General features: G+C 36.8%; 2 protein-coding genes across 2 annotated transcripts; both read right to left on the reverse strand.

The window, feature by feature from the left end:
* Positions 1–22452: 22452 nt before the first annotated feature.
* LOC121973479 (CASP-like protein 2B1) lies at positions 22453–23651 on the reverse strand. The gene is made up of 3 exons (XM_042524899.1): positions 23306–23651; positions 23098–23233; positions 22453–22840 (listed from the first exon to the last, which is right to left on the reverse strand). Exons 1-3 carry the CDS (start codon positions 23641–23643, stop codon positions 22577–22579), a joined length of 738 nt encoding a protein of 245 aa, XP_042380833.1. The 5' UTR covers positions 23644–23651; the 3' UTR covers positions 22453–22576.
* A 1179-nt stretch (positions 23652–24830) lies between these two features.
* LOC121970303 (probable LL-diaminopimelate aminotransferase, chloroplastic) lies at positions 24831–41375 on the reverse strand. The gene is made up of 10 exons (XM_042520912.1): positions 41188–41375; positions 41033–41109; positions 32632–32699; positions 31530–31646; positions 30931–30993; positions 28074–28178; positions 27791–27841; positions 26875–27195; positions 25398–25604; positions 24831–25325 (listed from the first exon to the last, which is right to left on the reverse strand). Exons 1-10 carry the CDS (start codon positions 41283–41285, stop codon positions 25032–25034), a joined length of 1401 nt encoding a protein of 466 aa, XP_042376846.1. The 5' UTR covers positions 41286–41375; the 3' UTR covers positions 24831–25031.
* Positions 41376–72089: the final 30714 nt, after the last annotated feature.

Raw genomic sequence — 72089 nt, forward strand, 5'->3', positions numbered from 1 at the left:
TCTTTTAAGAAGTAAAGACGAAGCCCTAGAGGCGTTCAGAACCTATAAAACAGAAGTTGAAAACCAACTTGACAAACGAATTAAAATAATTCGAAGCAATAGAGGTGGAGAATATGGTGCACCGTTTGATGAATTTTGTACAGAATCTGGCATTATCCATCAAACAACGGTGCCTTACTCACCTCAATCAAACGGTGTTGCCGAACGTAAAAATCGGACACTAAAAGAAATGATGAATGCCTTGTTGATAAATTCAGGCTTACCTCAAAATTTGTGGGGGGAAGCAATATTATCGGCAAATTACATTCTCAACAGAATCCCTCATAAGAAAAATGATAAAACTCCATATGAACTATGGAAAGGCCGCGAGCCATCGTACAAATACCTGAAAGTGTGGGGGTGCTTGGCAAAGGTCGAAGTACCTAAACCAAAGCAAGTAAAGATCGGACCTAAAACGTTCGATGCGATATTTGTCGGATATGCCCATAATAGTAGTGCATATCGTTTCCTAGTTCACAAATCATACATTCCTGATATACATGTGGGAACAACCATAGAATCTCGGAATGCGATATTCTTTGAAAACGTATTCCCAAATAAAAAGGGAAACGTTGAAAGTGATAACAACGGAAGTTCAAACAAAAATGACGTTACCGAACTTAGCTGTTATAAAAGGACTATTGACGATCAAAGTGAAGAGCCACGTCGTAGCAAACAGGCTAGAGTTGAGAAATTGTTCGGGCCAGATTTCATGACTTTCATGTCAGAAATGGAACCAAGAACATTAAGTGAAGCTCTCTCTAGACCCGATGCTCCAATGTGGAAAGAAGCTGTCAATAGTGAAATTGAGTCTATCATGAATAATCATACTTGGGAATTAGTAGACCTTCCTTCTGGTAATAAACCATTAGGTTGTAAGTGGATACTAAAACGTAAGTATAAAGCTGATGGATCAATTGACAAGTATAAGACCAGACTTGTAGCCAAGGGGTACAAGCAAGAGGAAGGCCTTAATTACTTCGATACATACTCACCGGTGACAAGGATTACGTCCATACGAGTGCTAATAGCCATTGCAGCACTGTATGACCTTGAAATACATCAAATGGATGTTAAGACTGCGTTCTTAAATGGTGAGTTGGAAGAAGAAATTTATATGGAGCAACCCGAAGGGTTCATGGCTCTTGGAAATGAGAAAAAGGTGTGTCGACTTGTTAAGTCGTTGTACGGACTTAAGCAAGCGCCTAAACAATGGCACGAAAAATTTGACAAAGTAATGTTGTCAAACGAATTCAGAATAAATGAATGTGACAAATGCATTTATGTCAAAAACACACCTGAAGGCTATGTAATTGTCTGTCTATACGTAGACGACATGCTAATAATGGGCAGTAATCATGATGTAATCATGACTACAAAGAAAATGTTGACCAGAAATTTTGATATGAAAGATATGGGTCAAGCAGATGTTATATTGGGAATTAAAATTCTCAGGACATCAGAAGGGATAGTTTTAACACAATCCCATTATGTAGAATCTGTATTGAAAAAATTCAATGCGTACGATCTCTCTACAGTGAAAACACCTATGGATTTAAGTCAACACTTAGCAAAAAATCATGGTGAGACCATATCTGTAACGTCCCGGCTCGGGCGGGCCCCACCCGAACCGAACCAGGAACGCTACCTGAATTGCCCATCGGGTTGATGACTAGCTCCACAGACCACCGGAGGTCCTTTCAGCGTGTTTTGTCCTCACTTGCACGCACCCTGGAAAACTTCCCAGGGGGTCACCCATCCTCAGATTTCTCCAAGCCAAGCACGCTTAACTTTGGAGTTCTTTGAGTTTGGGCTTCCGAAAAGGAAGGTGCACCTTGGTGATATGGATAGTACCATCTAACCTTTAAGCCATACTTAACCAGAATCTTTAGAACCGGGGTATTACAATCACCCCCACTTAAAGACACAACGTCCTCGTTGTGTAACCACGAATCACACCACAGACAAATCCCAGAATCTCCCTTGCTAGGTGGTGCCCTGGGTGCTTCTGCCACAGGCGCACTCACGGTCGCAAGGTTGCTCTGATACCATTTGTAACGCCCCGGCTCGGGCGGGCCCCACCCGAACCGAACCGGGAACGCTACCTGAATTGCCCATCGGGTTGATGACTAGCTCCACAGACCACCGGAGGTCCTTTCAGCGTGTTTTGTCCTCACTCGCACGCACCCTGGAAAACTTCCCAGGGGATCACCCATCCTCAGATTTCTCCAAGCCAAGCACGCTTAACTTTGGAGTTCTTTGAGTTTGGGCTTCCGAAAAGGAAGGTGCACCTTGGTGATATGGATAGTACCATCTAACCTTTAAGCCATACTTAATCAGAATCTTTAGAACCGGGGTATTACAATATCGCAGTTGGAATATTCTCGGATAATAGGCAGTTTGATGTATCTCACAAACTGCACACGTCCGGATATTGCCTGTACGGTCAACAAACTGAGTCGTTTTACGAGTAATCCAAATGACACCCATTGGAAAGCATTGATGCGAGTTCTCAGATATTTGAAATATACTATGAACTATGGATTACATTATGGAAAATATCCCGCTGTGTTGGAAAGATATTGTGATGCTAATTGGATATCAGATACAAAAGACTCCAAATCCACTAGTGGATACATATTCACGATCGGTGGGGGAGCAGTATCTTGGAAATCCACTAAGCAGACTTGTATTGCTCGGTCAACTATGGAATCTGAGTTTATAGCACTAGACAAAGCAGCTGAGGAAGCTGAATGGCTGCGGAATTTCTTGGAAGATATTCCTAGCTGGGTGAAACCTGTGCCTGCCGTACTAATCCACTGTGATAGTCAATCGGCGATTGAAAGGGCACAGAGTAATATGTATAATGGGAAGTCACGACATATACGTCGTAGACATAATACCATTAGGTAGTTGATATCGAATGGAGTGATTGCAATCGACTATGTTAAGTCCAAAGATAATTTGGCAGATCCTCTAACGAAGGGATTGAGTCGAGATCAAGTATACTGCTCATCAAGAGGAATGAGATTAAAAAATCTACAACTAAAAACGACTGTAGCGGGAACCCAACCTTGTTGACTGGAGATCCCAAGATCTTGGTTCAATAGGACAACGAAGTTACAGAAGTTGTGGTCCAGCACATTAGATAGTTTATCTCTATCCCAATCCTAGGATGAATTTGTGCTGTCCTACCTCATGTAGTGAGGTTAAGCTTATGCTTTTAGTGACTTCTATACCTGATAAGGTGGAGTATGGTAGGATACTCTTGATAGAAGTGTCACCTATGTGAGTGTGAAGACATGCCGCTTCAATGAAATACTCATGAATCCAAAATGGTATCCATGGCCGAAACGGAACCAACCATGAGAACCTAAAGTAGGTGAGATAGATCTCTGTGTGGGTGTTATTGTCTCAGTATACACCAACAGCTGAGCAGTTCAAGACATCACGTTCACTGCGCAGCCTAGTATACTCGATAGCATTTCACTACGGAAGGTTCAAAGCCACAAGCTACCTCTCCCGATGCAGTGACTTATCGATTGGACTCTTGTAAAATGTCAGCATGCATACACGCATTGCATTAATTTCCATTCATGTGGGGGATTGTTGGATATTGGGGCCTTAAATGGACCAAAACGATTTAGAGGAAGGAAGCCATCAATTGTTGAAAGTCGTAATTGACTTCAAAATTGAAATCTACGATTCGCGTTGATAGATTTAGACTATTAATTTGCTCAAAACCGATTAAGGGTGAATGAGAAATTAATGTTTAAAGTCAGCACAAAATAACATTTATTATTCATTAATAAAGTGCATGGGAGAATAGTCCCACATCGGAAATTCTCGATGTGTATTCTCTACTTATTAATGAAAATGTGTTAATGGAGTTAACACAAAAAATAAAAGGACAGGTTACCCCTTAGCCCAGGGCGAGCAGGTGCTCGCACCTGTGAGCCCGCCACCCGCCACGTGCGCACGTGCGCAATGGGCGCTTTGTAGGCGCACTTTGCACGTACGCATCGTCGCGAGGAGCATTGAGGAGCTTAAATTTATGCTCCAGGTGACATTGCAGTGCCTACGTGGCACTCGGGTGACGTGTCAGGCTCATACCTGACGTGGCAGCACCTATGCGGCATCCTCGTGGGCAAAGGGAGATGACTGGACAGTTGACTTAGGGAATGGATGGCTACCGTTGATCAATGTTGATCAAATAGGTATGATGGATCGCTTGTGATGTGATCTAGAGCGTTGGATCGCAAAGAGTAACGATCTGATGGCTTGGGATGAGACTTGATCTGAAGCATCGAATCTATGGATCCAGATCCGATGGCCGATGATAATAGGCGGGATCTGAGGGTCACAACTCCTCAGATCTGATGGATGAGATTGAAGTGGGCTTGGTGAAGGGTTACAACCCTTCAGAATGGATGATCTAGATCGATCCAGCCCAAGGAACACATCCACTCACCCAAAGGACAATCAACCTCTTCTTTCAGTATAAATAGAACCCTCCAGATGATGAAAAATTAACTCAATTCACTCAATCCTCTCTTCTCTTCCTCAAGCATTCATCTCATCTTGTGCATTCAAGAGTCCAAGAAGTCTACTAGATTCCGAGATGTTCGTCGTCGTTGTATCTTGGGAACGAATTGCAACAATCCGTTAAGCACCGTAGCGAAGCAATATCGTTTACGGAGATAGTGTCGAACACTTGCCTCGACGATCAGTTTGCATACTCCAGAAGCTACCCGGGGATCAACAATTTCTATTATTCTTTTTTATAAGTGTGTAATTGTTTAAGTCCAATAGTTTGAGAAAGGTGTGAGTTTTAATTACAAGACAATTCACCTCCCTCTTGCCGACCTCAAGGGACCTACAATTGGTATCAAAGTTCAACCGTTTCAGAAGGACTAACTGTCGACCAAAGCACAAAAGATGATGGCCGGAATAAGCATCCATCCACCGAAGTTCGAGGGAGACTTCACCTACTGGAAAAAGAAAATTGTGGTATATTTCAAAATGAATTTTGATATCTTTTTAATTTTAAAAAATGGTTTCGCAGTACCTATCGACAGCAACGGTGAACTAAAGAAAGAGGAAAATTAGACAAAGAAGGAATAAGCTAAATTCGTGGCTAATGGAAAAGTAGAATTTCATCTACTAAGTGTGCTGTCAAAACAAGAGGTCAACAAGATCAGAGTTTACAAGTCTGCAAAAGATCTTTGGAAAAAATTCTTGGAGCTTCATAAAGGATCCTCCCAAACTAAGCTCGTAAGAAGAGATCTACTTCAAAACAAGCTGACAAATCTTTGATTGAAGGAAGGTCAAATGGTCCCTCAACTACACACCAAGCTAAAGGGGCTAATCACAAAACTTACGAATCTCAGAGAAAAGATAACCAACGAGATTCAATAAGGTATACGCTTTTCCAAGAACACCAAAATGGTCAACTCTAATAGATGCATATTACGTCTCTAGAGATTTAGAGGTAAGTAATTATTTTCTGCATTTGAAACTCATGAATCTAGATTTGCAGATCTAAAGAAAGAGCCGAAACAGAACATTATCTTGAAGGAAAAAATGAACGAACTAGATTCCGAAACATCCCTCAATGATGACGAAATGGCGTTTATGGTAAGAAAATAAAAAAATAGATCTAATAAATTTAATCAAGTGCAGACCAAGAAAAGAAAAAGGAAAGTGAGATGCCATTACTACAATAAAAAAAGGTATGTCAAAGATGATTACCCAAAACTGAAGAACAAAGACAAGGACAAAAGACGGACTCAGAAAAAACATAAAAACTTAAAGGCGACATGGGACAAAATGTCGTCATCAGAGTCGGAGATTGAAGCCCATGTCGGGCTTGCGCTGATGGCAAGTCACCAAGAAGATGACAAAGCAAGCTCATCCGATATGAGCATCGAGAGCATCGATGACGAGGAAAGCAGCACAACAAGGGGAGCATCAAATAATGAGATCAATAAGGTAAGTCAAATACAGTCTCTACCTCTTGATCAGTTATACAAGTTTATTAAAATATTATCTAAAAATTTCTGTCAATTAGAAATGATAATAAAAGATTATTAAAGGAAAACAAAGAACTAAAAGGAACTTTAGCAAAATGTTGTCGACTAGTAGATTTTGACAAAATGAAAATAAAAAATAAAAAAAAGAAAAGAAAAAAATAAAAAATTTAAAGAATACTGCATGTTTGAATTTCGCTAATTTAAATTTTAGAAAAAATCAAGGAACAAATTAGCATTTTAGATATTATAATGGTTAAATAAAAAAATTATCACAAAAATGTATTTCTAAAATGTATCTAGTTAATCAAGTAGGAAAGAACTTATATTGGGTTCCAAAAGTATGCTTAGATTAAAATCTTTATGCATATTTTTTTTTATTTAATATTTTTTTTGCTTAAAATTATCTAATATTTTCAGATAAATTGTTTCATATATATTTTTTAAATTAATTAGATCTTAATTTTTTCGAGAAAGAAGATTCCATTACTTATATGTAGAAAAACTTTAAAAAAATTTGACTATTTTATTTTTTTTATGATTTTTTTAATAAACAATGTATTTTTAAATTTAAAATTATTTTACAGAGTTATTTTTGAAAATATTATTTTTATTTGATAAAATATCATGTTTTCTATAAAAAAAAATATTTTTAAAAGTTTTTAACCATTATTAAATTTTATCTGAATTTTTTATCATAATGCTAATTTTTAATATTAAAAATTCTTGAATATTTAATTTTTAACAATTTATTTTTTTATAAAAATACTTGCTATTTTATATTTTTCAGAAAATGTTTTATGATTTTTTTAGCTTAGAAATTATTTTTAAGTATTTTTTTAAGATATACCTATTTATGAAGAAAATAATTTTTTACTACTTGTATTACTTATATTTTTTTTGAAAATTTTATCACTATTTTGGATAAATTTATTTCTTCCAAAACTAGTTTATAAATCATAAAAATCTAAAATTTTGAAATTTAAACTTCATAATTTTTTGAATGTTTGTCACTATTTTTTTTATCCCTTAGAATTTATTTTTAATGAATACCCTTATTTTTAATATGATCAAAGGGGAAGAATTATAGATTAAGTCTAAGGAGAGATAATTTTTTTTGCATTACATGTTTATTAATTTCAAATTATTTAAAATAACAATTATTTACTTGTTACTTTACTGTTTCTTATTTTATTTTACGCTAACGTAACTTGGGTTGCTTACATCAAAAAGGGGAAGATTGTAAGTACCCCGTGGTAGTTTTGATGTGATCAACTAAATCAAGTTAGGTTCTGTTGTGTTTTGATCCTTGTCTCTAAGTGTGCATGAACTTAGGAGCACAAAAAGTCGAGTGAAAGATGCAACTAGCGAGAATGATAACATGGAAAGAATTAACGGGCTCGGTGTGTCCGAGGGACAAGGTGCTGCGGAAGAGTACGTTGGTTGAAAATAAGGAAGCACACGACGTTTCTGAGGAACGAGAAGCCAGAGCGGAAGATTTCTCGAGAAGAAGGCCAGAAGATAGGTTCAGGTAAGCCCAATTCCGGAGGGCCAAAATCACTCTAGTGACCGGAGAAGGCGCCAGACCAATCAGCCAAAGCTGACTGATCCAGGCGCCCGGACCACCAGGTTGCCCGAATGGGCGCCTCGACGCTACAGATCGACTCCTGGGTCCACATAAGCAACAGTTCGAGCGCCTGGAGCGGTTCCGGGCGCTCAGAGATGGATAAAATCTTATCACTTGGTCGTTGCATAGCCGTTGCGTTAAGATAGAGTTTTACTATACTGGTGGCGCCCGGAGAGGGTCTGAGCGCTCAGATCATGCCATGTCGGCAAACGGTCAGTTTCGATCAGTGGGCTCTAAATAGAGTCATGGTCTTTTTCATTTTGAACAGCACACTTTGTACTTCAAAATACATTCTATTTTTTCATTTCTGAGCTTCATTTTTGTATATGAAGCTTCTCCACCTTCGACGTTTTGTTCGAGAAGGAGACCTTCATAGTGAACTGACTTTCCTTGTTATAGCAATTTTCTGATTACAAATCAAGTAAATTATTTGTTCTGTACTCTTCTTATTTTTGTTATTCTTTTTTATTAAGTGTGCAACTGTTTGAGCCCAATAGTTTGAGAAAGGTGTGAGTTTTGATTGTAGGGCAATTCATCCCCCTCTTACCGGCCTCAAAAGACCTACATGTAGGAGCCGCTCGAGTTTTAATTTACTCGGACTCTTAGTTAGCGGCTCAACAACTTTTGGGTAATTTTGAGATTAATAATGAGTAGCTCAAGTTATATGCAGAAGCATTTGAAAAGTTGAAAGCAGAGTTTCAAGAATTTATTTTACAGAAGATTCCCCGAGTGAAAAATTAAAAAGCCGATGAGTTAGCCAAATTGGTTGGTTTCTTAATCCCATGGACTCTGGACAAGTCTATGGAGCAAATATTGTTGGTAGCTCACGTTGAAAGATAGGTTGAGCTAGCATTACAAAGTGATTGGTGGGTGCCATTAGTCTCATTTCTCTAGCAAGACATTCTACCATTTGATCGGGACAAGCACGTATGATCAAGAAAAGAGTTGGTCGATTCACCTTGATCGGGGATCACTTATACAAGTTGGCTTTCTCTCGACCCTTGTTCAAATGCGTAGGCCAGAGGATGTGCGGTATATTTATAGGAAGTGCATCAGGATTCATGTGGAAGTCACTCGGGCGCTCGGTCACTGGCTCGAAAGATCTTATTGGCGAGATATTTTTGGCCTACCTTGCAGGCTGACTCAGCTCGATTGATATCAACTTGCCTATCATGTCAGAAGCATCAAAATATTCCTTACCATCCTACGAAGCTATTGAAGACCTCGGTTGTTTCCTGCCCGTTCGATCAATAGGGTATGGACATCGTAGGGCTCTTTCCTATATATGGCGCTCGCTCAGAAAAAATTCTTGCTAATGGCTGTGAATTATTTTTCTAAGTGGATGGAGGCTGAGCCACTACCAAAATAACCCAGTGGATGGTCATCAAGTTCCTCTGGAAAAACATTGTCTATCGGTTCGGGATTCCATACAAGCTCGTTTTAGATAATAGAAGACAATTTCAAAGCCATAAGATACAAGAATAGTGCACAAGTTATGGCATCTTACAAGCTTTTACATCAGCGGTCTATCCTCAAAGTAATGGTCAGGCAAAAGTCACCAACGAGAAATCATTAGAGGACAGAAGACTAAGTTTGATCATGTTGGAGGAAGTTGGGTCAAAGAATTACCTAGCATGTTATGGGCTTACCCCACTACTCCACGAGAAGTGACAGGTATAACCCCTTTTAATCTTGTTTATGGTGGTGAAGCAGTTGCCCCAGTAGAGATGAATATAGAGTATGATCAGAGACAACTATATGACGAAGATAATTCCGAACGACATCTCATGGAGCTTGATCTGATAAAAGAAATCAAGGATAAAGCATTAGCTCAATTGATGGCATACTGTCAACGAATGAGATAGAACTATAATCGAATAGTTATTCTAAGATTTTTTTTCAGGTTGGGGAGTTGTTTGGAAGCAGATCAAGCTGGTCAGGGATGTTAACAAACTAGAACCACAATGGGGAGGACCATTCTCCTACTACCTCCAGGATGCAGATGGAAAGAACTTAGAATGGCTTTGGAGCGCAAATCATCTATAACCCTATAGGGCTTGAGAGTATGCTTGTAATACATTGATGTAGCAGGTTGAATATTTGCATTTAATGAAGATGCATGTGATTTTATCTCGAAATCCGTATATTCTAAACTTCTGAGCCGTTCGGCCAGATTATAAGCGAACATGCTCATGCGCCTATGTCCTAGATGTTGGGATATGACTGATGCAATATGTGCTAAAAACACATTTCGTAAACATGCACAGCGAAAGACTTAACAATAAATATACTAATTTATTACATCACAAACACCACACACATGCAAGATACAATCACATAAATAAGATCATAAAATAAAACAAAATATAATAACAATTATTCTAGGTATACTTTATGAATGACTAGTAATGAGAAGGGAATCAATCTTTTACGACGTTATCAAATCTTACGTCTATTCATATCCACATCAAGCTCTTCAAGACAACTCCAAGAGAATAAGCTTCACCTTCGAAAGGTACTAGCCACGAGCGAAAGAGAAGGATCAAAAAGAAGAAGAAGCAAAAGGAAGATCTTCTTCCTTTGGGTGGCTCATGGCAACAAGAGGAAACCCTCTTGTTGTGGTCGGCGGCAAGAGAGAGAGAGAGAGAGAGAGGGAGAGGGAGAGAGAGGTATTGGGTTTAGGTTTCCAAAATCTAATCAAGCCAATAATGAATTATTTATTAATTATCTCTTAATCATATCAATATATAGTTCTCTTTAATGAGTTCGATTACAAAATCTAAATCTAATCCATTATGTCTTAACTAAAAATTAACCTATTAACCCCTTGGTTTGGTTCACAACTAAATCAAGTTGGTTCATGGCTAAACTAAATTGTTTCATGACTAATCCAAACAGGGTCCAACTCTTTCATAAGAGATGTGGTACATCCGCGCTGCGGTTTCGATAAATATTTCTATATTTATCTTATGTATGGTTTAACCAAACATTTATCTCTTGATCTGAGAATCCTATTCTCTAACTTATTTTACGTCTTTTAGAGACTTGTAGTGTGTGTGACTCAATAGACTCCCGGTTTATCTTGACCGTCATAATTAACTACTTAATTATGGAACAATCATGAGTGACACCTAGTAGTACATCATGATCTCCAATTAATCAGAAAATCACAGTTGATCTTAGAACTAATTCTAAACCCTTCAGCAGCTAGAGTGAGTTATGTCTCGTTCCTTTCACTTGTCTTATACCCACTTGGTTTAGGACATGGTCTATGTGTCTACCCCCACTAGGCTGACTATATCACACCTAGCCCAAGTAATACTTCCTCATTCTGCGGATTCAAATTACTAGTACATGTGTACAAGAGTTTCATACTCTTAACATGTGATGTTTTGGCCAAAGACTTTGAGTAATAATCCTAACAAGTGGTCATAGGGTATATGTATAACGACCTGGCCCCTCGACCCCATTGGACGCCCCAAGGCGACCCCTCGGTCGTGCCGTTACTCACTAGATCTTGCCACCCCTGGCCAGTAGATTTTTGCCTTCTTCAGGATTCGAACTCTAAACCTCCAGGATAAGTATTAGAGTTTATGAATCCTGGTAGCCAAGTGAGCGCTGCTCACTTGGCTACCAGGATTCATAAACTCTAATACTTATCCTGGAGGTTTAGAGTTCGAATCCTGAAGAAGGCAAAAATCTACTGGCCAGGGGTGGCAAGATCTAGTGAGTAACGACACGACCGAGGGGTCGCCTTGGGGCATCCAATGGGGCCGAGGGGCCAAGTCGTTACTGTTGGTCGTAGACGTTCGATAGAGGGGGGATGAATATCGATTACGAAAATTTCGATAAGAGTAAGCGCAACGGAAAAGAAAATCAATGCTAACACAGAACCAATTTTACTTGGTTCGGAGCCTATGTCGACTCCTACTCCAAGGCCCGCACACGAGGGTGCTTTCAATGGACAATTCACTAGCAATTCAATAACTATTACAAACTAATACAAGAATTCTAATGAAAAACAGAGTAAACCTATACCGACAGAAGAAGAAATTAAAAGAACAGCGTTGTCGGAACTTCGCAGCGTTGCAAGAGCGTAGGAAAGCAGATTCTGAGTTGTTGTTGAAGCTCTACCTCTGCCCCTTCTTTTATATGAAGCTCGGGGTGCCTCGGATCCCTTCCGGGCGCCCTGGTGAGACGTGGCAGGTCCAACCAGTGAGCTCCACATGGCGACGCCGCGTTTGGATAAATTTTGCCTCCCGGGCGCTCGAATCCCCTCCAGGCGCCCGGACCACCTTTTTCCAGGGAGCACCTTTCTTGCAAAACAAGTTTAGTCCGAGACAAATATATAAATTGTAACCTACAAAACAGAATGTTAGTTCAGTTTATAGTTTAGCAAAAAGAGTATGACTTAGATTCCGTCTTTCCGAGACCGAAATCTAGTCACGATCTCGACTAAGATATCTGAAATGAATCTAAACCGGATAGACGCCTAATGGTCCCTTCCCGAGAACACGTCCTCACAATCACTCCCTTCCAGTGACTTACCTTTACTCACATGTCAGACGTCCGCTCAGCCCTTCGACCCGTCTGGACTTCTCGCCAAGCGCCCGGTCAGCCCGTCGACCCGCCTGGACTTCTCACCAGCTATCCGGTCAGCCCGTCGACCTAGCTAGACTTCTCGCCAAGCGTCTGGTCAGCCCGTCAACCCACTTGGACTTCGTGCCAGCTATCCGGTCAGCCCGTCGACCTAGCTGGACTTCTCTGTACACTCGGTCAGAGTGTTAGATCACGACAAACCTAACTTAACATGATTTGTCATTCATCAAAACCTGAGTTAGACCGTTAGTGCTAACTGCACCAACAATCTCCCCCTTTTTGATGGAATAACAACCTGGTTAAGTTAGTGAAAAATATGCTAGAAAAAAAAAACCAGCATGATTTATAAGGTTTAAGTTAGTTTTTAAAATATGATATTTTGTTTCTCTAACTTAACCACCTATCCCTCCCCCTTTGACATTCATCAAACAAGGATATAATTTAAACATTACAAAATACATAAAAAAATGTAAGGAATGATGTCTAGTAAACTTGGGGGAGTTTAAACTTTTGAAGATTTGTTTAATGCATTATCTTTAGCTTTTAGAAAATAGCTAAGTTTTGAAAAAGTAGCAAGATAACTTAGTGATGAGTATATTTGGAGTAATTTTTAAAGATAATTTTTACAAAATTAATATAATTTTCATAAATGAATTTGAAAACTCAAAGAGATTTTTCTAATCAAAAATCTGAAAACCAGATCAAGGTGTAGATTTTTCAAAATAAGTTTCAACTTTGAAACGTTTTTCAAACCTGAGTTTTCAAATCCAGAATTTAAACTTAAGTTTAAAAAATCTACTTTTCAAAACTTATTAAAACTAAGTTTGCAAAATATTCAATTTTAAAAACTTAGTTTATAAAATCCAATTTAAAAGCTTAGTTTTATGAAAACTGGTTTTCAAAAATAGGTTTATAAAAAAATTGAAACAAAGGTTTACCAACTTAAAGATTTCAAAACTAAGTTTGAAAGATCTATTTTTAAATACTGACTAAGTTTGTAAAAGCTTCAAATTTGAAAACCGAAATTTAATCTCAAAACTGGAAAAAAAAATTTAGAAAATATATTATGTTTAAGGTGGAGAAAATAATTTTGGTGTTAAGTGTTGATTAAATCCTTCCCCTAAACTTGACATCTAAAATAGCTGTCTAATTTTCAAAAATTTAATTTTCAAAACTAAGTTTGTATTTGCTTAACTTAATTTTCAACATTAAGTTTGAAAAATCATAATTTCATAATTAAGTAAAGTCTCAACATCACAAGTGAGGTCAACTTTTAAGCTAGATTCAATTTTCAAAATTAATTTTTAAAAAAAACTTAATTTTATATGAGTTAGTTTTCAAAAATAGGTTTAAGAAAGCATAAAAAAATTTTAATAATTGAAAATAAGTAAAATAATTTCTCCCCTGAACCTGACGTTAAAATTTTCAAACTAAGATTTTTAATGTAATTTTTTTTTTAAATTGAGGTAGGATTTTCTAAAGAGATTTAAATAGAAATTTGATAAAAATAAAAATTTGAACCTCCCCTGAATTTATTACTCCCCTTAATTTAATATCTTCCCCTTAAGTTAATACTAAGGTTTGACTATATTAAATTTTACAGCCTCAATACATTTTTGTACCTTAGTAACACTTATGTTTATCGAGTATATTATTTATATAAGTATTTTTATATACTTGTCTAAAACTTTTAAAAATCTTTTTAAAAATTATTTTTAAAACTTTTAAAAATCATTTTTAAAACTATTTTTAAAAGTTTTTAGAATAATTTTTAAAATAGTTTTTAAAATGATTTTTTCAAAGTTTTTAAAATAATTTTTAAAATGATTTTTAAAATGATTTTTAAAAGTTTTTAAAATAATTTTTAAAAAAGTGTTTAAAATAATTTTTTTAAAAAATAGTTTTTAAAAGTATTTTAAAATAATTCTTAAAATGATTTTTAAAAGTGTAAAATACTTTTTCAAATAGTTTTTTTTAAAACACAATTTTTAAAATAATTTTTAAGTTAAAATAATTTTTAGAAAAATTTTTAAATTAAAATAATTTTTTAGAATAATTTTTAAGTTAAAATAATTTTTTAAATAATTTTTAAGTTAAAATAATTTTTGAGTTAAAATAATTTTTTAGAATAATTTTTAAGTTAAAATAAATTTTAAAATAATTTTTAAGTTAAAATAATTTTTAGAATAATTCTTAAATTAAAATAATTTTTTAGAATAATTTTTAAGTTAAAATAATTTTTAGAATAATTTTTAAGTTAAAAACAACATTTTTAAATTTTGAGATTTAATTTTAAGTTTAATTTAATTTTAATTTTAATCTTAAATTTAAATTTTATTTGAATTCAAAATTTTAATTTTGATTCTTAGTCATCTCACCCGATCTAAATTTTCAATCAGGGAATCCTATATTTTTGTGAGATGAATTTGATTTAATTATAGAGTTTGTTTTAACTTTGTGTTAGATTCAAGTTTAGCTTTGGGTTTAACAAATAGACATTTTTTGGATAAACTTCTGGACTATGGTGAGTTACCTGGACATCATTAGAGTAACCATGCCTTCGAGGTTTTTCAAATACTCCTATCCACTGAACTTAATACAAAACGTTGGTCTAACTAGTTAGGATCCGTAAGGGGTAGTTTCGGCTAGTTTCACTTAGGCAAATGCACCAGGTGGAAGTCATATCTTCCTAAACATGCATAGACTAAGCTTCCCTAACGTACTATCATCCAAAACTTCACTAGTACTGTAAGTCAAGTTAAAATTTTATCCATTTTTATTCTAGTCCTAAGTACCCTGCAGGGTAGGTTGGTTTTGGATATCCTACTGGGTAAGTTGGTTTCGGTTACCCTGCCGGGTAAATTATTTTTGGAGGTGCCAGCTATTCTGGAGCCTCCCCTAAATTGTTGATTTTTCTTTTTAAGATTTCTTGTATAATTAGAGTTGATTTTAATTAAGTTTTAATGTTTAATTTGTAATTTAAATTTAAGTTTTTAATTTTAAATTAATTAAATTTGTCAAATTATCTTTTTTTTTAAAAGAGTGTATTTAATATTTAAATTTTCATTCAATTTCAATTTTATTAGGTTAATTGAATTATCTTTATTTAATAGCTTATTTTTAAAGTTTAAGTTTTTATTAATTTTTAAATTTGAATTAATTAAATTGTTTGAGTTATAATTCGTTAAAGGTTTATCTTTTAGCTTATTATTATTTGTTAATTTTGAATTTTCTAGATTATTTTTATTTAATATGTTATCTTTAACATTTAATTTTAAGTTTGTTAAAGTGTTTAATTTTATCCTTCTATTTTCTAGATTAACTTTGTTTAATATGTTATCTTTAACATTCAATTTTAAGTTTGTTAAAGTGTTTGATTTTATCCTTATATTTTCTAGATTATCTTTGTTTAATATGTTATCTTTAACATTCAATTTTATTAAATGATTAATTGAATTTATTAGATTAGTTTTATCTTTAAAATTTAATTTTTTATTAATTATATTATCTTGGTTTTGGATAGCATTTTCTAGACTGATTTTATCTTGATTATTAAATACTTTATTAAGGTAATTATTGATTTTATCCATTTTCTCATTTTTAACTTCAATTTATTTTAATGTTTGACTTATTTATGTCTAGATGCTCACTTAATTTTAAAATTTCTGAATTAATTAAATTATTTGAATTGATTTGGTCATTATTCTGTTTGATCAAGTCAAGGTTGATGGCAAATTGATCAGAGTCTTGATTGACTTGATCAGAATCTAGATTATTTTGTGATTTTGAATTTAAATCATTTAGATCTAGATTATCATGCATCATACTTGAAATAATTTCATCTGAATCATCATGCTGGTTATTTAAACTACTATTAGCAGGGGTATTTTGGTAAACATTACTAACCTTGAGCGCAACCCCCCTAATTCAGTAGGCTTTTTTATTGGATCTGACCCGAGTTCGAATTCGATTTTTACTTGATCCTCGAGCTCCATCGGCTCCTCGTGAAGTTTGATCAACTGGGTCCAAAGCTCATGTGCATCTTTGTACTTTTCTAGTCTGCATAAAACATTGGTAGGTAAAACATTACAAATAATTTTACTTACATTTGTGTTTAGTTCTGAGTTCTGAGAAAGTTTTCTCAATATCAGCCAATAATCAATGTTTAGACTTCCTAAGAAGCATTCCATTCTTTACTTCCAATAGTTGAAATCTAGATCGTACGGTGGTGGTTCGTTGGGGTTCCATCCTTCCTGAAGAGGCATTGGTCTTGCACACATGGAAACAGATAAAAGGTCCCAAGACTTGGTCTTGGATTAGTAGTGTTGGAGAAAAATAGTATTTCACTGATTTCAAAAAAAATATATTAATAAAATATATTATTTCAAATTTTTGAAAATGTAATATTTTGTCAATACTAAGCAATGGTGAAAAAATGACGATGTATTTTTCAAAACCAGTTTTGGAGGGAAAAAATAAAAGGCGTAAGGTTTTATTTTAAGAACGAACGATATCTAATTTTTCTTTAAAAAATACCCCCTATGCCTGATTGGTGGTTGCACCAAATCAGAGCGGTACCTGCTCTGATACCACTTGTTGGATCGTAAACGTTCGATAGAGGAGGGTGAATATCGATTACGAAAATTTTGATAAGAGTAAGCGCAGCGGAAAAGAAAATCAATGCTAACACAAAACCAATTTTACTTGGTTCGGAACCTATGTCGACTCCTACTCCAAGGCCCGCACACGAGGGTGCTTTCGATGGACAATTCACTAGAAATTCGATAACTATTACAAACTAATACAGGAATGCTAATGAAAAACAAAGTAAAGCTATACCGACAAAAGAAGAAATTAAAAGAACAGCGTTGTCGGAACTTCGCAGCATTGCAGGAGCGTAGGAAAGCAGATTCTGAGTTGTTGTTGAAGCTCTGCCTCTGCCCCTTCTTTTATATGAAGCTCGGGGCGCCCCGGATCCCTTCCGGACGCCCTGGTGAGACATGGCAGGTCCAACCAGTGAGCTCCATGTGACGACGCCGTGTTTGGATAAATTTTGCCTCCCGGACGCCAGGATCCCTTCCGAGCGCCCGGACCACCTTTTTTCAGGGAGCACCTTTCCTGCGAAACAAGGTTAGTCCGAGGCAAATATATAAATTGTAACCTGCAAAACAGAGTGTTAGTTCAGTTTATAGTTTAGCAAAAAGAGTATGACTTAGATTCCGTCTTTCCGAGACCGAAATCTAGTCACGATCTCAACTTAGATATCCTAAATGAATCTAAACCGGATCGACGCCTAATGTTCCCTTCCCGGGAACGCGTCCTCACAGTCACTCCCTTCTAGTGACTTACCTTTACTCACCTACCAGACGTCCGGTCAACCATTCGACCCGTCTGGACTTCTCGCCAAGCGTCTGGTCAGCCCGTCGACCCGCCTGGACTTCTCGCCAGCTATCCGGTCAGCCCGTCGACCTAGCTGGACTTCTCTCCAAGTGTCTGGTCAACCCGTCGACCCGCTTGGACTTCGTGCCAGCTATCCGGTCAGCCCGTCGACCTAGCTGGACTTCTCTGCACACTCGGTCAGAGTGTTAGATCACGACATACCTAACTTAACCTGATTTGTCATTCATCAAAACCTGAATTAGACCGTTAGTGCTAACCACACCAACAGTTACAATAAAAAGGTACCTTTTATTGTAACGACCTGGCCCCTCGACCCCATTGGACGCCCCAAGGCGGCCCCTCGGCCGTGCCGTTACTCACTGATCTTCCCACCCTTGGCCAGTGGATTTTTGCCTTCCCCAGGATTCGAACTCTAAAGATCCCTTATGTCGTCGACCGACAACCCTCGGCCGTGTCGTTACTCACTAGGTCTTCCCACCCCTAGCCAGTGGATTTTTGCCTTCCCCAGGATTCGAACTCTAGACCTCCAAGTTAAGTACTAGAGTTTCATACTCTTAACATGTGATGTTTTGGCCAAAGACTTTGAGTAATAATCCTAACAAGTGGTCATAGGGTATATGTCTCCTAGCAAGGACTGATAAATCCTCTATGGGCTATCCAAACAACTTCAGACACTTCGACTTATACCTGATCATCTCATGTCCACACCTCCAAGAGATACTTGCTTAAGATGTCAAAGTATAAGTCTCCATGATCAAGATGACTTGTATACCTCAAGTCGAAGAAAACTTACAGTCGAGCTATAGTAAGAATTTCATTGACATATCCATATATGTAGAGAACCACATGAAGACTTACAACACATCACTCCAATGAACTAGTTACCATAACTAGTATCCACGTCTAACTCTTGACATCCCAATGTCTCCAGTTAGTGAGAAATAATTGTTTGGTCGAACTAAGAAGTACGTGTTAATCTTATAGAATTGATGATGTCTGAATGCATCAATTTGACAATTAGAAAAATTCTAATATGTTCATAATTGCACATATAGAGATAATCACAAGTTGTGATCCAATTATAAATTCTCTCATTCTATGAATTATATTATAGACATTCAGCAAATGAGTTTAAGACTATTCAAACATATAATATGCACTCAAATTGTGAATCTATATTTATCAAATAAATAATAAAACCATAAGACGATCACCTTAGGACATCACTCAAAATATAACACCAGACTCTTGAGTCGTAGCTGGGTTATAAGTGAGCATGCTCTCGCCCTATATCCCATACTCTCAAGCCATTTGACCCGATTATAAGCGAGCATACTCTCGCACATATGTATAAGATGTTGGTGTAGATTGCATTAATAATCAGGTTTTGATGTATGATAAATAGGTTAAAGTTAGATGTATTGTTTGTTTAACCTTTTGTCAAGTGAACAGGACTTGATTAGTCTAGAGGACTGAAACACCAGGCTAAAGTCCATCTAAGTTGATAGCTGGAAAGAAGTCCAGATTGGTTGAGATTTGGCAGAAGGAAATCTAGTTGGGTTGACAACTGGTTGAAGTCCAGATTAGTTGAGATCTAACAAGAAGTCCTGGCCGGTCAAGGGACCTAACATCAAAGAAGTCTACGATTGGTAAGTAAGGTAAGCACTGGAGGAGAGTGATCCAGTGAGGACGAGTCCCATTTGGGGACTTTAGATGCATGTCCAATTTAGGTCCATTTCGGAAACCTAAATTGAGACCGTGACTAGATCCTGGTCTCGGGAAGACAAGATCTAATCACTACTTCTACCTTATTATTGTGCTAACTTTGTTTTGCAGGATAAACATATTATGGTTGTCTAGACTAACTCTTTTTTGCCGGAAAGACATGGATGAAAAAGAGTTGTCTGGGCTCCCGGAGTTGATCTAGGCACCCGGACCAGCTTCGATGAGGCCGAGGTAGGTGCCTGGCTCTCGAAGCTTCTCCTGGCGCTTGGACCAACAAAGTTCATCCAAAAGCTAAGTTGCAACGTGATGATTGGTCGATCCACATCAACGGTCTAGGTTCCCGGAGGGGGTCAGGACGTTCGGAGGGGGTCTGGACGCCCGGAGGTGGTACGGGTGCCCAAAAGTAGATAAACTTCGAGGAAAAGTTTTTATGAGGGCTCGCCACATCAACACAGTCCAGATACCCGGGAGGGGATCTAGGCGCCTGGATATGGCTATAAAAGGAGGTTTCAACCAGCAGGTTAAGCACATCAATCTCTACAACTTTCATACTCGCACGTTTCTCCGGAAAGGTCTTTGGGATACCTAAAAGCTGCACCAACAACCTATGCTCAAGTTTTCAAAATTGTATTGTTGGTATAATTTAATTCCTGCAATTATACTTAAATTCTGTAATTACTTCATGATTATAGTGATTGCCCAACGAAAGCACTTAGTGAGTGCGGGCCTTAGAGTAGGAGTCGTCGAAGGCTCCAAATCAAGTAAAATCACCCGTGTTAGCGTTCACTTTTCTTCTCTGTTCTTTTCCGCTGTGTTTATCTTTACTCATGATTTTTGAAAAAAGTGAAGAACGCTATTCCCCCCCCCCCCCCCTCTAGCATCTTAACTATCCAACAGTAGACTCTCGAGCCTTTCAGGTGGGTTATAAACGTGCATGCTATCGCACCAATGCCCCAGACTCCCAAGCTGTTCGGTCAGGTTATAAGCGAGCATGCTATCGCACTAATGTCTCAGACTCCCAAGCTGTTCGGCCTGGTTATAAGCGAGCATGCTCTCGTGCTAATGTTTTAGACTCCTGAGCCTTCTGCTGGATTATAAGTGAGCATACTCTCGCACTAATATCCCAGATTTCTGAGTTGTTCAGCCAGGTTATAAGCGAGTATGCTCTCACGCCTATGTCCCAGACTCTGAGTCGTTTGACCAGGTTATCAGTAAGCATACTCTCTCGCCAATGTCTCAGGCTCCCGAGCCATTCGGCCGGGTTATAAGCGAGTATGCTCTCGCGCCTATATCTTAGACTCTCAAGCTGTTCGGTTGGGTTATAAGTGAGCATGCTTTCGCACCAATATTCCAGACTCTCGAGTCGTTCGACCGAGTTATAAGCGAGCATGCTCTCGCGTCTATGTCCCAGATTCCAGAGTCGTTCAGCCGAGTTATAAGCGAGCATACTATTCACCGGGTTATAAGCAAGCATGTTGTTCGGCCTATAAGTGAGCATGCTCTCGTGCCTATTTCAGACTCTTGAGCTGTTCGGTCGGGTTATAAGCGAGCATGCTCTTGCGTCAATGTCCAACCTCCCAAGTCGTTCGGTCGGGTTATAAGCAAGCATACTCTCGCGTCAATGTCCCAGACTCTTGAGTCTTTCGACTGAGTATAAGTGAGCATGCTCTCACGCCTATGATCCAGATTCTCGAATCATTTAGCCGGGTTATAAGAAAGCATGCTTTCATGTCAGTCTCAGATTCCCGAATCGTTCGATCAAATTATAAGTGAAGATGCTCTCATACCATACGAGGTGATAATTCCTTAATTTGGCTCCACGCATTATTTCATATTTATTTATTTATTTATTTATTTCTATCAAATGGTGGCATTTTTCATATTCATCTTTGTTTACCTCAACAAGAAGTAGATGAGACCCTCAATATGATAATTTAAGTAGAAGAATAGGACAAGATGAGAGTAGAAATTGCAAGCAGATTTCTGCTTAGTTCATGTGACTTTATAAATTTTAGATATTTATTTTTAATATATTATATATCCATTTCTCTATTTTTCCCCTCTCCTCTATAATATTTAGGGAATGAAATCCATTCCTTAAATTTAAAAACATACTATTCATAAATACATAATTTATAAAATAATTAGGATAGTTAAGCTAAAAGATTTTTAACTATTCTACTTAAAATTTAAAATAAAATCTTTAAATAGAGTATTTAATATACATGCTTTAATATTTTTTTTTTACTGCCTCATAATGTTTCGTCTCCCCTTTTAACTGAACTTGAGTTTGCATTAGGGTATTTAGTAAACATTTTTTTTATTACTTATTTATCTTGAGCAGCTGACTTGGCATAAGAGAGGAACTAGAAATTTTCGGTCCAGTGCCTTAGTTGTAAAATATTTTATCCTTTTTACTAAAAACTCCTTTTTGGCTTACACAGGGTAATAATTTATTTGTTTTGAGTGTATCTATACTAATTTCTTTATTCATAATATATAATTTAGAATAAAAATATTATTTTATTAAATTTAAATATTTATTTTTCACTATATCATATATCATCTTCTCTATTTTTTTTCTTTCTCCTTTATAAAAGGTAGATCCGCTACCTTAGTAGCCCCCTAGTACCGGTCCCACGAATATGGAGGGAGGTTCATGCAGGTACACAGGTCATAGGTACTTTCTTTCTCCTTTATAATGATTAGAGAATGAAATCCATTCTTTAAATTTAGAAAAGTATCATTTATAAATATTAAATTTAGTGAATATACATAATAGTTGATATACAATTTTTTTTAATTATTCTATCTAAAACTTAAAATAAAATTTTTAAATAGAATACTTATAGATGTTGTAATAACACATCCTAAATTCTAAAATAATAATGCTATATTCACATTTTTCGTATATAATTTGTAAATAATTTTAGATATTCTTATCTTAAATACTAAAAAAAACACACATCAATTCCGTTACCAATGAGAAGTGGTGAATTAATGACACTGAGAGCTGCTGCATGTGCATTGAAGTGGCCATGAACACGCCAACAGCCTCCACATTTATTGCATATTCTTCTTCTTCTTCTTCTTCTTCTTCGTCAACATTAGAAAATTCTTACAATGTTCAAAGTGCAGATGGCCATGGATGCTCTCGCTACCAACTCGCAGTCCTGCTGCTCTTGCTGCCTTTGGCTTCTTCGCCATACAAGCGAAAGAGGTTGAACGCGGAAATGGACGAAACAGTGACGACGCAGAGGCAGACCAGGACAGCACAAACGAGGCCTTCCTCTCCTCTCTTGCAGAACTTCGCATACAGATCGCATATCTTCATCCACTGCAGCTCCGGCTGACCGAACTTCCCCAGCGCCGACCCTTGCACCGCCGCCGACACCGCCGCCAAAGTCAGATACGCCACTGCCTGCATGCAGTAACAGAGAGAGACGACCTCTTGCAGGCGTCAGATATATATATAATAATAATTAATAAAAAATATAACTATGCACGAAGTTCCCGTGGGACACAGGGAAGGATCCAATCTGTTTTTTACACAAGACTATTTTTAACATTCGAATCCGAGATGTTTTGATCACAAAATAATAATTTTATCGTGTACCAAAACTCCCCTTCAATATATAATAATTAATCAAGAACAGAATTCAAAAGTTAATTAATTACCTGATCAAGAGAGAAGATAGCCCAAGCCAGGGGCTTGTTCAAGAGCACTGCACTCCCCTTGACCATGCTCCACGCACACCTGACTCCATGGATCAGGCTATAGCCTGCAACTGCTCCACTCGTTGCCACCAAGAACCTGCAAATTAAATCCATCCACCAGAGGTCGATAGCGGTGAACTCGGAGGAAGAGATAGAGGGCTTGGCTTACACCAGAGCTTTCATGTCAGTGAACTCGGCCTTCTTCTCCTGCGAGAATAAGTCCCTGGTCTGGGTGTTGGAGCCTATTAGGGCGGCAGTGAGCACCCCAAACAGAGTAATCGCGCACCTCAGGAATAGCTCGGCCGCCTTCATGGCCCTCAGCGCGCCGCCGTTGTAGTATAGGGCCACAGTCCCAGGACTCACTCCGCCCACAGGAAGCATGCCCTCTCGCTCTGAGACGCTCGAGAAAAGAGAAGGAACGAGGTTCTTGAAGAAGAGCAGACCTCCAATTTTTGTAGAGCCCAAGAGCCGGAACAAAAGTTGGCACAGAGTCTCTGCATGCAACATCTGTACCAGAGTCGTCTGCACGGCAGTCATCAACACAAATTAACCCTGTGAAAATTAATAGATGGTCAATTAAAATTTAAAAAAAATAAAAGAGCACTCTATTATATTTTTTATATTAGATATATATACTTATTTCAATATTAATGTATAGTTATAGAGTAACTTATATTAAGTATAAAAATAAATAAATTTAATTTAGTTTATATGATTTTTTTTGGTATCAAACTGATTAAATTATTTATATTTACTATAAAATTATTATAATATTAATTAATTAACTATTAACAGTAAAAATATATTTGGTTAAAAAATAATAAGATATCTTTCTTATTTTTTTTTTTAAAAAAAACATCTTTTAATTTTTTTTTATAATTAGAGCTTTCTTTTAATTCTTATCCTTAAATTTTTTTTTCACAAAAGCCTTTTAAATTTTATTAATATCGAAATATTAAACTAAGATGGTGAGATTACTGAAGGAGTTGGAACGCTACATCAACAGTCATGTACTTCCTAAATTTATTTGATGAATGGAACATAAGATCGGAGCGTAATTAATTGGGTGATAAATGTACATACTGATATTAATAATAATAATAAATAAGGGGAATTAAATCTCCTACCTACGAAGGGACGGTGCGGTGTCGTCGAGAGGAGGATATCTATTTTTTTTTTTTAATGCACGTATTTTCGAACTCATTTGTGAGTTTTTGAATAACCATCAGAATAAATTAACTAATAAAGGTTTGTACTTGGATTATCTTTGAAGAATCTAACCATCCACTTCCGTCGCATCGATGGCACAGAGCACGAGGACTGATGTCTGCAAAGAGTGTCACACGTGTACAGAGCCTGTTTCGTCAAAGGGACGGAAGGAATCTTCATTGCTATTATTATTTCCATATTCATCGTCAATTAAATGCAATCTTTAAAGCCATTCCTCACTCATTAAGTTGCTACATTATTGACTAGGAGGTTATGTGAAAATAACAGATCGAACCCCAAATTAGCAGCTTTAATTCTACATTTTTTAGCCATATATAATATTTTTTAGATTTTTCCAATATATAAATTCAGGATATAGAAAAATGAAATATATTAACTACCTTTCTGCAGCACCCTCAATCATTCTATAACTGCATTTCTAATAAGAACAAGTAAAACTGGTATGTAAAGGAAACAAGGCAAACTAGTTGGAAGATAGTTTTCAATTTCCACAAAGTTCATGGATTTAATCCTGGGAATAACTGAATACATAGCTATGTAGATCTTTCTTCAGCAAATAAAAAACACATGATTATAATCTCTTACGCTCATTATTCCAAGCCCGATAAACTCTATATCTCACTGCATAATGTCCTTAAAATGGAGATGAATAGTGGCCATCGATCTCATCTGTAAAGTTGCTTGATTCTTTTGGCAGCCTCCAAAATGTTCTCTCTGTGGCCAAAAGCACTGACCCTGATAAAGCTCTCCCCTCCGGGTCCGAATCCACTTCCGGGTGTAGTAACCACATGTGCCTTCTCAAGAATCTCAGCAAACACGTCCCACGAGCTACGACCAGGGAATTGTACCCAGACATAGGGAGCATTCTTCCCGCCGTAAACATTGAAGCCGAGTGAGCTAAATGTGTCCACGATGATCTTAGTATTCTCTTTGTAAAAGTTAATAGTGTCTTGCATGGCCTGATCCAAACAAGGAGAAATCAGAGTCTGCAATGCTTATGACATGTGGCAAAACATTGCATAAAAGCTCACCTTCGAACCCACAGGAGAGAGACAGGCTAGGCCTCCAGCTTGTGCAATGTTTGATGCACCATTGAAGCATGTGCATACAATTCGATTGAAATCCTTGGCAACAGGAAAACCATCAGAGAAAAGCAATTCCTTTGGGATCACAGTCCAGCCAAGGCGAACGCCAGTGAAACCAGCATATTTGGAAAATGATGATATTTCAATTGCTACCTGCCAAACATGAATTGTTATATCATTCCAAGCAAATATCTGATGATAATTATAAGAAAGCAGTAGCTATTGCAAATGGATGGACAATAATAATGTATGTCTCAGTAGTTTCCTTAATATTTCATACCATTTTCTAAGACTTGGTACTGGTGCAGGAAGCAAGAATTCAGGTTGAGATCTTTTCCAGAAAAATAATAATAATAATAATTCAAAATGATAAGAACAACTTTGAGCAGAAACTATCATAGAATTTATAATTTGTAGAAATTTGACCCAGGAAGGGCATTAGTCATCAATTAGTTGGATAGAGGCAATGAACTTTGATGTTGATAATGTTCAAGGTAGGTGCTGTTCATTACAGCTTAGATGTCATTGCAGACACAGGTTAATGGAGGGCAAAACAACATTTAGGTCAATAATTGCCAAGACCTAGGAGGGGGGTACTAGGATAGACTCATATGTGGCAGCCCTATCAAGTAGGATACTCCATGTGAGGTGGATGTCTCTCCTACTGTCCAACATCATAATTGGTATTAAGATCGAGAGTTGCTGGCAGTTCACTATCAGATCCTAAGAACAGGCTGAGTTTTGGGCCAGCAAGAATACATCAGAATTTGTTCAAAGCAGATCCAACCTGTGAGACTGATTTAGGCTCACAGCTTTAGTTAAAAGACATATGAAGTTCGCATGCTTGACTCTTTTAGTCCCACATTGCGCCACTCCCTTTCTCACTCGCTTCAACCACGCTTTCTTCTCTCTTTTCTTTTCCTCTCAGCAACCCACTTTTCCCTTCCTGTGGCTATTGTCAAGTTATGGGCCACCCTACAAGATAATATCCTACCATATGGATATTGAGATACCATAGCTGTATGTTCTCACAATCAGTTCAATCAAATGAGCCACAAATCTAAATGTCAAGATCAATTACTTTTGACGCTTTTACCTTGGACAATATAATAGCAATATCTGCACTTTCATAATGAAAATTCTTATGATCCAAGGTTATTTTGTGATCCGGATGTAGCATTTGGCATGTTAAAAGTCAGAAATATACCCCACAAACAAAGCAAAAGAAAATTATTCTTTAACAGATAAATACTAGCTGGATTACATATATAGGTAAATCCTAAGTTAAATATTTGAGAATACTGTTGTAATGAGTCATGGCATAAGTTGATTGTCTGGAAATGAGTGTGGGTGTGACCAGATTTAATATATAATCTACATTTGATATTTCTGGGTAGTGACAATAAACTGACACAGGACTCACTTCTTTTGCTCCGGGGATTTCAAAGATAGAACGAGGACTGTCATCTGAAATATACATAGCATAAGCAGAATCATAAACTATAATTGACCCATTATCCTTTGCAGACTGAACTAGTTGGGTCAGCTGATCTCTCGTTGCTGCATATCCTGTTGGGTTGTTTGGTGAACAGAAGTAGATGACATCAGCTTGTGAGATAGTTGACAAATCAGGGAAAAAATCATTCTCAGGTACACATCTCATGTATTCAATGTTTGCATATTTCTCAATATCCTTCTGAAATAAACCAGTTTGTCCCATGATAACACTTGAATCAACATATGCCTGTAAGCAATAGATCATTAGCACAGCTTGCAGAAATTTCATATATTGATTACCAGACAAAAAAACAATAAACATAAAGTTCTCTAAGTTGCCATTAGCATAATTTCCCATCAAGAAAACAACATAATAAAGTTTAATATTGCTACTGAACAAATTGATAAGTTCATATAATATATGCATATTGACATTCTTTGAGATAAACAAGAATGTACAGAGGAATACTATTGATAGACAACATTATAAAGTAACTTCTATGCAAACTGAAAATAAAATGCAAATGTACAGAGTTAGACTCACAGGATATGAGGGGTCTTGACCGATAAACCATTAGCACAGCTTGCAAAAATTTACATATTGATTACCAGACAAAAACCAATAAACATGAAGTTCTCGAAGTAGACATTACATAACTTCCAATCAAGAAAAAAAAAATATTGTCATTGAACAAATAGATAAGTCCATAAGATGTATGCATATTGACATTCCTCCAGATAAACAAAGAATATACACAGGAATACTATTGTTAGACACTATTTCAAAGTAACTTTTTATGTCAAAAGGGAAACAGAATGCAAATATACAGAGTTAGACTCACAGGATATGATGGATCTTGAACAGCCATTTTCACTTCAGATCCAAAAAGAAGCTGTCAGAAATGTAAGCAGGTAAACATATCAGTTGTTTAGTCATTTAAGAACATTATAGGCATAAGAACGCAAATAGTTTTAACCTCCAAATTCTAATGAAGAAGCATATAGGGCAAAATTATAGCAAGCTACAGCTTACAAGTAGAAAAAATTCAACAGTATAAGCAAAAATCTCCAAGCTGGAAATTAGTAGATCAAGATGGAAGGAGACCACAAATTCTAGAATAAAACCTGAAGCCGAGAGATATCACACTTTGCCCCATCTGATACAAATATGTCAGTTTCTTCAATAATAAGGTCTTTATAGTATGTTGAGGCTATAGCAGCTCTTAGCTTCTGCAAAAGAGTTCAACTGGCAAATGTCATGAGTAGCTAGTAAGCCAACAAAAAATAATATGATCCTAAGAATATTGCACATTTCCTATTGATCGGAAAAATAAGAACCAACAAAAAATAATATGATTAAATTAATAAAAACAGACGTGCTGCATCAAGTGAAACCAAGGTTAGAGCTTCTATGTAAACATCACGACAGGAAAAAAAATCCCTGTAACAATTAACAGGATGAAGATAGCAACAAAATCACAATCAAATGTGTTATTTTTCCTCTTCTAAGAATCCATGTAATACATTCTCACAGAAGATGAATGCAAGACAAATTCTAAGAAATATAAAAACCACACAGAAGTCCATTGTTTTGGCATCTCACATCTACATTAGCTAGAATAATGGAAATGTCACTTTGTTCATTTATGGAGATGGCTTCCCATTTACTGGAGGAAAAAGGTTTCAGCAGCTAAGAATATGCAAGCTATTAAGAATAAGTAGAAAAGTTTGGATATTGTAAGTCAAGTAAACCTTAACCTATGCATTCAGAATGAAATCAAACCAGCAATATTTGATGTGTCAAAAGAAACTTGCAATCACTCATTCCAAAAGCATAATGGAATATCAATTTGTAGCAACTTGTGATCATTTCATACTCGATGATTAGAGGAGGATTAGGGGATACTTCATGTTGCAATCTTAAAGAATCATTATGATGTTATAACCAAGGTTTAAAATCTCGACCCGTGTCGAGATTTCAGTCCTGAACCAGAATGATATATTTTTAATATCGTATCATGTGGTGCCGATATAGTTTCTATATTTTTTAAAATTTTAAACATAAATATATATTAATATTTGATTATTAAATATGCTTTATATTTTTGAGATGTTAAATTTTATATTTCAACAATTTCTCATAAGATAATGTCTATTAAATTTTTATAAAAAATATTTTAAAAAATAAGTAATTTTTAAAATTCAAAACTAAATTTAAAATTATAAAATCATTTGAAAGGCTAAAAACAATAAAATTATTTGAAAATCTTAAATTATTATTTTTGAATATATTTGTAAATTTTTAATTCTAAAAAATTTATTTGAAATGTTTAAGAATTATATTTTTTTAATTTTTTTATTATTTTAAACTTATATTAAAAAATTAAAATTATATTTAAAAAAAATATTTTATAAAATATTTATTAATTTTAAAATTATTTAAAAATTTTGAAATAATTTTTAATATTTTATAACTATTATTAATAATAGTTTATTTATAAACAATACATATTTAAAAAATAAAAAATTAACTAAACCAAAAAAACTAAAAAAATCTCAGCTGTAGTGACTTGCGGAGGCCATCGCGGCCTCTGCTAAGGGTTTTAGGAATATATAATATTTTATTAGAATTTTAAATAATTTTTTATATATTTTAATGTGATAATTTGATTATAATTTTAAAAAATATGTTTGGCTATTTATTTAAGTTAGAGATTAATTAGGTTAGGAGATAAATAAATATTTTATAATATATTTTTAGAATTAAAATAAATAAAATTTTTAATTAATTAGATCATTTTCCTCTTGCAAAAAGCAGGGTAAGGCTCCTGGGACCCTACATAGCGGGAGCTTCATGCACCGAGCTGCTCTTTAGATAATTTTATTAGGGTTTAATTAAGTCTCTTTAGATTATCCCTATCATATCTGGGAATTGTTTAGTTTAAAATAAAAAACAAATATCAGATTTAATTAAAATCCTAACAGAGATCCTCCGGCGCCACTGCGGGGGTGTCGTGACCACTTTGGCACGGCCGCAAGGGTCACACGACCCCTCTTGCGCGACCGCGGGGTCACGCGGTCGCGGGGGTCACGCGGCCCCTCCGGCGCGGTCGCACGACCCCTTCGGCGTGACCACAAGGGTCACGCAGCCCCTCTGGCACAGCCGCAGGAGTTCCGCGATAGCTTCGCTACTGCAACTGGCCTTTTTCTCAGTGTCGGGTCGTGCCAATCGACGAGCGAAATGAAATATTTTGCACATTTTGATCGATTCGGCACGAGATTTCAATCCTTAGTTATAACTAAATATAACTACGACATCAAACAAGATTTGCATGTTGTCGATATTGTCACTAATGAGACGTGACATGAATGTCATTCATAAATTCTTGCTGCACCTACTCAATAAACTATCCTAAGCTAACACAATGTATTGATAACAAATAATGAAACAATGCTATTCAATTACTTAATTGTGAATGAGGACATGAACAGCTGTTTTGAGAATGATCCTTAAACTATCTATTATCATACATATAGTCTGGGATAGTTAAACTATATAGTCTGGGATAGTTAAACTATCTAGCATTATCATACATATAAGTTGTTTCACTTGCACTATCAAATCATAAGTATTTTTTTCAAGCTTTGGCATATTACACATAGGTTGTTTAAAAGCCTTATCACATATTATCTTTCCAAGCTTCGATATATACTGTCACTTCCTTTCTATATTACTAACATGATCCGAGTTTATACATATCCCATATTTTGTAATCTATTCTAAGATAACATGTAGAATAGACAAACAAAAGAAGATTTGTTTGCACTTTATCCACTCTAAATGCAAGAAGAAAACTTCAACTTGCACTTGGTCATTTTTTTATAGTGATCAGAAAGGTTTTGCATGAAAATATTGAAGGAAACTAAGCAATGAGTATGAATGAATAAACAAGAAACATGACATTACAAAAACAATTGTTACCGTATCCCCTTGTTCAGCACCATAACCAGTATAACCTTCAAATGTTGTAAGAGAATCCGCCCTCTGCATGCCATAGGCCAAGTTTAGAAATCTTCCATGCAGGATATGTGACGATCCATGTTTCAAAGCATTACTAATCACAGGTGATTTATAATAATAATATAAAATATCAGCCAACTCCACTAAACTTTTGTAACAGTGGGCAAAACTAAACCAAATTTCATAAGAATCAAACTCAACCATTCAGCACAGCCATATGCAATGTACAAGCTGAATCAATTTTCAGTAGTATAATATTTGGCAGCCCAAAAAATCATGACGGACATATACAAACCTATTCTTCAGTTTTACTAAGCACGATCTTTGTACATACATTATCTATGAGATTTCAATTGACATAATTTAGAACACTTCAGCAAACAAACACATGTTAGGATCAAAAACAACCATCTCCAAACTATTTGATTCTAGTTATTACCGACATAACAAAGACGTATGTGATCAAAAATCAAATCAGTAAAAGAGGATAATATATCACCATGTTATTCAAAGAGTTTGTTACTGTAAGAAAAATGTTATGAGGTATACTAATTGAATACCATGGCCATGGCAGAAGTTATGACTTCCGGAATGGGTTCTGTAGTATCACCAATGCCAAGGCTAATAACTTTTACATCTGGGTACTTTAACATGTGCGCTGACCTCCTTCTAGCGATCTAAATTCAAGAACATATGGTGCTTCAGATTTGTCAATATAAATTCAAAACCAACTTAAATGAAGGAAAAATGCATCTGACAAATAAATTTGTAGAAACTTATAGCATTTAGTTTCAATACAGATATCATATAACCAAGTCAAGGAGGAAAATAAAAAGTTGTTAAGTTCACAGTTAGCATTCCACCACTATAAATGTGAAGCAAATCAGAAATTGGACTAACATTCTACAAGACAAGTATTAGTATCCAAATAAAGATTATAGCATTAAGCAACAACCACAGTTGCCAAGTGGATTTTCCATACATGACTAAAGGTTAGAAATGTGGCAATGTTATGCACGTAACCAAATTTCAGCAACATTTGTTCAACCAGAATATCAAACACAGCTGTCACATGTCACATTGCCATCAAGAAAACAGAATAGATGGCTATGCCCAAAGATGAGAAAAGTAATAGATATTCTATCATGCATTTTTGGCTGAATCTAGCAACAACTTATGAAAATCAAATATACTTACAAGCTCCTCAAAAGCACTACAATCTTGACATGGATATAAACTTAGAAATTTCCATAACTTTGGATCTCTGGCTATGCTTTGGTGTTCCCACAATTTTGACTCGGCGTTATGAATTTTAACATAGAAAGAAAATAAAAATCACATTTATCCTATGCTTAGATTTTACAAACGTAAGCCAACTTTGATTGAGTTGAGTGGTAAGAAGTTGAACTTAAATGGCTATTGACCTCACAGAAAAGTCAATGGCAATGCAAACAGACCAACTCCTGACAGTAAAATCATGGTTAACTAAATCAGAAAACTATGTGGAAAGATTTGTAGCGGTTGAAATTCCATGCTAGATAATTAAAAATAAGGAAAGATTTGTAGCGGTTGAAATTCCATGCTAGATAATTAAAAATAAGGACAACGAGTGTTTGAGAACAAGAACAGCTCTTTAAAAAGACATTAAAAAGGGAAACTAACCTCTGGGAACAGATAACCTGCTTGAAGTTTAGCCATATTTGAATTTCTTGTAACTTTCGTCTTGTAAGCTTCATAAAAATGTTAATGTTTTAGTTTGCTGAATGTGTAAATAATCATTATCTGAATGTTCTATAAGCAATCATCTGTCTTGTCTTAGTAGAGTTAGTAGAGAAAACAGACTATTAAGGAGAATATATATATATATATATGCATGTATTTGCAGAAGCAATGAGTTTAATGGCATATCCAGCAAAGTTAACTCATATATCTAATTAGATACATGTTCGAAGATGGATAGGTGAATTAGAAATAAAAAAGAAGAGTTTGAGAATTCCACATTAACCATCAAGAATCTAGAAAAATATTAAATAAAATCTGCAAAAATATTGTCTAAGAAATATGATTCAATGTCTTCCCAATTTAGTGCAGTTAGGTCTAACATATGACTACAGAGTACTGAACAATAACTATCTTGTTACAATCTTGTAACAGGAATGACATGCCAAAAATTGATACCTATTAAAACTAACGACTAGAAGGACAAAAATGCATATCATACTGATAGCCAGTTACTTTTATGATAGCCTATCAGTGCCAACATTGGCAAAGTTTTTACCAATTGGACGGGGGAAGGAAGAGTAGGGTTAAGATCAGATAGAAGAGAATAGTTCCCAAGGACTATAGACTTTGTAATATTGAAGACCGGCATATTAGAATTTTGAAGCCATAATTATAATTATAAATGTCTAATATCATCAATTAAATAAGTCATAATTTAATGTAATCAAATTTACGATTAAGGAATATGACTTAAGGATTTAATTGTTATGAATATAATAATGTAGATACCATGTGCAATTTATAATTTATTGAGGGGCCAAATTAGAAATAAGCAAACTTCAGTTTCTATAAATAAGGGTTATGGTCCCAGTTTGCAGTAGATAATTATGTTTTGTTTTCCCTCGGCAAAACTCTCTGGATATTAGGAAATCTACAAATTGAAGATCATCATCACAATCATCTGCAAATTATGGATTTTGGTATGCTTCCGCAATTCTGATTATTATGTTTATGATTTCTTAAGAATTGAATAGAGTTTAGTATTTTATGTTGGGATTTTGTCAATCCATAATTTCATCAATTGGTATTAGAGCAATCTATTTCCAATTCTTAAAAAATTTATTCTGTTTTAATTAACATTTGCAACTATTCTATCTTTCCCTCGTTCATCATTGGCATGCAACTATTTTGTCTTTCCCTCGTTCATCGTCGACATTGATGAAATTCAATTTTTTGGATTTTGGGTTGCATGAATAAGGAACTCGGCCAAATCGAAGGTCGAATTCCGGTGGCATACAATGACCCTTGTAGTAGCGACCATGAAGGGACGAGTGCTTGTTGAAGACCGCTGCAAAAAGGTCGAAACGAGTGGTTGTCGGAAACCGTCGCAAAAAAAAATGGCTTTTGTGATTTTCTGGCAGATTAGGTACGGGCGACGATGCAGCAGTGATCGCTCCCTTATGGGCTATCAGCGTTTGGCGGTGCTTCGGCCGGAAATGACAGAGACGATGAACACTTGCATGGTTTCAAAAAGTTATATGGATGAACAGTTTGTCAAAGTTACGTGGTTTGAGAAGATTATGTGATTTCAAATTTTAGATTTTGATATATTTAATAATTAAAAAAAAATAGAAACCACGTTTTGTTGTGTGGTTTGGAGAGCAAATGCACTACCACCTTTTGTTGTGTGGTTTGGAGAGCAAATGCACTACCACGTTTTTGCCATTAATTTCATAATTTTGACTTTAGAATATTACATAATCCATATAGCACTTATCTAGGTAACCTAATTGCCCATTTGATATAATTACCCTTATTTGTCCCCTTTAACTTGTCCCCTTTAACGATAATCCATTAAATTTATTATTTGGATAAAATAATTTAATTAAATTATTTTTAATATTAATTTAATTGGATTATATTGGTTCTATTAATATCTATTATTTTAAATTAAATTAAATTTAAATTACATGTCGCCAAAGTAACCTCTATTATTTGAATTTAATTTTATTTGAAATATTGAGATATTATTAAGGTATTAAATAAAGTGTAAATGTGTGTATTTATGTGAGTATTAATCAGCCCAAAGGAAGATTTATACTTAACAAATTATACATTTACTTGTGATAATAAACATATAACAATTATAGGGTTTTATTTATTATTTTTCATGAATCTAATAAATCGATCCAACGATAGGTTTATTATTTGTCATGCATTATTGTTAGTATTTAATTATTACCACAAGAGTACCACTTGCAAATAATATTATTGTCCAAAGACTTAATACTATTGTTACACTAGGTATCTTTATATGGGATTTACCATTTATTCTAATTAATTCAAATAAGCATGTTATTTATGTTATAATTCTTGTGTTCTCTTTTCATCAAATGTTGCTACTATTTCTGCTAACTTAAGTTTAGTATAGATCCTTAATGGAACAAATTTTAAGGATTGAAAGGAGAACATTCTTATTGTTCTTGGCTGCATGGATCTAGATCTTGCGATTAGGACAGAGCAACCCACTGCTCCTACAGATACTAGTTCCTCTGAACAAAGGGCTAAATATGAGAAGTGGGATCGCTCTAACCGTATAAGTCTTATGATCATCAAGCGCGACATATCTAAGGCTTTTAGGGATGCAGTATCCAATAGTGTCACCACAGCTAAGGAATATCTCAATGAGATTGAGAAGCGTTTTGCCAAAAGCGATAAAGCATAAACCAGCACAATTCTAAAGAGTTTGATTTCCATGAAGTATAAAGGCAAAGGAAATGTTCTGGAATATATCATGGAGTTTTCCCACCTTGTATCAAAGTTGAAGGCACTTAACCTTGAATTATCGGACGACATACTTGTGCATTTAGTGCCTATTTATCTTCCGAACCAGTTCAGTCAATTCCAGATCAATTATAACCGTAAGAAATGGACTCTTAATGAGATCATGTTTGACTGTATTCAAGAGGAAGAGAGGTTAAAGCAAAACAAGGCTGAAAGTGCCTATTTGACAAACACCCCTAAATATAAGGGCAAGAAAAGAAAGAATGAGCCTACTAAAGGTCCTTATGTGAAGAAACAAATGCAAGATCATGACAAGAAAGGTTATTTTTTTTGTAACAAGTCTGATCATGTCAAGAAAGAATGTCCTAAGTATCATGCCTGGCGTGCGAAAAAAAGTACATTTTTAAATTTGATCTGTTCTAAAGTAAATTTAGCTTCAGTACCTAGAAACACTTGATGGTTAGACTCCGGTGCAATTACTAACATAAGTGTTTCAATGCAGGGTTCCCTAAGCTGCCAAAAGCCAAGTGATGCTAAAAGATGCATTTATGTAGGTGACGGCAAGTCGGATGAAGTAGAAGCAATAGGGAATTTTAGATTGTTGTTAAGCACTAGTTATTATTTAGACTTAATAGATATTTTTGTTATACTGTCATTTAGATGGAATTTGCTTTCTGTTTTTCATTTGGACAAATTAGGTTATTGTTGTTCGTTAGGAAACGGTCAGTTCAGTTTATCTATTAATTCTACTGTTGTTAGAGTCGATTCACTTATAATTTATAACAATCTATATATATGCTTAATATAAATACTTCTTATATTGAAACCCTGAATGTGGAATCACGTGATACTAAGGGCAGCCCGGTGCACGAAGCTCCCGTCATGCGAGGTCCCGGGCAAGGATCCATTGTACGCAGTCTTACCCTGCTTTTGCAAGAGGTTGTTTCCAATATTCGAACTCGTGACCTTTTGGTCACAAAGCAACAACTTTACCATTGCACCAAGACTCCCCTTCTAGGGTTGAACGACTATAGAAATAGAGTTGAACTACTTGTATTGGATGGAATTTTACACTCCATTGATTTTACAGATCTAAATATTTGTGTCGAATGCATTAAGGGCAAACAGACCAAAAGAAAGAAAGAGGGTGCATATAAAGCTACAGAAGTATTAGAATTGATACATACAGATGTTTGTGAACCATGTTCAACACCTTCTTGGAATGGTCAACAATATTTTGTATCATTTATTGATGATTATTCTCGATATGCATACTTGTTTCTTATTTATGAAATGGCTCAAACATTGGATGTTTTCAAATCATTTAAGGTTGAAGTCAAGAATCAACTCGACAAAAGAATTAAAAAAGTCATATCTGATCGTGGTGGTGAATACTACAGTAGATTCATGACGGTTCATATGAGCAACGTCAAGGAACTTTTGCTCAATACCTAGAGGAGTGTGGAATCGTCCCACAGTACACCATGTCAGGCTCACCATGCATGAATGGTATAGTTGAACGACAAAATCGAACTCTTAAGGATATAGTAAAGAGTATGGTTAGTCATTCAACCTTACCGGAATCACTCTGGGGAGAAGCGTTAAAGACAACAGCTTACATTCTAAATCGGATATCCACTAAAGCAACTACTAAATCACCTTTTGAGTTTTGGATAAGGTGAAAGTCAAGTCTCAAACATGTTCATATTGGGGATGTCCGACTGAGACTAGACTATATAGACCACATGAACAGAAACTGGACTCCAGAACCATAAGTAGCTACTTTATTGGATATTCTGAGCGATCACAGACTATAAGTTTTATGATCCCAAAGTAAAAAACCATCTTGGAGATGGGAACTGCAACGTTCTTTAAGGATATTGAGTTTGGGGGGAGAATAAAGTAACAGACCTTGTCTTTGAGGAGAAATGTATTCCCACTACTCTTTAAGAGAAAATGGTTTATATGCCTATGATTGCTTTTGATAATGATCAGGATTTTATTCCTTTCAGTAACCAAGATGCAATACAAGAACAACAAAACATTGTTAATCAACTCCTAGAAGAACAAACTCAACAACCTCAAGAACTAGTGTATGTAGAACAAGTGCCTTTATGAAGGTCCATTACAAAAAGGAGTGTTATTTTAGATGATTACATAATCCTACTTCAAGAACATGAGGAAAATGATGGTATGGCGGAGGATGATCCGATCAACTTTCATCAACCCATACAAGATTCAAATTCTCAAAAGTGGATTGAGGCAATGAATGAGGAGTACAAGTCAATGCAAGACAATAAAGTTTAGGAATTTGTCCTATTACTAGAAGGTGTGAAACTCATTGGTTGTAAGTGGATTTTTAAAACCAAACAGGATTCAAATGGTAATGTGGAAAGACATAAAGCATGTCTTGTAGCTAAAGGCTATACTCAAAAATATAGAATTGAGTTTAAGGAGACTTTTTCTATAATTTCAACGAAGGACTCTTTAAGAATGATCATAGCACTTGTCGCACACTTCAATATGGAATTCCATCAGATGGAAGTCAAGCCAGCTTTTCTCAATGGAGACATTGAGGAAACAATCTATATGGTGCAATCAGAATACTTTGTATCGGGAGATCCAAAGAATACGATTTACAAACTTAAGAAGTTCATCTATGGGTCAAAGCAAGCTTCTCATCAATGGTACCACAAATTTCATCAAATAATCATCTCATTTGATTTTGAGGTAAACATGGTAGATAATTGTGTGTATCATAAGTTCGGTGGGAGTAAGCATATCTTTCTGGTTCAATATGTTGACAACATTTTGCTTGCCACAAACGATATAAGTATGTTAAATGATACCAAGAGATTTCTATCTAGATATTTTGAAATGAAAGATCTTGATAATGCATCTTTTGTACTAGGAATCTAAATACACCGAGATCGTTCTCGAGGTATTCTTGGATTATCGCAAAGGAACTATATCAATAAGGTGCTTAAAAGATTTGGCATGCAAGATTACAAACCAGGTGACATCCTAGTTGCTAAAGGAGACAACTTTAGTTTTAAACAATGCCCTAAAGGAAGCCTTGAGACTCAAGAAATGCAAAAAATTCCCTATGCTTCGGCTATAGGAAGTCTTATATATGCCCAAGTTTGTACGCGTCCAGATATTGAGTACATTGTTGGAGTGTTGGGCAGATATTTAAGCAACCCAGGAATGGATCATTGGAAAACAGCAAAGAGAGTAATGAGATATTTAAAAAGAACTAGTAATTACATGCTCACATATAAGAGGTCAGATACACTTGAGATCATGGGTTATTCTAACTCTGATTTTGCGGGATACCAAGATAGCATGAGATCCAGCTATATTTTTTTGTTGCCCAACGGAACTATCGCTTGGAGAAGTGCCAAATAAGCACTGCCAGCTTCTTCCACCATGGCAGAAGAGTTTATAGCATGTTACGAGACATCTAATCATGGTATATGGCTGAAAAATTTTGTCATTGGACTACGTATTTTGGGAAGTGTTGAGAGACCACTTTAGTTATTTTGTGACAATCAATCAATTGTATTGTATTTTAACAATAATAGGAGCTCGACAAAACTAAAGCACATCGATATCAAGTTCCTTGTTGTGAAAGAAAGAGTACAAAGTAGACAGATTTCGATAGAACACATAGGCAAGAATTCCATGATAGCAAATCCTTTTACGAAGGATTTACTACCCAATGTCTTCTATGAGCATACCACTCATATGGGTGTTATTCAATTTGGTAAAATCTAGATCTAGTGGGAGTTTGTACTACATATGTTTGGTTATGTTGTTGAAACTTATGTATTTAGAGATTTTCTGATTAGATATAAAGTTCAATGTTTATTTCATTATACTATGTATAACTCAAGTTAAAGTTTTGATCTCACTTGGTAAAGGAGGACCAGTTGAAAATTGACATGAATAGATTACCTTGCATATAATTTTCATACCACACATTCATAATTGATCTATGCCATTTGATTGTATTGATGTACCTGACCATTGATGGTTTGGTTGTGATAGATACAACAATAACTACATTCATCCTATGCCTATATAATTAATGGACGAGATTGTTAAAGAAGCCCTACGGCTATGATGACAAAAGTTATGGGCTCATTAAGGTTAATATTTATAAGTTTACGCATATGGCCCAATGGGAGATTATTAGAATTTTGGGGTCATAATTGTAATTATAAATGTCTAATGTCATCAATTAAATAAATCATAATTTAATGTGATCAAAGTTATGATTAAGGAATATGACTTAAGGGTTTAATTGTTATGAATATAATAATATGGATACCATGTGCAATTTATAATTTGTTGAGGGGCCAAATTAGAAATAAGCAAACTTAGGTTTCTATAAATAAGGGTTATGGTTCAAGTTTGCAATAGATAATTATGTTTTGTTTTCCATCGGCAAAACTCTCTGGATATTAGGAAATCTGCAAATTGAAGATCATCATCCAAGATCAACTGCAAATTATGGATTTTGGTACACTTCCGCAATTCTGATTATTATGTTTATGATTTCTTAAGAATTGAATAGAGTTTAGTTTTTATGTTGGGATTTTGTCAATCCATAATTACATCACGGCAGACTCCTGTCGCAGTGATTGTATGACGAAGGGGTTATGCATGAATAAATAACAAAATGGGAGATAAAACAGTGGAAGTTTGGAAGAACCAGATGAACAGGTTGCATATTTACCATCAACTACAAATGTTGGTTTTGTTAAGCAAGAATTGGTATAAGTAGTGTAATAATCTAGGTTGCCAAGACAAAATATATCTATGAACCTCTCCAAGACATTAATTTACAAGAACAAGCCAGGCCAACTTTCTGTTCCTTTGTAAATTTGTAACTAATCTTTTAGGATGAATGAAATGTGATTAATAAGGTTAAGAAAAGAAATTGGGGTCAGTTGAATTATGTAAATTCCTCTTCTCAAGTTGTCCGGAGGCAAGGATTTGGTTTCCTTGTTTAGAAAGCTCAACTCAGTGAGAGATTTAAAGTTGCTACATATTTTTCCTGTCAACCATATTGTATGCATCTTCTATCCCTCCAAATTGAATGGATCCATTCGTCTCTGTTTCTTTCCTTCTCTCTCCTTTGGATTCGGAATGGCATTGACAAGTTGGGTATATAAATATATATATTCAAATTCTACAAATTTCCGATGCATTTTGGTTCAGATAAAAAAAGTAATCACTATTAACAGTTAAAATATTTGTACCATAAAACACAAGTGTGGAGGCGAGAATTGCTCAAGATTACAGAGCTAAAGAGTGAACGGTAACCCATTACTAGCAAAAAAAAAAAAAAAAAAAAAAACTGACAGTGGACAGAATATTCAAACCGACTCTTCAGCCATCGAGAATACAGCCAGTAAGGCTGAGAGACGATCTATTTGTCAACCAGGCAAAAAGTCAAATAAAGATCCGCAGCCAAGAATGGCCACAGAGTAAATGAACAAAGTATAACAGAAAAAAAAAATTACAATTCGCAGAGAGATGAAATTGTTACCAGTCGCTTCCGTAGAATGAGCTAACACACACCTGCACACTCCAAGCTTTCTGCCCGGAAGAGACACTTTCCGGGGCCTACGACAATGTCATAAATCAAATACGGAATAAAAAAGGGTAATTGCAACCTTGCTATCAATGGACAGATCAAAGCACCTGAACTTGTTGTTGTTGGTGAAAGAATGGCTGCCTAAGAAATCGGACGATCTCGAAGAAATGGCCATGGAAATCTGAATGGAGGCGGAAGACGTCATCTCGCTGAAGCTCAGGCGCCGTCAAAACCCTAGCGAGCTGACTACGAAAATTCCTATAACAGTGAGTGAGACGCCGAACGTGAACGAGAAAACGATCTCCTGTCGGATCAAATATTCGGATCAAACTAGGGAATCCGATAGGAAACCCAAATTAAATTTGGAGGAAATTAAAAAATAATTAATAATGCATATCAAAAGCGCACCTAACTTTCTAAATTAACCAAAACCTAGCCTACTTTAGTAATTATTAAGGCTGCATTAATTTATCTAGTCTTTCCATTCTATCCTTCCTACTAATTACATACCATGTCAATATCTCTCTCCTCTCTCCACTCCTTATTTGGTGCAATTAATATTAAAGTCAAATTCAGATTTGATAAATGATAAATGAATTAAAATTAGATATTATATTCGTATAATTTATCTATCGAGTGTGTAGGATATAAACTTGATGGGTCTAGAAAATTGAAATATCATATTGAAGTCTAGTTAGGTTGGTAACAGACACAAAGTCTAGATTGATTGTGATCTGGCACAAAGTCCAGATTAGTTAAGATCTAGCAGAAGGAAGTCCAGTTGGGTTGATAACTAGTTGAAGTCCTGATTGGTTAAGATCTGGCAAGAAGTCCCTAGTAGGTCAAGGGACCTGATATCAAGGAAGTCTCGATTGATAAGTAAAGGTAAGCAACTAGAGGAGAGATTCAATGAAGATGTATTCCCGATTGAGGAAACAGTAGGCGTTGGTCCGACCTAGAATTTCAGCGAAACTCAAAGTCAGGACCGGACAATCCTGAAGCTGTCAAATATTACTTTTCTTTATGTATTATTGTTTGTCTCTAACTTTGTGGTGCATGTGATTGAAATTACAAAGTTGACTAGAAAATGAGCATCGAGGCGTCCGGACTGGGTCCGAACGCTCGGATGTCCAGGTCCCGAACATGGTCCAGGCTTCCGGACTGGGGTGAATTCAGGCACCTACCTAGGCTAAGGTGGCGCACGTGGATTGGCCGCCACACATCACAGTCCAGGGACCTAGACCGGTCTAGGCAGTCGAAGAAGGATAAATTTTCATAGATGAAGTTTCACCGAGGAGCCACCATGTCAACAACCCAAGCACCCAAGGGTGGTTCGGGCACCCGGGGATAGATAAGTCAACGACGTAGTAGGTCCTATTGGAGGAGCCCGGGGTGGTCCAGGTGCTCGGAAATGGCCTATAAAAAGGCCTTTGGCCAGAAGCTTTAACACAACATTCGCTCCAATTTTCGCTCTTGCGCTCTGCTCCGAAAAGACTTCTACGATAACGAAAAGCTACTCTGACGACTAGCAATCAAGTTTCTTTTCCTTCTGTTGTTAGTACTCCTTTTATTTCTACATTTGTACTTAACTTTTGTAATTTTTACGAGCTTATAGTAATTGTCTAATGAAAGCATTCAATGAGTGCAGGCCTTGAAGTAGGAGTCATCAAAAGCTCCAAACTAAGTAAATCGAACATGTGTTAGCGATTGTTTTATTTCTGTCTCGCTTTCTTTTCTTATATTTCCACTGCACACTTAATTTTCAAAAGAAAAGAAATGTTTTCAAAATCATGTGATTCACCTCCTCCCTTTCACATGCTCATCATCCAATAAGTAGTATCAGAGTGAGGTACGCTCTGAATTGGTGCAACCACCAATCGAGCGTGGGATTCTCTTTCTTTAAGCCTCATTCAATTTTAAGTTTTTTGATCTAGTTCAAATTGGTACAATCACCTCTTTTGGACAAAGGTTTCTCATTGCAAAACACTCTGAATTAGTGTAACACCAATCGAGTCTTCTAATTTTTATCATTTCCCACACTACTAATCCAAGACCTAGTCTTGGAATCTCTTTCCCAGTTTACTTTTTTGTGTGTGCAAGACTCTTTCTTTAATGGCCCAAAATGAAGGTTACATCACTTCTCACCTCCAATCTTCAATGGGGATGATTTTCCCTATTGGAAGAGAAGAATGGAGATATACCTGAACACAAATATCGATCAATGGTTCACCATTTGACTATAATACAAGGCACCAATGGACAAAGCAATTAAGTACCTCTTAACTTGAAAAATTGGAACCCAGATGATCATGTCTGAAGGCTGAGGAGATGACGCGCTAGCTCAGGTGGACGGTTTATTGTCGAATAGTTGATTCTCTAATCTGGGATGAAACTCCTCAATGGTCATACGCACAATCAGCTGATCCCATGAAGTGTTAGTGACCAAAGATTGGGGAAGATCTCCTTAGCAAGGCCCTCCGACTCTTAAGTCAGTATAGTTTCCTTGCAAGTAGAAGAAGAAGAACAGTAGTGGATGCACGAATGAAAGTTTCAGATGCCAAATTTATGTACCTTGCCAACAGAGAAAACCCTCCTTTTTTATACCACCTCTCACGATCTCCGTGATCATAAGGTGGCATCATGCGACAGAGTTTGTTAGGTAATTTCTCGAAGAGCTTCCGAGGAATCTTTTTTATACCAATAGATGTACCTTTTTTATCGTTTATAACTTAAAGTTTTTTTGAAGTCATTGGAAGGAGATGTCGTTATAGATGAATCATCAATGAGAAACGAGATAGACTTCGGAGGAGTTTCCAAAGGAATATTCCCGGACAACTATGTCAGGTTGTTAAAATGTTATCGATTGTTTGTCTACTGAATATATTTCGGCTGGTCCGCAAGGCTGATCATATTGCTTACCATTATATTATATTATAGTATCTCGGCCTATCGATAAGGTTGACCGTATTGATTGTCATTGTATCAATATCTACCCTGTTATATGTTAAATACTACAGCGATCTGTTTCAATATAGTACCCACAGCATGCCAAAACTTCATTTAAGAAATCACACGATTGATTATGTATGTTAGAGCTTTATTTTAGAGATAAAATGGCATTAAGTAATCAAAACATGGTCGACCTATGCTTGACTGAGCATATATGCAGAGTTTTCTATGGATAAGTATCTTTAAGCTCGCCTGGTCTCTACCCGGTCGGGTATACAAAGTTGGCCTTGTGTTCGATCGGCCTTCGTTCGACCAATCTTATACCAAGAGTTTTATAAGGTCATAAGTCTTTATGTTCGTTCGACCTTTACCCGGCCAACTGTATATTAAAAGTTACATATAAAGTTGAGCACCTTTGGGGCCTACCCCAAATTTGTCCGACCGGGTGTTCATAGAGAACCTTATGTTCATTCGACGTTACCGACCAATCGTACATTAAAGTTATATAAGTTTAAGTATCTCTGGGTCCAACCGGGCAAAAGATATATATAAGTTTAAATATCTCTAGGCCCACCTGAGCTTTGATTGGTCGGGTGTTCACAGAGAACTTTTATGTTCGTTCGTCTTTCGTCTGGCCGATCGTATATTAAAGATATATATAAGTTTAAGTATCTCTGGGCCCGCCTGGGCTTTGCCCGGCTGGGTGTTCATAGAGAATTTTTATGTTCGTTCGGTCTTCGTCTGGTCGATCGTATATTAAGGATATATATAAGTTTAAGTATCTCTGGACCCGCCCGGGCTTTGCCCGACCGAGTGTTCACAAAGAACTTTTATGTTCGTTGGGTCTTCGTCTGACCGATCATATATTAAGGATATATATAAGTTTAAGTATCTCTGGGTCTGCCCGGGCATTGCCCAACCCGATGTTCACAGAGAACTTTTATGTTTATTCGATCTTTTTTCGGTCGATCATATATTTAGGATATAAGTTTAAGTATCTCTGGGCTCGGCCGGGCAAACGGGTATTCACGGAGAACTTTTATGTTCATTCGGCCTTTGCTTGGCATGGCTTTCCTTAAATCAATCGTCCGTTAATTGATCGACCCTCTTACCTTTTTGTTTTCAGAGTAAAATCTTAAAATCTTTATATTCAACAAAGTTCACACCCAGTTGTCCTTATCAGGACGTTCTGTTGTAGGGTCGCATGGGCAAAATTCGAGAATTTTGAGGTTGAACGATCAACAGGACCAGGTAGGGGTGTTTATTATTCGGGTCAATTCATTAACCCGCCCGATCCAAATAACATTCGGGTTATTTGGTTTGGTTAAATGAAATTTGGGTCAGTTGAATGAACTGAGCCAAAATATTAATTGGGTTAATGGTTTGGTTTTGGATTTAGCTCCCCATCCGAATAACCCGCCAAAAACCAAAATAAGAAATTAATATATATTTTATAATTTTTTTAGTATAATCTTTAGAATATTTGGAATGTGAGTTTTTTTTGGAATAAAACTATTTTATGAAATTTGGAGGTTATTTATTTGTAAATGTAAATTATTTAGAGTTTATTTATTTGAAAAAATTGAAAACTTGAAATGAAAAGAAAATTGGGTTAATTGGTACCCAAACTGAATAACCCGAATTAGTTTCGGGTAATTCGGTTTGGTTTATAGTTAATTCAGTTTGATTCTTGGTTGGATTTAGAAAATTATAAAATCTGAATAACCCGAACCGAATAACCTAAATAATCCAAACCAAACCAAATGAACACCCCTAGGATCAGGTATGAAATGCTCATTCATTTTATCTTTGACCGTCGCATCACCTTGATTTTGACTACTATATCATCTTCTAGATCCGCTCTTTATGACCCGTATCATCGGAGATGAAGAAGAAGGCATAAATTGAGTTCCAAGTTATAAACACTATTCAATGCGAACTCACCAAGGAAGAACTTAACTGGGTCAGACCATTCGAGAATGCCAAGGAACTCTAGGAAAAATTAATCGAGCTACATGAAGGTACAAGCAATGCAAAAGTAACAAAAGCATGATATATTATTAAATAATTTATTTAATATTAAAATGTAGGATGGGGAAATAGCAACTCTGCTACATGCGAGAATAAGGATATTCTAAACGGGCTCCACTTAATCGGCCACCAACTGGAGAACAACGATGTAAAAAGGTATACCCTGAACTCTTTTCCTCAAAATGCACCGTGGGGATCTATAGTAGATGCCTACAAAGTTTAAGAAATTAAACAAATTAAAATTAGATGAATTATTTTATGAACTTGAGCTCCATGAATAGACTAACTCAAAATAGGTCGAGAAAGGTGTGACTTTTCTTGTAGGTTCATCAAAGGAAACAAAGACTAGAACTCGAGTCAAGTCTGAGTAAAAAAAATGAATCTGACTCATAAATAGATGAAGAAAAACAACTAGTGAACATGGTGAGAAAAATATTCACTAGAAAAAAAAAACAACTTCACAAAGGACTTACAAAAAGTGATCAAATCTATATCCAACAATGCAAAGGCGAAAATGATGTGCTTTAGATGCAACAAGAAAGGTCATTTCAAGCACAAATGTTTGAATCGAAAAGAAGACAAATCGAAGAAGACAAAGAGGAAGAAGACACTCCAAGCCACCTGGGATGACTCCTCCTTTGAAGAATCGGACACTGAAGATTGAAAACAAGCAAGCTACCTCAAACTCATGGCAACCGGACCTAAGTCAGAAAACAACTCAGATTAAGAAGACGAGTCCGAATATAAATCAAGTCACGAATCTATACTCATATTTGAAGGTCCTAATGTGATACAAACTGTTTTAACTAAAAAGTTCTTTAAAATTATTGCATGCCTGAATAAAAAGTTAATTAAATCTAAAAATAAAATTAAAATACTCCTTAAGGAATATCAAGACCTTAAGGAATAACTTGAAATAAACCCAACACCTAAACAAGATTAATCTGGAAGTCCAACTTAAGTTGCAAAACTCGAGAAAGAAAATTCCATATTGAAAAATGAAGTTGTTAGACATAGAGAACTTTTAGAAAAAAATCACAACAAGATTCAAGTACCTAGATATGGTACTTGGATCCCAACAAGCTGTGTACAAAAAATTCGGACTTAGATACAAATCCAGCTTAATAAATAAAATATTCATATCATTAATAAGTCAAAATAAAAAATAAACCAAAATTTAGGTTCCAAAAGTTTGTCTAACCAAGCAAGTAGGACCAAACCAATTTTATGTATCTAAAAATGAAATACACTATATAAAAACAAAATAAGATAATCTCTTAAATAAATCTAACAAACCAAATCTAAACCTAAGCCATCAATTCAACTCAACTAAATCAAATCTAACCTTGGGCTACATGCTTAAATCAAAGTATAGACCTAAATTTCGTGAACAAAGATATAATCAAGTATACTATAATTACAAGACAAACTGACATAAACCTAAAATTAAGATAAAACTTGAGTTCAATAATTTAGGGGAAGCTCCAAATTAGTTGACACCTCAAGAACATAGTCTACCCATCTGGGAAATTAAGACTTTACCTAAATAAGATATTTTGACTCTTGTCAAAAATAGTATCAGGGTAGGGCGAGATGATAGTACATTAGGAAAACTTTGTCTAGGGAATCAGGTAGGGTAAGGAGTACCCTATTTGGTCTACTTAGCTAAGTGGAACTAACTGAAGTTACCTCGTCGCATCCTAAACTAGTTAGACCAAGGTTTATCAATAGGAAGATTAAATGTTTAATTTCTTAAAAAGATTTTATCTAGAAAAGGTCATTGTACTGATACCCAAGAAGACCCATATGTCTCGCTATAGTCCAGAAGTCAATTTTTGAAATGTGCATTTAATTAACTGACGGTTAAATCTGAATTTAACACAAAGTCAAATGATATTCTTAAATAAATTAAATAAAAACTAAAATTAAAATCAAACTAACATTCAAATTAAATTAAAATTAAAATTAAATCAAACTAACATTCAAATTAAATTAAAATTAAATAAATTACAATAAAACTAATATTTAAATTAAATTAAAATTAAAATTAATAACTTAAATTAAAATTGATTACTTAATTAATAAAATAAAATTTGAACTAGTTAGATGAAATTGAATTAACTGTTAGGACCAAAAGTAGCTAGAGGGGGGGGGGGGGGGGGGAATAGCTCGTCGCGTTCGCTCGGTGCTGGCGTTGCTTGTTTCTTCAAGAATATGCAGCGGAAATACAAAGAAACAATCACACAACACTAACACGGTTGGTTTACTTGGTATCCACCTCACAAGAGGTGACTAATCCAAGGATCCACACCAACACACACACCCTCCACTAAATAAAACTCTCCTTTATGGTAACTACCAAGGGCGGAGAAGCCCTACAAGACTCAATACAAGAAGAGAGGGAAAGGATACAAGAAATACAAGCTTACAAGCTTACAATGAGTATAAACCCTAACCCTAGCTTCTCTTCTTGGCTTTGATCCGCCTCTTGACTTGGAAAACTTCCAAGATCCTTCAAGAACTGGCGATCTGAGCTTTGTGAGTGCTGTGGAGGAGCTGGCGAGAAATCTGGAGTGAATCGGAGAAGAGATGTCGCAGCCATCACACGCCTGCAGCTATAAACGACGCCAACGGTCGGATCCCGATCGATTCGAATATTCCCAATCGATCGGGGAGGCTTTGGATCGATCCACGGATCGATCCAGAGCCTATCGAAAAGCGCTCGGATCGATCCACGGATCGATCCGGCCATCGCTTGAGGGCCCCCAATCGATCCATCGATCGATTGGGACCTCTGATCGATCCACGGATCGATCCGGAGGCTCTCTGTTCGCTGCAATGGATCGATTCACCGATCGATCCACACTGGATCGATCCATCGATCGATCCAAAGACTTGATTTTGTCCAAAACCAAGTCCCAAACCTCCCAAACCAACATCCGGTCAACCTTGACTGTTGGTATGTCATGCCTAGCATCTAGTCACCCTTGACCTACTAGGACTCCCTTACCAAGTGTCCCAATCCCTTTGACCTACTTGGACTTTTCTCTGTGCCAAGTATCCGGTCAATCCCTTTGACCCACTTGGACTTTTCTCTGTGCCAAGTATCCGGTCAATCCCTTTGACCTACTTGGACTTTTCTTTCATGCCAAGTATCCAGTCAATCCTTTGACCTACTTGGACTTCCCTTTCATGCCAAGTATCCAGTCAATCCTTTGACCTACTTGGACTTCCCAGCACCAGATGTCCGATCATCCTTGATCCATCTGGATTTTCCCTTGCCTGGCTTCACTCACCAGGACTTTCACCTAGCTTTACTCACTAGGGTTTTCCATCTGCCTAGCTTCACTCACTAGGACTTTCACCTGGCTTCACTCACCAGGATTTCCATCTGCCTAGCTTCACTCACTAGGACTTTCACCTGGCTTCACTCACCAGGATTTCCATCTGCCTAGCTTCACTCACTAGGACTTCCTTCTGCCTGGCTTCACTCACCAGGACTTTTCTTCTGCCTGGCTTCACTTACCAGGACTTTCCTTCTGCCTGGCTTCACTCACCAGGACTTCCATCTGCCTAGCTTCACTCACTAGGTCTTTCATTTTGCCTAACATCCCAGTTAGGACTTCCCAGTCAAGTATCCGGTCAACCTTGACCTACTTGACTCTTCTTCAATCAATATCTTATTGTCAAACATCTAAACCCAAACCAAGACTCAGCTTGGTTACCCAGGTCAACCTTGACCTGAGGGATATTGCACCAACAATCTCCCTTTTTGATGTTTGACAATACCACAATAACACTTACAATCCCATATGTAAGTTAGGCTAATCCCATAGCCTCCTTCTTCATGCCACTAGGTAATGAAAGCATAAATTAAGCTCTTCATTCTCCCCCTAAGAGGGCAAACTCCCTCTAGGTAATGAAAGCCTAACTTACTCCCTTTCATGAGTCCTTTCATTCTCCCCCTATGACCTTCCCATAGGTAATGAAGGCCTAAGCTTAACCATACATTCTCCCCCTATTGGCACACATCAACCCATCGTTGGACACACATCAACCTATGCTCCAATTCTGGGCACACTTCAACAAATCCATTTGTTGAAGACTCTCCCCCTGAAGAGTTGTGCATCGTTGTTCACAACATCACTCGTTGTGATCAACACGATAATGAAGGTCCCATACCCTTCATTTATCCTTAACTTCTCCCTCAATGTAGACAACTACCCAACCTTGAGCATTATCTACCACTTGAGTGTCCACTTGAAATAATGAGGATATCCACTCCCCATTTCTCCCCATTTCAAGTTTAAATGCTCAACCTTGAGCAAGTTCACAACAGAAGGTTAACCATCTTCCAAGGTTCATGAAAAATAATTTTCATGTCTTTAAAGAGTCCCTCCCCCTAAAGACATGGTGGTAACTTCTGTCATTGCACCAACAATGACTTGGAATCCCTAAAACATTAGGAAACCCAAATTTAGAAGTTTTGAGGTTTAAATGTTCAATATTTGAAACAACCTCAACCTAAACTTCTACTTAGTCTTCGTTAACCAATCCATCCTTGTTTTCAACATGAAAACACCCTTTGTATGTATACAAATGTATTTTAGGGGTTTGGAATGGTTACCTAGACTCAAGGAGGTTCAAAGATGCTGAAATCAAGCCTTCCCAGCCAAAATCAGCAACTTGGATCGATTGGAGTTGGGTTCCAATCGATTGAACCTTTCTGAATCGATCCACTGATCGATTCAGACTCCCTGGATCGATCGGCTGATCGATCCAGCAGCTTCTGCTCGCGGGAATTGCCGTTTGAATCGATCCATGGATCGATTCAGGAACTCCAATCGATCCATGGATCGATCGGAGCTCTGATAGTTGCTGAAATTCCATTTCAGTCAACTTCAGAAACCCCTAGAAAATTCTACAAAAATCCAAAAATTATGAAATTTCGTGTAGACATTATTTAGGGCGTTTACTATCACGGAAAAATAGTTTTCTATGAAAATACATCATATTTTCAAAGATTGACACAAACTTGAAAACTTGCAAAAACTTTAGTGTTTTTCTTCAAGTTTGTGTCTAACTATTCAATGGTGATTACTATCAAAAGATAGCCTTCACCAAGGTTTTCCAAAAACATTTTAAAAACATTTTCAAAACCAATATCCCATCATGTTCCTTGGGCATAATGCACATGACTTGTACATTAGCTTTCCCAATGATGAGAAAACACATAACTATGTGTTTTGATGAACCTAAAAACTCAAAAGAATGCACTAACTCAACATGTTGAGTTTTGTTCATCATCCTAACATCTCACTTGTATCTATTGTGGACAAAACACATACAAGTCACCTTATAGTCTTTGTGAGATGTAGATTTTGGTTTTTTTTTTGCCCTAATCTAGGGATCATGCATATTTATCTAGGCATTTTAGAAATGTTAGACATCCACCTAGGATGTCACTTGTCAATAAGTATCGTTAAATGCCATTTGTCCTTAATTACAAGGAATTAAACTTAATGCATGATTATGTTATGGCATACATCAAAAGAAAATAATTTTCAAAAGAAAATATCCTATTACTACATGATGTATGAATGTCATGACATGGTATTTTTGAATTTTTCATAATAAAACATGAATGCAAAACTAGACATGATGTCATGGCATATTATGGGCAAACAATCATGGCAAGATTTAGCATAAATAAAATATACCTAGATTAACTATCTAAGTATCCTTAAAGTCTTAGCTAAACTTACAACTTAAACCTAGATTGCCCTAAAGTGCTACAAGAGAATGCCAAAGCCTAAATTTGGCATTTCTAATTTCCTTGATTTAATGTATGCCAATTGAAAATAAACATGTCCTCAAATGTTGGCATATTCTATTTTCCCTCAAGAGTAGCACTTTTAAATTTAAGGCCCGGATTGCCTTAAATTGCCTAAGAACATACCAAAATCCCAACTTGATAGTTCTTATGAATTTCCCAATATGTGCCATTTAAGATTTAAAATCAATTCTTCCACCATTAGGCACATTTTACTCTTTCAAGGAGTAAACAAAGATTCCATTTCATTTTCAAAGGTTAACTAAAACCTTGAAAATGCTCCTTGAGTGTCAATTTCCTCAAAGTTGGGTTAACTACCCTTCTAATCGGAGTTGACACTCTCTAACCCATCTATGGGGTAGAGAAGATGCTCCTAGGAACCCAACACCTATTGGTGCTCCTTGGATGCTCTAGGTACTCACTAGGGATAACTTCCCTAGATACCTTCCTAGTGACCTTGTTGGGCTTCTTAGAAGCCTTGGTCACATTTTCTAGGTCAACTCTAGGGATAGCTTCCCTTGTAACCTTCTTTGTGACTTTCTTAGACTTCTTAGAAGTCTTTTCACATTTATTGTAAAAATACTCTTAGGGATGACTTCCCTAGTATTCTTGGCTTGACCACTAGACCTAGGGTTTGTTCCATAACTATATGGAACTCTATGGTAAGAGGGCACATCCTTCTTAGCCTTTGGTTTGTATCCCAAACCTCTATGGCCATTAGATGACCTTTGTGCTCCTAGACCTAGGCTATGCTCATTTTGCCCTTTTAGGATATTTTCCATCCTTTTTAGGGTCTTTTCCATTTTATCAAGCCTTGATCTCAAGACTTGATTTTCTATCACTAAGTCCTTAGTTTTTGGTTTTTCATTTGATCCATGAGCATTTTTATTCTTGGGCTTGTATCTATTATCCTTAGTGTTTTTGCCCAAATGTCTATCTACCTTCCTAACCTTAGGTTGGGTAGTCTTGGCATGTAGGGCCACATGTTTTTCCTTAATGCCCTCATGCTTTCTATTCTTATGGTAAATTGCATTAAAATGATAAAAATTTGATCTATTATCCTTTTACCATAACGTAAAGGGGTAGGCTCAATAAATGTTACCTTCTTCTTTACCTTGGAGGCTCCCCCTTGACTAGTGCCTCCTTGAGCCTTGACCATCTTCTTCCCCTTGGGGCATTGACTTCGGTAATGCCCTTTTTGTTGACACAAGAAGCACACAATGTGCTCCTTGCTCTTCTTTGTCCCGGGGGTGGTCTCCTTGCCCTTTTGTGTCACTTGACCCTTTTTCTTGGCCAAGTTGGGACACTTGCTCTTGTAGTGCCCACTTTCCCTACACTCAAAACATATTATATGATTTTTATTTTTAATTGAAACATTTATACCTTCTTGTGTAGGGGTGGTGCTTTCATCTCCATGTGATGTGGATGTAGGGGCTTCCTCTTGATCCGATAGTGATGCTCCTCCATTTGATTTTTCTTGACTTGTGGAGGTGGAAGCTTCTTCATCCTTTTCATCTCTTGACCCGGATGTAGAAGCTTCTCCTTCTTCTTGATCCGGTGTCACCAAGGATTGCTCCCCCTCAATCCTAGAGGTGGAGGCTTCATCATCTTGAATATGAAACAAGGAGTATGCTCCCTCCTTGTTCCCTTCGTTGCATTCCCTTGAGGATGAAGCTTCTTGGATTTCCTCTTCTTCGGAGGTTGAGCATCTCTCAACCTCGGAGTCCTCCTCTTGGTCTTGATCCAATGAGTCGCCCTCTTTGGATTCTCCTTGATTTGATACAGTGGAGGGGATCTCATGAATTCTTGCCAATTTGCTCCAAAGCTCCTTGGCATCTTTAAACTCTCCAATTTGTTCCAAGATGTTGCTTGGCAATAAATTGACCAAAAGCTTGGTCACTTTGTCATTGGCCTCACATCTTTGGATTTGGTCTTTGCTCCACTTGCTCCTTTTGAGTACTTTGCCCTTGGAATTTGTGGGAGCTTCAAAACCTTCCATGAGAGCAAACCATTGCTCTATCTCCATCATAAGAAAATTTTCGATTCTTGATTTCCAAGAATCGAAGCTTGTAGATGAATATGGTGGAGCCACCCTTGTGTCAAATCCAAGTCCATCTTGGAATTGCATCTTGAAGTTGAGCTTCATAGAATCTTGAACTTGAAGAATTTGCTCCAACTTCTTCACCCTCTAGCTTTACTTGATATGTTTGCCCCTTCCGGCGGTGATTCCGGTGAAGAGCAACCTTGCTCTGATACCACTTGTTAGGACCAAAAGTAGCTAGAGGGGGGGGGGGGGTGAATAGCTCGTCGCGTTCGCTCGGTGCTCGGCGTTGCTTGGCGTTGCTTGTTTCTTCAAGAATATGCAGCGGAAATACAAAGAAACAATCACACAACGCTAATACGGTTGGTTTACTTGGTATCCACCTCACAAGAGGTGACTAATCCAAGGATCCACACCAACACACACACCCTCCACTAAATAAAACTCTCCTTTATGGTAACTACCAAGGGCGGAGAAGCCCTACAAGACTCAATACAAGAAGAGAGGGAAAGGATACAAGAAATACAAGCTTACAAGCTTACAATGAGTATAAACCCTAACCCTAGCTTCTCTTCTTGGCTTTGATCCGCCTCTTGACTTGGAAAACTTCCAAGATCCTTCAAGAACTGGCGATCTGAGCTTTGTGAGTGCTGTGGAGGAGCTGGCGAGAAATCTGGAGTGAATCGGAGAAGAGATGCCACAGCCATCACACGCCTGCAGCTATAAACGACGCCAACGGTCGGATCCCGATCGATTCGAATATTCCCAATCGATCGAGGCTTTTGATCGATCCACGGATCGATCCGTGGATCGATCGATCGGCCGATCGATCCACGGATCGATCCGGGCACTCCAATCGATCCATCGACCGATCGATCGATCCCTCCTCGATCGATCCACGGATCGATCCGAGGCTCGTCGGAGGTCCGGATCGATCCACCGATCGATCCAGAGCCTGGATCGATCCACTGATCGATCCAGCACTTGATTTTTGTCCAAAACCAAGTCCCAAACCTCCCAAACCAACATCCGGTCAACCTTGACCTGTTGGTATGTCATGCCTAGCATCTAGTCACTCCCTTGACCTGCTAGGACTCCCTTACCAAGTGTCCGGTCAATCCCTTTGACCCACTTGGACTTTTCTCTGTGCCAAGTATCCGGTCAATCCCTTTGACCTACTTGGACTTTTCTCTGTGCCAAGTATCCGGTCAATCCCTTTGACCTACTTGGACTTTTCTCTGTGCCAAGTATCCAGTCAATCCTTTGACCTACTTGGACTTTTCTTTCATGCCAAGTATCCAGTCAATCCTTTGACCTACTTGGACTTCCCAGTGCCAGATCGTCCTTGATCCATCTGGATTTTCCCTTGCCTGGCTTCACTCACCAGGACTTTCACCTAGCTTCACTCACTAGGGTTTTCCATCTGCCTAGCTTCACTCACTAGGACTTTCACCTGGCTTCACTCACCAGGATTTCCATCTGCCTAGCTTCACTCACTAGGACTTTCACCTGGCTTCACTCACCAGGATTTCCATCTGCCTAGCTTCACTCACTAGGACTTCCTTCTGCCTGGCTTCACTCACCAGGACTTTTCTTCTGCCTGGCTTCACTTACCAGGACTTTCCTTCTGCCTGGCTTCACTCACCAGGACTTCCATCTGCCTAGCTTCACTCACTAGGTCTTTCATTTTGCCTAACATCCCAGTTAGGACTTCCCAGTCAAGTATCCGGTCAACCTTGACCTACTTGACTCTTCTTCAATCAATATCTTATTGTCAAACATCTAAACCCAAACCAAGACTCAGCTTGGTTACCCAGGTCAACCTTGACCTGAGGGATATTGCACCAACATTAACAACTCTAATCAGACCTAACTTAAGCTTAATCATGATTCAAAATTAATAATAACTCCTACTTTTTGTAGGAATCCAAGTGGATAGTGGTTGTTCCATTCACATGATTTGCGATTATACTAAATTCACTTAATTAAAATATAAGAACTTAGAAACTGTTGCCTCTAGAATCAACAACAAACTTAAGATAATTGGGATAGGTAATATTGAACTTGAATTTGATTTTGTTATTAAAAAGGTATTACTTGTTGATAATTTTAAATTTAACTTACTTAGCATTAGTCAATTGTGTAATTCTAGTATAAAGTTAAGTTCTTATCCTCTGATTGCTTAATTAAGCACACATACAACCCTAACATAAGACTTAAAGGGTTTAATAAGAATCAACTTAACCATCCCCTCACTTAAGTGTCACTTGACACAAAAAGAAGAAATCTGGCTATAGCATATAAGACTATTCCACACCCACTTTAGAAACCTCACCAAACTAAATGACTTTGTTAGAGGACTACCAAAACTATCCAACTTAGACTCAATAATTTATAATGTTGTCAACAAGGAAAACAGACTAAATCAACTCACAAACCAACTAATCAAACTCAAACCAATTCAATTCTTAAATTATTACACTTAGATTTATTTGGCTCACATGGAATTAAATCCATGAACATAAGCTTATATATTGTTTGGTAATAATTGATGATCATTCAAAATTCACCCGGGGTAAAATTCTTAAGAAATAAAGATAAAACATTTGAAGTTTTTAGTAATTTTTGTAAACAAATTGAAAATGAAAAAGACCTAAAAATCAAAAGAATTAGAAGTGATAACGGGGTGAATTTAAGAATTATAATTTTAACAAATTATGCCTAGAAAATAGTTATCACCATGAATTTTCATATCCTAAAATACCTCAATAAAATGGAATAGTTGAAAGAAAAATAGAACCCTACAAGAAGTTACTAGGATAATACTTAATGAATACCAACTACTAAAATATTTTTGGACAGAAGCTGTCAATATAGTCTGCTATGTACTAAACAGAACAATGATAAATAAGAAACATAATAAAACTCTATTTGAAATTTACTATAATAAAATACCTAATATTAAATACTTTAAAGTATTTAAATGTTTAGTTTACATATTAAATACAAGAGAACATTTAGGAAAGTTCACCTCAAAAGTTAAAAATGAAAATTTTATAGGATACTCACTAAATAGTAGTGGATACAGAGTCTATAATAAAAGTACACTAAGAATCGAAGAAACAACAAATGTAAAATTTGATGAAAAATCAAAGGAAACTAACTCAAATCAAATTCAACTTCAACCAATTTACTAGGTTAGATCTAGCACTGATCTAAGGGGAGCAAGTGAAAACTTAAATCAAATAGACAAACATGAAGATAAACAAAATTAATCACAAGAAAATGAACCAGCATAAACTGAATCTAGAATAATGAGAGTCAGCTCAGACCACCCAATTGAACAAATAATAGGTGACCCAGATCTAAGGGTTTGAATTAGATCATCATTTAGAAATCTAAGTCAAATAGCTTTAATTTTTATGGCAATTTAACAAAGGGTGCACATAGGTTTCTAAATTGACCAAAAGATGTATGCTACTTTGATTTTACCAAAAGAAGCAATTTTCAAGTGCACTTCCTGTTCTACCCTCCTAACAAATCTAAATTTTTATGCTATTTTTCTTTTCTCTACCATTTCTCTCTCTCTCTCTCTCTCTCTCTTCTCTCTTCTATACATTCACCTTCTCTTATTTTTTGCCTCCTCTCGTTCCTCCTTTTTTTTGCATGCATGCACAACATAAGCCTGATATACAAATCATATTAGGCCCACGACATTTAAGGTTTAGTTAATTTTTTGATAACAATTTAATACATTTAGAGAAGTCAAAATAAATAATGAATAGCATATTTAAACTCCTTGCAGTCTCAGAAATTCATAGCAGCTAAAATGGATGCAATCGGAGCTCCATTAGTAGGTTTCGGTCAAAATCCACTAATGAACTTAGGGACCTCAGATTGTACTCATTTCAGTTCATATGGATTTCTAGGATTGTAAGGAGTTTAAATATGTTATCCATTATTTATTTTGTCTTATCAGATGTGTTAAAATATAATAAGGAAGAAACGGTAAAAATCTTCACGTTGGGCTTGATATACATCATATCAGGCCCAACGTTGAGATTTTTAGCGATTCTTCTTTATTACATTTTAACACCTCCGAGAAACCAAAATAAATAATGGAGAATATATTTAAACTCCTTACAATCCCATAAATCCATAGAAACTAAAATAGGTGCAATTTAATATCTCTAAGTCCATGAGTGAGTTTTGACTGAAACCCACAAATAGACCTAGAGAGCTCTGATTGCACCTATTTCAGTTATTGTGGATTTCTGAAGTTATAATGAGTTCAAATATATTATACATTGTTTATTTCAGCTTTTTAAATATATTAAAATATAATAAGGAAAAATTAATAAAAATTTCCATGTTGGACCTAATATAGAATCATATCAGGCCCAACGTGTTGGTCTGCGTTAGGTCGGCTAGAGGGGGATGAATAACCTATAATCAAAGTTAGAATAAAATAATATCTTCCTTTTGCTTAACAAGAATGCACAATTAGATTAAGATGTTGGAACACTTCGGAGCTAGAGGGGGGAGGGTGAATAACTCCTCTCGCTCGCTTCGTAGATGTTGTTGTAGTGGATAAACTCGAAGCAAAGCTCCCCAATGTTAATACAAGAATTTACTTGGTATCCACCTCAAGATGAGATGACTAATCCAAGGATCCGACCCTCTCTCACACATCCACTATCAAAATACTCCTTCTCAGAAAACTCTAGAGGTAGAGAAATCACATACAAACTCATAATACAACAATAGTAAAAGAGAAGTTAGTACAATAGAAATCTTATAAGATCTACACAAATGAAACACTAGCTAGCTTCTTCTTCTTGTCTGGGAACACCTCTTGACCTTGGAAGTGCAGCAACACTTGACTCCAAGAAGCTCCAAGAACTGGCAGTGATAATATGTGAGCTCGGTGAAGAGAGTGGGAGAGGAGAACTAATGAATAATGCGCGCACCCACCTTTTTCTTCGACTATTCTGGTGCCTTAATCGATTAAGAATCTTCTTAATCGATTACCACATCAGGAACCTGCATAACAACTACTTTTCTAAATCTTAATCGACTAGCCCAGTTGATTATACATACTTAATCGACTAGCCTGATCAATTAGGCATACTTCTATTTAGGCGAGAATTGCCCGTAAGCAATTACTCTAATCACTTAAAATGTGCCTAATCAATTAACTTAATTGATTAGGTATCTCTCTGTGCACTCTCGTCAAACGGCTTAATCGATTACCATAATCTATTAAGCATGTCGTAATCGATTATAGCTCTTTCTATTTCAAACAAAGAGTTCCTTAAGCGATTAAGGAAAATGCTTAATCGCTTAACACATAGTGTAATCGATTAATCAAATCAATTACCAAACCCTAACTTCCAAACCTAGGTCTAGGGTTCCTTGTCGAACATCCAGTCAACCATGATCTATTGGGACTCCTCATTGCCTAGCATCTGGTCAATCTTAACCTGCTGGGACTTCTTCACCAAGTGCATGTTCAACCCTTTGACACACTTATGTTAGAACCCCAAGGTAGTTTTGATGTGATTAACTAAGTCAGGTTAGGTTCTGTTGGTATTTAACCTCTGTGTCTAAGTGTGCAAGAACTTAGGAGCATAGGAAGTCGAGCAAAAGACGTAGCTAGTGAGAAGGATATCACAGAAGAGAGCCGACAGGCTTAGTGCGTCTGAGGGATGAGGTGTTGTGGAAGAGTACGCGGGTAGTCGAGAAGCAGGTCGGAGCGGAAGATTACTCAAAGGCCGAAAGTTAGGTTTGGGTGAGCCCTATTCCGGATGACCGATATCACCCAAGCGAGCCGAGCCGGAGCAGAAGACCTAGACCAAGGCGAGCGGAACCAAAGTGGAAGACTGGGACCAAAAGTCAACAAGATGTTGACTTTCTTGGACCAAATGCCTGGACTCGCCGACTCCGGGCACCCGAAACCCTTTTGGGTGCTCGGACCAAGACTTTTATCCAAACTCGATGTGGTTGAGCCGTCACCACGAGGATAAAATTTTATCCTCCTACAAGCACCTGGAACACCATGATCCAGTGGTCTAGAACAACTTATATATGAGTTTCTTTAAGTGTTCTATGATTGTGTGTGATTCCAACGCATGTAAGAGGCTTCTCCGCCTATGACAAAATTAGAATTTGAGAAGTGCTTCAGAGTCTTAGATTAACAACCTTCTTGGTTGTAACCAAGTAAAAAATTGGTAGTCTCTTTCTTTTTAGTTTTATCAATTCTTTTTATACAAGTATCTTATTATTTCAAAAAATCGAGAAAGGTTTGTTTGTTATTATTGTGCAGGCAATTAACCCCCTCTTGTCAACCGCACCGATCCTAACAATTGGTATCAAAGCCAAGTTCACTTCAGAAGGACTAACCACCATCTGAAGCAAAAGAAATAGCTAGATCCAGCATCTACCCGCTGAAATTTAAGGGAGACTTCGCAACTTGGAAGAAACGAATGGAAGTATTCTTTAAAACTGACTTCGAAATTCTCTTAAATATAAAATACAGTTTTATAGCACCTACGGATCAACACGGAGGCGAGAAAGAAGAATACACATGGACGACAAAGGAGCAACCCAACTTTGTGGCTAATGGAAAGGCAGAGTTCTATCTACTAAGCGTTCTTCCACCCCAGAAGGTCAGTCGGATTAGAAGCTATGACTCTGCCAAAGATCTCTGGGAGAAATTCTTAGAGCTTCACGAAGGTACCACGAAATCCAAACTAGCTAAATGGGACATCCTCTAAAGCCAACTAACGAACCTCCGGATGAACAAGGGAGAGAAGATAGCCCAACTCCATGCAAGAATCAAAGACTTGATCACCCAGCTCAACAACCTTAGAGAAAAGGTAACAAATCGTGACTCCTTAAGATATGCACTTAACTCTTTTCTGAGAACTCAAGAATGGTTAGCCTTAGTAGATGCTTACTACATCTCTAAGGACCTTGAGGTATATACTCTTGAAAGCTTATTTTCAACTTTTTGAACTTCACGAGTCTCACTGTATAGGTTCTCAGGAAATAGAGAAATCAAATAACATTGCTCAAAAAGCCAAGAAGGATGAATCAAATGCCGACAACTCCTTCAACGATGATGAAACAACATACATGGTAAGGAAATTCAATAAATTTTTTAAAACTAATAAGTTTAATTAAGTGCAGGCAAAGAAAAGAAGAGCAAGGAAGGTAAGATGCTATAACTACAATGAAGAAGGACACATTAAAGAAAACTGCCCAAAGTTGAAGAAGGAAAATAAGAAGGGACCAACCACAACAAAGCACAAAACCCTGAAAAGTGACATGAGACGAGTCATCATCAGAGTCAGATCTGGAGGAGTGCGCTGGACTTGCACTGATGGCAAGTCACTAGGAGGAGAGCATAGCTGAAGGGGGAGGCTCCTCAGAGGAAAATAACAGTGAGGAGGAAGAAACAAACTTCAGAATAGATCTAGTAAGTGAGGTATGTTTACTACCCCTAAGTTATATTCAGGTATTCAATCCATGACCAAATCCTTATGTAAACTAAAAATAAAAAATATTAATTTGAAAAAGAAAGTTTTGGAATTAAGAATAATCCTAGCAAAAACATGCCCTCTAGAAATAAATGTTAAATTAAAAGATGAAAATAAAAAATTGAAAGACCAAATTGAAAAATCAAGAAACTTTGCATATGATAATCAAAATACCTAAAAAATTATAAAAACCTAAATTGGTATCTTAAATATCATTAGGGTCAAATTAGAAAAATATCACAGTGTTCCTAGAAAGTTTTTGATAAATCTGGTAGGAAGGAATCTGTTTTGGGTTCCAAAATCATGCTTAAATTAAACTTATCTTTTGATGCATAACCTGTTAGATCTAGAGCTTTTAGAAAGAAAATTAAATATTTAAATTCTTTAAGAGGTTTTGTCTAGAAGTGGTTGATGCACTAATAACCAAGAAGGCCTAGTGCCTCGCCACCGTTTGGAAGTCAATTATTGTAACGACCCGACCCTCTTGGCCCTTTTGGCGACCTCTCATGCCGTCGACCGTCGGCCCTTATGTCGTCGGCCCATTTGGCGACCTCTAATGTCGTTGATCGACGATCCTTGGTCGTGTCGTTACTCACTAGGACTTTCCACCCCTGGTCAGTGGATTTTTGCCTCCCCCGGGATTCGAACTCTAAACCTCCAGACTTAAGTATTAGAGTTTATGAATCCTGGTAACCAAGTGAGATCATCTCACTTGTTCCGTTGAGTTCGATCTCGGGAGTAAACCATCGACAGTGAAGTCTGAGTAACGACACCACCGCGATCGCCGATCAACGAGGTCGCCAACGACGCGCCGACGATCGCCAAACGGGCCGCCAAAGGCCAAGAGGGTCGGGTCATTACAATAAAAGGCGCCTTTTTATTGTAACGACCCGACCCTCTTGGCCCATTTGGCAGCCCATTTGGCGACCCTCGGGTCGTCGACCATCGACCCTTATGTCGTCGGCTCATTTGACGACCTCTCATGTCGTCGACCGACGACCCTTTGGCCGTGCCGTTACTCACTAGGACTTTCCACCCCTGGCCAATGGATTTTTGCCTCCCCCAGGATTCGAACTCTAAACCTCCAGGCTTAAGTATTAGAGTTTATGAATCCTGGTAACCAAGTGAGATGACATTTGACGACCTCTCATGTCGTCGACCGTCGGCCCTTATGTCGTCGGCCCATTTGGCGACCTCTCATGTCGTCGACCGACGACCCTTTGGCCGTGCCGTTACTCACTAGGACTTTCCACCCCTGGCAGTGGATTTTTGCCTCCCCCAGGATTCGAACTCTAAACCTCTAAGCTTAAGTATAAGAGTTTATGAATCCTGATAACCAAGTGAGATGATCTCACTTAATATGGAGGTCCTAATGAGTAACGGCACGGCCAAAGGTCGTCAGTCGACGACATTAGAGGTCGCCAAATGGGCCGACGACATAAGGGCCGACGGTCGACGACATGAGAGGTCGCCAAATGGGCCGCCAAATGGGCCAAGAGGGCCGGGTCGTTACAATTATTGAATTGAATGTTTAATTGACTTAATATGAAGCATTTATCTAATGCTTTAAATTGCTTATCAAAATTTCAGTTAGAAAATTTTCTATGAATTAGTTATCAAAATGCAAGTTTTTATTGTGTGAAATTTTTTCCTAAAATTCAAATTTTTACCCTTGTTAAAACTTTCTAAACATTTAAAGTTTTTTTTTAAAAAAACTTGCTAGTAAAACTAGAATTTTTGAAGCTTAACCTTTCATTTCTTCCTTAGACTCTATATTTACCGTTCCAAAGTCATTTTTTTTTAAATACCCCATTTTTTTAATGTGATCAAAAGAGGAAGTAGTGAAGATTAAGTCTAAAGGGAGGGTAGTTAGTACATATTTTTTTAAAAAAAAATTCTTGCAAATTTTTTTGTTAAAAAACTATAACTGTTATTTTTAAGGTTTACCCTAACTTAACTTGAGTTTTGTCACATCAAAAAGGGGGAGATTGTTAGTACCCCAAGGTAGTTTTGATGTGATCAACCAAGTCAGGTTAGGTTCTGTTAGTATTTAACCCTTGTATCTAAGTGTGCAGGAACTTAGGAGCACAGGAAGTTGAGCAAAAGACACAGCTAGTGACAAGGACGTCACAAAAGAGAGCCAACGGGCTTGGTGCGTATGAGGGACGAGATGCTACGGAAGAGTACGCGGGCAGTCGAGAAGGAGGCGTGCGACATTTCTGAGGGATAAGAAGCCGAAGCAAAAGATTGCTCTAATGTCAGAAGTTGGGTTCGGGTGAGTCATATTCCGGATGGCCGAAATCACCCAAGCGAGTGAAGCCGAAGCGGAAGACTCGGACCAAGGTGAGCGGAACAGGAACAGAAGACCAGGACTGAAAGTCAATAGGATGTTCACTTTCTTGGTCCGATGCTCGGACTCACCGGACTCCGAGCGCTCGGAACCCTTCCAGGCACTCGGACCTGGACTTTTATCCATACTTGACATGGCGCAAGCCATCACGATGGGAATAAATTAAATTTTATCCCCCTCCAGGCACTTGGAACCCTTCCAAACACCCCGAACATGTCTATAAATATAGCCCTAATCTCAGTAGTCTAGAACAACTTATATACAAGTTTCTTTAAGTATTCTACACTGTGTGTGCTTCCAACACGTGTAAGAGACTTCTCCAACTACGACGAAAGGAGAATTTGAGTAGTGTTTCAGAGTCTTGGGTTAATAACCTTCCCGGCTGTAACCAAGTAAAAAATCGGTAGCCTATTTCTTTTTAGTTTTTTCAATTCTTTTTATACAAGTATTTTATTACTTCAAAAGATCGAGAAAGGTTTGTTTGCTATTATTGTGCAGGCAATTAACCCCCTCTTGTTGGCCGTATCGATCCTAGCAACTTGCAATTTTCTCCTTGTGCTAGGTGCCCGATCACTCTTTTAACCAACTTGGACTTTTCTCCTTGTGCCAAGTGTCCGGTCAATTTTGACCCACTTGGATTTCCAATCACTAGATGTTCGATTAAACATTGACCCACCTGGACTTCCAACTACTCGGCTTCACTTACCAAAACTTCCTCACTGCCTAGCTTCACTCACTAGGGCTTTTCATCTGCTCGGATTCATTCATTGGGACTTCTCACCTGGCTTCACTCACCAGGATTTTTCATCTACCTGACTTCACTCACCAAGACTTTCCAAATGTCTGGCTTCACTCATCAGAACTTTTTAGTCAAGTATTTGGTCAACGTTGACCTACTCAACTCTTCTTCTTCTACCAACCATCCTGTTGTTTTGCCCTTGCCTAACCTCTAGTTAAAACTTTTCAGTCAAGTATTCGATCAGCCTTGACCTCCCTGACTCTTCTCACATCAAACTGGCCAACCTTAACCAATCTCCCTAAATGGACAATTGCATCTACAATCTTCATATATTATCAAACATCAAAACTCAAACATCAAGACTCAAGCTTGAGTCAACTCAAGCTTAGTCAAACTGGTCAACCTTAACCTAGGAAAATTACACCAACATAAGCAACTATAGAAAATTAGCATTCATGAAAATAAAAACAACTTTAAAAAAAATAAGTAAGAAGGCCAAAGTTTACTTGGTTATAACCTAGCTGGTTGTTAATCTAAGGCAGATGAAAGCACTAGAAAAATCTCCTTCGTTGAAGGCAGAGAAGCCTCTTACACTCTTTGATAACTCAAAAAGATACTAGAAAATGAATACATAAGTTATTGTTGAATTCTTAGGTCCAGGGGCCTTTTTATAGCTCTTGAAAAATATTATTCGTTGCTTGGAAGCACCTTCAAAGTGGTCCAAAGCGCCTTCAATAAGATAGGTTTTATCCACCGAAGATAAAACTTTATCTTCGACTAACGACTATTGAAGATGCCTTCAATAGGCTAGAAGGCGTCATCACACTGTTCATGTGAGGCACCTTCCAAGCCATTAAGGCGGCTTTCATGAAGCAGATCAACCTCTTAGCTAATCTTTGTTCGTGTAGGTGATGCTTTGGTTAACCGGAGTTGAGTTCACTTGAACCCAACTCCGACCTTCTCCTCGAGCAAACTTCCTCCCTAGCTTCTCATCCATTAAACATCGCGCACATTTTTCTCGTCCACCAGTGTACTCTTTCGCAACACCTTGCCCTTCAGATACACCGAGCCTATCGACTCCCTTCTTGTGTTATCCTTCTCACTAGCTACGTCTTCTATTCGACTTCGTGTACTCCTGAGTTCATGCACAATTAGAGACAAAGTATCAAACACAACAAGACTTAACTTAACTCGATCGACCACATTAAAACTATCACGGGGTACTTACAATCTCCCCCTTTTTGATTTGCATCACTCGAGTTAAAATTAGGGGTAACTCAATATAAAGTAATTAGTACTTAGTAAATGAATTTACAATTATACCAAGAATATGCAATTAAGTAAAAAAAAAAACTCCTCCTTAATTTACTCCCTATTTCTTCCCATTTAATCACATAAAAAATATGGGAAAAAAATAATTAAAAACATTTTAAAAAAATTCTAGTGGTTTTTGAACAAAATTAATAGAAGCTAACATTTTCCAAAAATATTTTTCAAAAACTTCTCAATTTTACTAATTAGGTTTCTAATTTGATAAAAATAATTTAAAAATTATTTACGATTTCGAAAAAATCTTGAAAAATTTTGTCAGGGTCAAAAAGAAATAGTTAGATCATTAGAAACAATTTTAACAACAAACAAATATTAATTTTGACCAGAATAATATTTTTGGACATGAATATTCATTGTAACAATTAAATATTTAAAAATATAATATAATTTCAAAAAATCTTGATAATTTTTTTAACATGTAAAATTTAATGTTTATCCATAAAAAAATTAAAGTTTTCAAAAACAATGTTTTGTAATTTTTAATTAAAAAAATATTTTTGGCAAAAAATTTGTAATACTTTAAATAATATTCAAAAAAATTTATTATGATGTAAACATCATATTTTATTTCAGAAAAATAAGAGTTTTTTAAAATAAGTCTATAAAAAATTTTTAATTTCCAAAATATTATTTTTATTAATAAATTCATAGAAAATAACTTAACGGTCAAAATTTTTTGAAAAGTTTTATGTTTGAAGATAATATTTCTATTTTGCACAGATAAAATTTTGAGCAGAAAATATGATAAAAAATTGATGAAATAATTGAATTTACAAAAAAGAATAAATTAAATAAATTAATTTTATAACATGCATAAAAATTAATTTATAGAGCTAAACATGATTTTGGTATCCAACGTAAATTATTTCCTACTGGATTAATAAAAAATTTTCATGATATGTGATTTTTAAGGATTTTTATAATTTGACTCTTATGAAATAGTAAATACAGTTTAGTCCTCCGTAAAGTCAAATTATTTTGTGGAACATATAAATTTGAACATGCAAAATTTCTTTTTGATTTTAATTTTTTTGTCTCTGCTTTTAAGTTTTAATTTTTAATTTTCCATACATTTCTAATAGACATGAATGTGCTAAAATTGTTTTTAAGTTAAATTTTTTTTTCAATTTTTATTATTATTTTTTATTTTAATTTGCATAACAATTTATACATAGACTTAATACCTTTGTAAAGTTTATTGGGAGGAAGTAGACATATCTCACTTACCATGTCAACTTTGAAATTCGACTCTCCCCCTTCACTGTTGCTTTCCTCTGAAGTGACACCCTCTTTGTCGATTCTCTCCTCTTTGTAACTTGTCATCAGTGCTAGTCTGGTATGATCTTCAACTTCAGACTCTGATGATGACTCGTCCCATGTTGTCTTTAAGTTTTTGTGCTTTAATTTGGTTGGCTCTTTCTTCTTCTCCTTTGTCTTTATCTTTGGGCAATCATCTTTGATGTGTCCTTCTTCATTGTAGTTATAGCATCAAACTCATCTTTTGTTTCGTGTAGACTTCTTAGTCTGAGACTTATTGAAATTATTAGTTTTAAAATTGTTTGAGAATTTTCTTACCACAGAGGCCTTTTTATCTTTGTCAAAAGAGGTGTTGATCTCTGACACGACTCTTCTCATGTTTAGGGTGACGTTATTGTTTGGCTCCTTGTTCTTTCTGATTCCTGCACATCTAGATTCATGTAGTTCAAAGGTAGAAAATATATTTTCTAAACTACTTACTGTTGGATCGAGATGCACGTGAGAGGGGAGGGGTGAATCACATAGTTTTAAAAACTAATTTTTTCAATTTTATAAAATAAGTACGCAGCGGAAAAACACGAAAATAAAAGCAAGTAAAAAGACACACATTTGGTTTTACTTAGTTCGGAGCCTTTGGTGACTCCTACTCCAAGACACAGGTCCTGTAGACCTATCAATAGGTAATCCACTAAATACCTCTTCTGGAACAACAAGGAAGAGAGGATCGAGTACAATAAAAGAATTGAAAAAATGAAACACGCTACACTTTCCTTTATGCAATAATGTAAGTACAATATCAAAGTTCGTTACCCAACACCTTCGTAGATGATCAGATCAGGCTTGGTATTGGATGGCTCCTCAGCAATGGTAGGGTGCAATAGCGTTATAGCAAAGCAGCAGGAAGTCGAAGTACTCAGAACATTAAATAAATGTGCAGAAACTTGTAAATTAGTTGTGTGTGATGCCTTGGTTGAAATACTCTTTTATTGAGCGTTAAAGGCACTTTCCATAGCGTTGAAGATGCATTCAATGCATAAAGTCTTATCCCAAACAATCCACCTCTTATCGTTAATGAAGTATGATTTTATTCGATCGAAGGCGCCTTCCAAGCTCCTAAAAGCACCTTCCATGAATAATTCTCACGACGCCTTCCAATTGCTTGAAGGAGCCTCAAGTATTGTTCACGAGAGGCATTTTGTGCTCTTTTGATCTGTAAAATATGTTAGTCCAACACAAATAAAATATATCCTTTAAGACAAAGTTAGTAGAATAAACAAAAGTAGTTGAGTAATTAGATCTTGTCTTCCTGATACCAGGATTTAGTCAGGGTCTTAATTTAGGTTTATGAAATGAACCTAAATTGGACCGACCCTTATTGTCCCCTCAATTGGAACGTGTTCTCACTAAGTCACTCTCCTCCAATGACCTACCCGCACTTACCGAGTGTCAAGTTACCTCCTTGACGTCAATCTGACCCACCAGGTCTTCTTGTTAGAATCGCACATCTGAACTTCGCCAATCAGGAATTGAACATCCTGACCTCCTACTAGAATCGTACATCTAGACTTCAACCTATTGGAAATTGAACATCCCAACCTCCTGCTCGAATCTCACATCTGGACTTTGCTAATCGGGAATCACATGTCCTGACTGGACTTCCAGCTTGGTGTCTGGTCCTCTTGACCCATCAAGTTAGTCAACCCTACACACTTGGTAATAAGGTTATATCACAAACACATCTAACTTTAATCCACTTGTCATTCATCAAAACTCAAATTTGATCATTGGTGTCAACTGCACTAACACTTACCTCTAGGTCCTTTGATATATAGTAGGCGTCTACGATCGACGTTCATTTAGCAGTTCTCGAAAATGCATTCAATGCATACCTTATTGAGTCTCTATTTGTTACCATTTCTCAGAGATTCATGAGTCTAGTGATCAGTTCTTTGATCCTCGAGTATATATGTGTGTCTGTTTTACCTTCTTCTATCCAGAGGCTGCTGATTTGGTTCCAAAGGAGGTCCCATTTTGTGAGTTTTACCTTTGAGGTCCCTTCGTGTAGTTCTAAGAATTTTTCCTAGAGCTCTTTGGCTGACTCGTAGGCTCTGACCCGGTTAACTTCTTATGGTGGTAAAATGCTCAGCAAATGAAATTTTGCCTTGCTGTTTGCCATAAAGTTGGCTTACTCCTTTTTTATCCACTGGTATTCTTCTTTGTCGGCTCCTTGCTCATTCTTAGGTGCTATAAAATTATATTTCATTATTAATAATAATTTGAAATTAGTTTTGAAGAATACATCCATCTTATTTTTCCAAGTCGCAAACTCCCCCTCGAATTTAGGTGAGTAGATGCTAGGTCCGACCATAATCTTAGTGCTTCAGTTGGTGGTTAATCTTTCTGAGGCGATTAGGTTGTGATACCACTTAGCTTGTTGGTCCACATTAGGCTTGTTAGAGGGGGATGAATAGCCTATTATCAAAGTTAGAATAAAACAATCTCTTGCTTTTGCTTAGAAAGGATGAACGATTAGATTAATCAACTAACTATAGACAATTAACATTTATGAAAATAATAACAACTTAAAAAGAATAAGTTAGAAGGTAAAAATTTACTTAGTTATAACCTGCGTGGTTGTTAATCCAAGGAAGATGAAAGACTAGAAAAATCTCCTTTGTTGAAAGCGAAGAAGCGTCTTACACTCTTTGATAGCTCAGAAAGATACTAGGAAATGAATACAGAAGTTGTTGTTGAATTCCTACATCCAAGAACCTTTTTATACCTCATAGAAAATATTATCCATTGCTTGGAGGCACCTTCAAGGTGGTCCAAGGCACCTTCAATAGAATAGATTTTATTCGCCAAAGATAAAACTTTATCTTTGGCTAACGACTATTGAAGTCGCTTTCAACAGGCTAGAATGCACCTTCACACTATTCATGCGCTCCTTCCAAGCCATTGAAGGCGCCTTACATGAGGTAGATTAGCCTCTTAGCCGATCTTTGTTCGCATAGGTGATGATCCAGTTAACCAGAGTTGAGCTCACTCAAACCCAACTCCGACCTTCTCCTCGAGTAGACTTCCTCCCCGGCTTCTCGTCCCTCGAACGTTGAACATATTCTTCTCTTCCACTGATGTACTCTTCCATAGCACCTCATTCTTCAGATGCACGAAGCCCGTCAACACTACAAGAAAATTGGGATTCTACAACACTTAAACGACAATGCTTTTTTTAAAAAGCGTTGTCTTTTTTTAACGACGCTTTTAGTGAAAAGCGTTGTCTATTTCATTATTTTCTTATTAATAGACAACGCTTTTCTAAAAATCGTTGTCTATTAGTTATTTTTATCGGTTAAAGACAACGCTTTGTAAAAAGCATTGTCTATTAGCCTTTTTTTTAGTGTCTACGACAACGATTTTTAAAAAGTGTTGTCTATTGTTAAGTTCTCGTCTAAATTTAGATTAATATAAACTGTTGGATCAAGTAAGGAGTAGAAAACTCTTAGTTTCCACCTATCTTCCGATCATTTTTGATCCCGAACCCTTCTCCCAACTCCTCATCTCACGCTGGTCTTCTCCATCCAACTCCTCCTCTCACGCCCTCTCCTTCCAACTCCTCTCAAGCAAACCCCTCTCCGGCGAACCCCTCTCCGCGAACCACTCCTCCGAACTCCTCTCCGTCAAGACCGCGGGATTAATCACCTTATTCCTTCACCTCTTCATGCCCTAATCTCTTCGCCTTCGTCGCCTCATTCACGCTTCCTTCACACTGCCCAATCTCTTTGACCCCATCTTCGTCAAGCGGCAAATCCCGGTGCTGAGGCGATCGACCACGACAGATCGACCCATCTCTTCGCCTCCTTCGCCCCCGACGTTGAGGCAGTGTGACCACGGTAAATCCTAGTGTCTTCTGGTATGCTACTGTAACCCCAATGATTTCGTCGATGCGACACATTCCTCCCTCACATCTTACTGACATCGCATTCTTCCATTCCGTCCGCTTGTTTCCTAGCTTTCGCTCGTCCCTTGCTTGGTCTCTTTTCCTCCTTGCCCTTCTTCCCCTGTTGATTTCTGCCTCTGGTAGATCGGTTTCATTCTGTCCATATAAAAAGGAGCGATGGGAGGCGGCAATGGCCAGAAGTCGAAGATGGCGCGGGAGAGAAACATGGAGAAGAACAAATCGGCCAAGGGTATTTCCTCTTGTTTATCTCTTGGAATCACATGCCTTTGTGTGTTATTGGAGAAAAAAAAAAACTTTTTCTGATGGCTTTGTAAAGCCTCATACTGTTTCTCCCCGGCCGATTGATCGCTTTTCGTTGTTTTTGTTTGCATGGAGACAGCTAGAAACGAACAAAAATGCCATGAACATCCAGGTAGGCGCTTTCCTTATTTTACCTTCCTTTTTTTCTTCTCTTTGTATAGTTAATTTCTTGTTCAATTTCTGCGTGGACTACCGATGATTTGGGTCTAATTCAAGGCAATTTTATGGATTTGGGTGTGAAGTGAATTAAATTTTGAGGGGTACGTGTTTGGATGGATAGTTGGTCAGGAAATATAGTGTTTTGCTCTCTCCTTTTCTTCCATAGATTAGAGTGAGCGGAAGGTGGGAGGGGTAAAGGCAGACAGGAAATTCCAATAAATGCATTGAAAGTGATTTAATTGAGTTTAATATTACTAGGCCAATGGAAAGATGAGATTTCATTGGAGCCGAACTAGATGTGATACATACAGCTAGCTAATTATCTGTCTGCTTCAATTTGATTTCAGTGAAACAATCTTCCCCGTTGAAATATTTAGCTTCAAGTTCTTTGCATTGTTTGTGCATACCCATTCTGTCGTATCATTTGCATTCTTTGTCTTTTGAGTTCCATAGGTTACAACATTCCCTCTATGCCTTTGCTCGTGATTAACTTTATGAACATGTAAAGTCAAGATT

The sequence above is a fragment of the Zingiber officinale genome, chromosome 4A, assembly GCF_018446385.1.
Source record: "Zingiber officinale cultivar Zhangliang chromosome 4A, Zo_v1.1, whole genome shotgun sequence".
Classification (NCBI taxonomy): Eukaryota; Viridiplantae; Streptophyta; class Magnoliopsida; order Zingiberales; family Zingiberaceae; genus Zingiber; species Zingiber officinale.

Excerpts from the sequence above, each read along its gene's own strand:
- LOC121970303 (XM_042520912.1), bottom strand. The coding sequence starts at position 41,285 with ATGACGTCTTCCGCCTCCATTCAGATTTCCATGGCCATTTCTTCGAGA. Across the intron at positions 41,110-41,187 it reads ACCAACAACAACAAGTTCAG|GCCCCGGAAAGTGTCTCTTC; the intron begins GTGCTTTGATCT and ends ACATTGTCGTAG. Across the intron at positions 30,994-31,529 it reads TAACTTCTGCCATGGCCATG|AGGGCGGATTCTCTTACAAC; the intron begins GTATTCAATTAG and ends TATGGCATGCAG.
- LOC121973479 (XM_042524899.1), bottom strand. The coding sequence starts at position 23,643 with ATGTTGCATGCAGAGACTCTGTGCCAACTTTTGTTCCGGCTCTTGGGC. Across the intron at positions 23,234-23,305 it reads ACTGACATGAAAGCTCTGGT|GTTCTTGGTGGCAACGAGTG; the intron begins GTAAGCCAAGCC and ends TTTAATTTGCAG. Across the intron at positions 22,841-23,097 it reads CTATCTTCTCTCTTGATCAG|GCAGTGGCGTATCTGACTTT; the intron begins GTAATTAATTAA and ends TACTGCATGCAG.